The following is a 71,213-nucleotide window of genomic DNA, read 5'->3' on the forward strand; positions in this document are numbered from 1 at the left end:
TTCTTAATGGTTGGATATAAGCATGGTTTCTTGTGGTGTGTTCTTGTGTTTGTGTTTGTGTTTGTTTTCCTTGTCTGCTGTGAGCGCTGTGTGTGGGGTAGTTCAAACTTCAAAGTTTTAATTCGTGAGTGCCATGAGGAGATGTAGCTGGTGAGTGTGGTTGGTCTTTGGGTGTGGGGCTTTACCTTATGGCTTAGTTTGGTAAAACTTTTTGAAAATAGTAGATGTTAATAGAAATAGTGGTGGTAGAAATGTTGGACAATTTTAGTAACAAATATGTTGCATGAATGCTTAGTAGTGTTTGGTTCAATTTTTGTTGGTGACATTTATGTTGTATAATATTTTGTGACAAATTACGTATAGGGGTATTATGCATTTTAGTTGTAACATAATTTTTAAAGAATTTTTACAAAACAATTTAAAAAGTAATTAAATAATTAAATTCTTATATGTGAATTATGTTTAAAGAATAATTAAGCATTTAAACCCAGTGCAGGGTTAAAGCAGTTTGTTCAATTGGATTGAACACCATGACTTGATTCTGGACTGAAATGATAAACAATTCACAACAGCACCGTCGACAACCTTAGGATTCACCCACGTACCAGATTGATTGTGCGATATGTTTCGGGGAGCTAGAACGTCGATTGTGGCAAAGCTGGTGGTAGTTCCGATTGGGTCAAGGAAGAATAGGAAGAGGAAGGTGAAGAGAGATAATAGGAGGAATAAGGGGTATTATGGGGATAACAATAAAAATATGAGGACAAAATGAAAATGAAAATGAAAATGAAAATGAAAATGAAAATGCTTCAAATTTGGAGCATTTGAAAAAAACATTAAAATGTTGCAAAAAAATGTCTTAGATTTAGTGCCTCGATATGCTCATTTGACAAGCAAAAAATATTTATGCTCAAAACTAGTAAAAATGCTAGTAAAAAAGCCTTGCGAACGGACCCTATGTCTTTGGTCAAAAGGGTCAATACTTATAAAAACTATGGTTAGGGTGTGGTCCGAGGTATTTGAGTTTGCTGTAGGTGGGGGATTTGGATTGGGGATATTTGGGTTGTGAGTAAGGAGAGGGTGAGATTAAGTTTTGTCAATCTCTATGAGTAAAGAGTTGTGGTGTTAATATGTTGGTTACTTGAAAGCTTGCCTTTAAATTGACTACACATCACATCAGGATGGAATCCAAGTGAAGCCCCAATCCATTGGGGTTTTCACCATACATCTGCTTCATCTATTTGATTTAGGTGTTACGATATGTATTTGTGAAGATATTCCTAAAGAACCATCTTCTAAGATGCTTTTGTACTATATTTCTTCGTTTTGTATTATACTAGTTGACTGGTTTTGTATTATACTAGTTGACTGCCCGTGCTTTGCAGCGGGTAAATCATCATTTGTTGGGTGAAAGTTTTCGTTATAATTAAGTCAGTTTAGATGACAAATATTGTGTCGAGTATATTTTATGTTGTGGGCTTGGTTCAATCAATGGGAGTTTATCTATTTTGATGATCTACATTTATTGGACCGACCAAAATGACAGAAAGAAACGTGGGCCAAGATCTTTTGTGATGGGCTATTTACTTATTTTTATGCAGATTAACTGAGATGTTGGATAAAAAAATTGATTTAATTTTTAAAGGAAGATTGTGTCTTGCTTGTGCATGCGTTGCTTGGAAAATATTGAGCAGAGAGAGATTGATGACAGAATATCGCAAAAATCGTAAATATGTGACTTTATCAATATGAATAGCTAGATTGAACAACCATCTTGGCATACAAAACACACGAAGGAATATTAAAAAAGTCTTGAGTTTTTATTTTGTTGTTTGGTGTTCTTCATGGTTGGGTTGCATCACTTGAACTGTTGTCTTGGTCTTTCCTTCATGGCTGACTTCCCAAAAACATATCATGCATGAATTTACCCATCGTCTACCATATGAAAGCAGAAGCGATCTGCAGAAGCCTTTTCATTTTCCTCCTCAGGCTATGCAGTGTGGCCATCAAACGCACAATATCTGATTTGAGACTTCTATTTTCAGATCTAACTTCCTTTGCTTCATTAACTGCATCTTTCTTCTCCAAGTTGATGACATTGATGTGATAGTTGAGCTATTGTAGTTTGTCAATGTCCTCCTTCTTTTCTTCTCCCATGGCATTTACGACATTAATGAGTTCAGTCATTTTTTCATTTTGGTTTTTCGATCTTAATTCACATGTTTAGAGTGTCTTGATAATACATAATTTGATCGAAGTTGATATCATCTATTTCAAGACCAAATATGTTTTTCATGAGTCCAAACATTGATTATGAGATCACTTCTTCTGCTTTATCTATGCCATCTGTTATGATGGCTTCTGTTTTGTATTGGTTTCCTGTGGCAAAGACATAAATGTCAAGGGTTAGTGTTAGTGAATTGAGTTTGGTTTACAGAGCTTTTATACTTTATGTTTATATTATGTTTGACTAACTCTTGTTGACCAAGGATTGTAATGTTATTTTATATTTTTATTTTGTATGGTTGTGATATTGCCAAGTGTGTGGCTTGATGTGCTGCTATAGAAGGATCTGGAGAATCCTTATTTTGTAAGTCTTCTCGTGTTTTTAGGTTAAAAAGAATATCAGATGAATAGTAAGAAAAAGGTTGAAGATTTCTCTTGTTCTGGTATCTTAAAATTCTGCTTGTTCTTCTTACTTCAGAGCTGTTCAGTTATTGTGTGTTTGCTCAGGAGGCTTTTATGCAAGTCTACAATTGAGTTGTTGTTTCTGTATAGTCTGAAGTGAGTTTGTGTAGCAGTTTGTTGAAGGTTGAGTTCTTTTGTGATTGTAGAGTTCAAGCTACCTGTTTGTTCTTGTTTTGGTTGTTATAGTGGTATCGGAGCTGTGTTTCTTAGAGTACCTATGTGATTTCAGAACAAGATTTGTGATGAAGTTGTTCAGTAGTAAGTCTCTTTCTCTTGCTTGAACTATGTGTCAATCATCACTACCACCTACTCCAATTTTCAAAGGGGAAGATTATGACTTTTGGGTAGTAAGGATGGAAGCTTTCTTCATGGCCCATGGGTTGTGGAATCTAGTTGAGGATGGGTTTGATCCTTCCTCCCTTTCTGAAAATCCTTATGTCCAGGGTTTAAAGGATTTTAATGAGAGACAACAGAAAAATTTCAAAGCTTTAACTTTTCTACATTCAACAGTAGATGATGTTATTTTCCCTATAATTGTGGGTCTTAAAACTGCAAAGGAAGCTTGGGTTAAGTTGCAGGAAGAATTTCAAGAGAGTGCAAGGGTAAGGCGGCAGAAGTCGTTGACTCTCAAAAGAGAGTTTGAGTTATTGAAGATGAAGGAATAAGAGTTGGTTAGGGATTATTTAACTAAACTAATTGAGCTGGCTAATCAAATGAAGTTGTATGGGGAAAACATTTCATATCATAAGGTAGTGGAGAAAATTTTGATAAGCATACGTGACATATTTAAGGCAAAGATTGCTGCCATTGAAGAGTCAGATGAGTTGACAAAGCTCTCTATCACTGAATTGTGTAGTAAATTACAAGCTAAAGAGCTAAGGTTTTCTAGAAAGTCAGAAGAAGTGACAAAGTATGCTTTTCAAATGAAGCACAAAGGAAAGCAGTCTTCTTCATTAAAAGAAGGCAAGAAAAAGTGGAAGAGTGGAAAGGGAAAGCAATCTAGAAGTACTACCAATTCAAGTGATTCACCTAAGAAAGACAACTTTCCACCATGTCCTCATTGTAAGAAAACAAATCATCATGAAAATAAGTGTTGGGAGAAGTATGGTAAACCTCAGATTCAGTGCAGATTTTGCAAGAAGATGGGGCGTATTGAAAGATTTTGTAAGGCAAAACAGAACCATAACTAGTCATCAAGTTCAGCTCCCCGGCAGGCTCATTTTGTTGATGAACAAAAGCAACATGATGATCAATTGTTCATGGCAGTAAATACTTTTCATGTGTAGGAGAATAATACTTGGTTTGTGGATAGTGGTTGCACAAGTCATAAGGCAAAGGAAGTCAGCTTGTTTACAACTTTGGATAGCAGTGTGATGACCAAAGTGAGGCTAGGAAATGGTGATATTGTTTAGGCTGAGGGGAAAGGTTCAATTTCTATTAACGCCAGAAAAGGTACAAAGTCCATTTATGATGTTCTTTATATTCCAAGTTTGAAGCATAATCTCTTGAGTGTGTCTCAAATGATGAAAAAGGGTTATGCCTTGACTTTCAAGGGAGATTATTGTAGTATATTTAACCCTAGTGGCAGTGAAGTTGCAAAGATTAGAATGCTAGAAAATAGTTTTCCTTTGAACTTCAATATTGTCAATCATTGTGCATTTAGTGTGAAGGCAGATGAATCATGGATGTGGCATAGAAGATATGACCATTTTAATATGAAATCTTTGAAGTTTTTAAAAGACAAAGAGCTGGTTAGGGACATGTTTGAAATTCATATTAGTGAAGATGTATGTGATGCTTGTCAATTTAAGAAGTTGCATAGGCAGTCATTTCTTGCTAATGCAACTTGGAGAGCAAATCAGAAGCTGCAATTGATCCATACGGATGTGTGTGGATCAATGAGTCTGCCCTCACTTTCTCAGAACAAATACTTTATCTTGTTCATAGATGACTTTACAAGGATGGCTTGGGTGTACTTCATCAGTAGCAAAGCTCAAGTCTTCTCTATGTTTAAGAAGTTCAAAGCCCTGGTTGAATCTCAAAGTGGAATAAGATCAAGCCATAAGGTCTGATAATGGGAAAGAATATACATCTGAAGCATTTGAAAATTTTCGTGGAATAGCTCACCAGTTGAATGTGAGCTACACACCTCAACAGAATGGGATTTTAGAGAGGAAAAATAAGACTGTGATGGAAATGGCTAGGTGTATGCTTGTAGAGAAAAAACTTCAAAAACAGTTTTGGGCAGAAGCTGTTTATACAGCTGTGTATCTTCTTAATAGGCTACCTAGTAACTTTTTAGAGGGGATGATTCTTATTGAAGCATGGTTGGGAGCAAAGTCATCTGCCAGACACTTGAATGTGTTTGGCTCAATCTGTTATAGTCATGTTCCTTCTATAAAAAGGAGCAAACTAGACCAGAAGGCTTATTTGGGGATCTTTCTTAGTTATGCAACTTAGTCTAAGGGTTATAAGGTGTTTAACCAAGCAAAATCTGGATGGCTCAGTTTACAAGCACAGGGCTAGACTTGTAGTGAAGGGTTATGCACAACAATATGAGGTAGACTATTATCCACTTTTGCTCCAGTTGCTAAGCATGACATAGTGAGGTTATTGATGCGACAGTTGGAGAAGACCTTGATGGCTCTTCTTGTGAGTGTGCTATATAATGTGAAATTGGGAGATTATTAGAATCTGGAGAGGCAATAGTGACATCTAGAGTGGCTTTGTGTGCTTTGATTTCTTCTCTGAGTATTTCAGTCATTTTATATGGCGTCGCACCAAATGAAGCAAGTAATTTATCTAACTTTAGAGAACTTATAGAGAATTTTGAAAATTGTAACTCAAGCAACCTATACTTCTCTTTTGTCATATCAAGTTCACTTTGCAAAGAAGAAGAGTTATTCATGACTATGCATTCATGTTCATCCCAGGTATCCAACTCATCCCCTAGCGCATGAATCCTAGCATGCAAAGCATCTAAGTCATTTGAAGTGCTAGATGATGCAATGTTATTAGAATTAACATGTATGTTCAATAAAGCTCTCAAATCCTCATTCTCATGAATAAAAGCATCAAGTGAAAAACATGCATCATCATATTTGGATTTCAAATCATAACACTCATTTAGATGCATCTTTTCAACTTTAGAAAGTCTACTACCTTCTTTCTTAGCATACTTGTGTTTATGCATCAAGTTCTCATAAGCATCACAAAGGTCATCATAAACACAAGAAAACTCATCATAAGAAGGGTTGGAGGAAGTTACCATCTCATCAAAATTTGATGGGAACACTTCTTCTTAAAACCACATTTCTTGTTAAACCTCATAAACTTTCTAAATTGTTTTGCCACCATGGCACGTTCATCCTCATCCTCACTAGAAGAACACTCACCACTATCCATTGTTAGGGTTAGGGGTTTCCTCCTAGGAACTTCAACTTCCTCTACATCATTCATCATTGCTAGCTCATGTGTCATCAAGCTTCCTAGAAGCTCTTCTGTCTTCAACACCCTAAGATCTTTGGCTTCCTTGATAGCCATGACCTTAGTGTTCCACTTCCTAGGTAGACTCCTCAATATCTTTTGCACCTTATCCCCTTCCGAATATGGTTTACCTAAGGAAGACAATTCATTACATATACAAGTAAGTCTAGCATACATATCACTAATTTTCTCATTATCAAGCATTTTAAAAAAGTATAGTTTTAATCGAATGCACTAGGTGATACAATGTAATGAATGAAAAACCATCAAATAATCAAGAATTACAAACACATATTTTATAACAACACTCTACGCACAGATTTTCCAACACCAATTTCACCTAGCAAATGATGTCGAAATGCTACGAAATTTTATATGCAATGTCGCAACACTCTAATATACACTATATCAAAATTAAAACTCTAGCTATGGGAACTTGCACGGGTAAATTGGGGTTCCAGAAAGTTCAGCAAATAAACAATGAGCAAGTAAAAGCAAATAAACAAGCAAGATCAACACAATGATTTAGAGTAGTTTGGAGACCCTTCTACGTCTACTATCTAGGTTCACCAACCTAGGACTTTTCCCAAATCCACTAAGGTGAGGTTTTAAGAGCTCCTCAAAAGTCCTTACACTAGGGTTATTTGCACATCCTCAAACTCAATAATACACTTTGCCCTTCATAAGGGACTTTAGCAAGGTTTGAAGAATAGGTTTCTCACACATTAGAACTAAACTATTTGGTGTGAAACTCTCTCAATAATACAATAGCACTCTCAAGGGTATGATATGAGTTTAAGAGTAAGAGGTGTGGTATGTATTCAATAAGTATGAAGCCTAAAGGATGTAGAAACTTTCCCTTTGCAAAAGCAATAGTAGTGAGAAGTCCTTGAGTATAGGGGCTTGAATGGAGAAGATCTTTCACTTGATGATGAAGATTGAAGTAGCAATAGCAAGTAAGCTTGATGATTGATAGCAAGAATTTCTCTCAAAGATATTTTTCACCTTTGCTTCTCCAAGTTTTCCAAATATGGGAGAACCCTAATTTGATTTGTCTTTAAACAATCTTCACCATCGAATCAATCTTCAATCTCTCAATCTTGGCCATCCATTCATGACTCAATCTTGGCCCTTGGTACATTTGAATCAACAAATCCTAACCACCTATATTCCAACCGTTGAAGACTTGTATAAAGTTGGAAGCTTGGCATATTTGAATATCTACCATTGGATCAACTTTTACTTCTCAATCTTGTCCTTTGATGTTTTGTTTAATTATGAGCCCTTGATGCACTTGTACTAGCTTGATCTTGATAATCCATTTTGGGTCCAAAACTTGAAATAATATCTTTAACCCTAAGCATTGTTTGGTTGCACCAAAATGATCTTCATGAAGCTTGTCTAATGAAGAAACCCAAAATGAGGAAGGAAGTACTACACTTGTTCTCATGTTTGCCCATATATGAAAATCGATAATGTGGCCTCTTCTAGTCCAAGTATCTTCCCTCTCTCCTTTTCTTCACATTCACGAAATAATGCCCCTACACATACTCCGATTGATCAGATTCCATCACCGATCGATTGCCATTCAACTCTGTTAAAGAAAATGAAAATTTGCCATAGAAGTTTGATTGATCGCCCAAGTGCTCCGATCGATCACCGTTTGAGTCTGTCTCCAAAATTTAACTTTTCTTCATTTCAAGCAATTTGACCCCAATGAATTATTGTATAGCTTCCATATGTCCCCAATGCATAGCTTTAAGGCTCATTTCGATCATTGTATCAAATCCTGTAGGATTCTTAATCCTGATGAGTAATGTGTGTGTATGAAAAGTTTGAGGCACATAGTTGTTTCCAAATCATTTTTCAGTGTTGGAAAATTCTACTGAGTTGAAGCATATGCTAAGTTTAGATGTGCAACAGGTATTAATGGAGGTTATGTAATTCCTATGTAATCTCAAATTCAAAATAGTGGATTGCTTCAAGGTTAGTTGCTCAATAAACTAGAGGTTTTTCCCATATGGATTTTCCTCGTTAAATTGTGGTGTGATATTTGTTCTGATATTCCGCATTTTTATCCATAACTGTTGATGATCTGAGTGCATAAGCACATTAGTCTTTTCAAATCCTTAGTGGAAAGTTGGTAAATCATAGATATTTTCATGGTCTCCTAGAGCTCCAAGCTCATTCTTGAAAACTGGTCCTCAATTCACTTGAGCATACTGAATTATGAGTGATATTAAACCACAATGATGATTAACTTACAAGGAAATAGGAGGTAGAACTCCCACTTGCAAGTAAGCTCAAAGAGCTTCATATAGAGTGCATAGGTTAACCAAAATACAAACTAGCCCAGAAAATTCTATTTTGTGAATGATAAATCATATTTGGCATGTTAGAATGTGTATATAAAGTTTTGTAACATTTGGGTAAGGTTTGATCACTCAATGAAGCAAATAGGTCACTAATAGTGAAAACAGATAACTTCTAAATGTAAATCCAATGTCATTTTGCAACCTCAGTGTAAATGACATTTTCTATTAAACCATATTTAGTCAAATATGTTCATAATGATGAAAGTAAGGTGCACACAAAATTTCTTGTAAACCGGAGTTTATTTGGTTTACTACGTTCACAAAGAACACATGCACAAAACTTAGGTTAAACCTAGTTTTGACGGAATTAAAGCATATGATCAAATTTGAGAGTAATACACTTAATTTCACTTGATTCTTGTCCTATAACATATATTAGACCCCATGGACATAATGTTTCAATATCATATATAAAGGTTTTAATATCATAAAAATCAAAACTAGGACCATAGCTCCAACATTTATTATTGCTTTAGGCAACATAAACGCAAGACTTTATGTTGATTAGAGGTGCTTGCACTTTCAGAAGCCGCATTTTGAGTCAGGTACCAAATTCAATACGCAAGTGGTCATTCCACACCTAACAGATAACTATAGTGCCTCAAGACTCAAGAGACCCTCATGAGAAACAAACGCCCATGTGCACTCTTTCCCACATAACGTGTGTGTTTGGTAGAGCGGTTGTGTTGATTTTCAACGCTAACTGTTAAGCTGTGAATAAAAAGCTGAGCTTAAAGCTATAAAATAAGCTTTGAGGTGTTTGGTAAAGCTGTTAACTGTTGTTAGCGGTTAAATTGTGTAAAATATATTTTGTTTATATTATTATTAATTTATAAGTATAATTTATGATGTAAAAATTATATTTATTTCAATTTAATATTTAAATAGCCATTTAGTAAGCATAATTATTAATTTATAAATACAATTTATGATGTAAAAATTATATTTATTTCAATTTAATATTTAAATAGCCATTTAATAAGCATAATTATTAATTTATAAATATAATTTATGATGTAAAAATTATAATTATTTTAATTTAATATTTAAATAGCTATTTAATAAGCATAATTATTATATTAATGTATAAATGTAATTAATAATGTACAAATGTAATTATTAATTTATCAATATTTAATATCAATATATAATATTTAATACAAAGTTATGGGACCCACATGTAAAAAAATTATTAAAAAAAAACAAATCAGTCACTTTTAGGCGTGGGACCCATGCCTTTTTGGCATGGGACCCACGCCAAACCCAAACCGCCCAAGAAAAATCTCCATTTTGGAGCTTTTTCTTGGAGGGCGGTACTACACCGTTTGGTGGGCGATACCACCCTAAAAAATCAGGTGTTTGGTTTGCGGGACCGTTAGCGGTACAGCTCTGTGTACCGTCTCACCAAACACACCCAACATTGACCACTGTTTGACATGGGCTCGATCCGAATTTGAGGGCTTGCTTGAAAAGACTCCTACTGCAATGGTAAATGCTGGTGATGCTCAATCTAGGGATACATTTGGAACATGTTCTTAAGTGCTTAGACAAGGACAAGTGCGAGACTTTCCAGGATTGTGTTACATGTGCTCCTCTAAAGTATGTTCCCCAACTTTTAGGTGTTTTTCTTTTTGCACTATTTACACCATTTTTTCGTCTTCTATGAGCAGATTTGAAGATTATTTTGCCCACCGTATCAAGCAGTTGATTTTTACATTTCCTGAAGATCTTGTAACCAGCACACTGGGGCTCTGTTCTGGTCAGCCCCGAAGCGATTCCCTCATGAACTGTGGTTTTTGGCCGCTGATCCTAGTGATCTCGATTATGTAATGACAGCTTTCATACTACGGGCGGAGATGTTTGGCATCCCAGTTCATGATTGGGTGAAGCACCCTAAAATGTTGGCTGAGGTTGCCGGGAATGTGATGGTACCTGAATTTCAGCCAAAAAAATGTAAAAATTGTCACTGATGACTGATGAGAAAGCCACTAGTCTCTCTTTTCTATTCAAAATCAAGAATTTTCACTAGGAAGAACCAATCGAGGCCTGAGTGTAAATTGGGAAAATTACCTCTGAAGAACTGTCGAAGTTATTTCCCGTCGAGCAATTTTCAACATTGAAAAATAAAATGTAGTATATTTACTAACATTATTTTAAATATATGCGCAATTGTTGATACAATTTTTTCTTGGATTGGATTAGTCGCTACATTTTCAATTAGTGAAACATTGGCCACAGTTAAGGTTGTCTAAAAAATCGTGTCAAATTGAATTTACCGTCAAACCGATAGTTTGATTAATTATTGTCAAATACATGTTTGTGAGGACCGACAAAAAAGTCAAAAAAAGACTAACATATTGGTTAAATCAATTTTTATATATAAAACGGAGGCCTAAGGATGCTTCCCCATGAATTGCGGAGAAAAGTAAAGAGAGAGGTAAAAAGCTTTCCCTTAATTAGGGAAAATCAAAGCAATTTCAATGATAACCAATTAAATGTGCATAAATACTATTAGGGACAACAAAAAGTGATAAAAAGAGGTAAAATAATGAAAAGTAACGGCTAAGCACCAATTAAATATACAGAAATACTATTAGGAACAACAAAAAGTAATAAAAAAGGGTAAAAGAATTAAAAGTAATGACTAAACAATTGAACAATCATAATCATAATCATATAATTAAGATAAGTGAATTACAAAATACTAAAGTGCTTTAGAAGCTGCCACATCTGCTTCTGTATGGCTCAAACTCTTGTCACATATAATAAAATAAAATAAAATTGAAGTTGTGTTAAGAAACGCTTTCAATCATCACGCATTTTCTGCCTCATGTGATCAACCATATGTTACAATTTAATAATGTCATGTTATATATAGCAGTGATATTATCTTACTACTGAATGTACTAACATTATAATTAAAATCTTTGTGAAATATATTGCACTTCAAACTTGGTCACTTTTAAAAACCTTTTAATTTTACCTTTTAGTCGCGTGACTAAATGGGAACACATATTTTTACTTTGTTGACCCTACTGAGTACTCGGGTTTAGAATAAGATTCATGATTTGTCCATTTACTACTCTGCATAGAATGTTGTCCATACACATGTTCTTGGTGACCTTTACCACTTTGGAGAAAGAAGTAGCGCTAACAAGAATTGTTAAACTCTGAGTATATTTTTTCCTTATGCATCAAATTTCTCGCTCCCTCTTAACAAATTATTTCTTAACATATTAAGAAAAATGTATTGTAGTTATTTGTTCATCTCATAATTATCTCCATTTTTTACAATTCAAGCTCTATTATTCATCATTATAACAAGTATCAAAAAATTATCAAAAATCTTTATTTTTCAAATTAATTATGTGTCTCACGAAACGCGCGCATTCAAGTAATTTATTTATAAAGGGACAAAAATCAACCATAGACACCCCTCTAGCTCCGGCTGCCAAAAAAAACATTGCAAATGGTGAAACGGTATCGGTTTTCAAAATTTTGTAGAGAACTAGTTGCATGCCCGCGCTTCGCGTGGCACATATTTTGATTGGAAAATAGAGATGTGGGAAATTTTTTCGATACTTTTTAACATGAAGAGCAGTAGAGCTTTAATTGTAGAAAATAGAGATGATTGTGATATGAAGATAAAATATGTACAATACCTGTTTTTTAATTTGCGAAGAAAATTTTTTTCTAATAGGGTGTAAGAAATTTGATGCATAAGGAATAAGTATGCTAAGAGTTTATCAATTTTTATTTGCGTCGCTAGTATCTACAAAGTGTTATAGGTCAGCAAAGACGTGTTTATGAGACAATATTGTATGGTTAGTACAACAATCTCTACAAAGTGACATTTAATATCGAGAAGTACAATGTAGCATAAGTAGTATTTTTAAAATTATATTTTTGGAATAAAATTCTTAATATTTTTAAAAAAGATTTTTGAATTTATATTTTTGAAATGTTATGTATGACTGGTAGATTTATACCTATAATCACTTTGACTTTCAATAACTAATTGAGTTCTATCGTGTTTTCCTGTCACCACTTACATGTTCCAATACCAAATGGGCTGAATTTACTTACACATTAGAACAATATAGCATGAGAAAAGCCTCTCATGTTGTGTATGTTGCAATCCAAACAGACTATTAAACCTGACCAAACTCTAAACATGCACAATACATCAACTAAATACTACAAAAACACACAAAATACATCAAAAACACACAAAATGATAAAAACACACAAAAATTCCCACAAAATGATGGTAATTAATGCCAAAAAACACAGAAAATATTTTTAAACTAAATACTACAAATGAATTTCATTAATTGAGTAATATCAAAAGACTCTCATAATTAGCAATACATGACCTTTGAGAAACCAAAACAACATCAAACCACTTCTATGAAACATTAAATTCCCATACAATTCAATATAATTTTAAAATTATTTGAATACTATTAACTGTATGAGTGTGGTTGTGGGTCTTAAAGTGTATGAATGTGGTTGTGGGTATTAAAGTTTTACAACATATTTATGTGTGTGGTTGTGGGTCTTAAAGTTTTCTAATATATTTTAAAATTTTCTTTTGTCTATATAAGCTTTTTTGTAAAGACGTCCACGTGGCATCATGAATTGAGGAGAAGCCTTGTGGATCCTCAGTTATATATATATAGATTGATGATTGATTCGCCATTTTCCTTCTCCAATATGATTTTACGGCGAAATTATATTCACCCCTCTTTTTACTTGTTTCACCCCTAGTCTATCCCTAGTCTATGAAATGATCCCATATTTTATCCTTTTTTATGTTATATTATATTGAAAAACTGAGCAAAAGCTTAGCTCATTGAAAGTCACGGTTGACTGCTTACTAAACCCTCAAACAAAGTGCACAGTCAACAACGTTCTCTCTTTAAAGTCTCTCAAACCCTGCCTTTTTAAAAACCCTTCACATAACGCTCCCAACGCTTATCCAATTTTCTCTGTTTCTATCTCTGTCTCAACCATGGAAGCTCTGTACTTAAGTTCTGGAGACCTACCACCAACAGTCACAAAGAGAACAGCCAAAATTACTAATCATCTGGTGAGAACAGAGAGCATGATGAGTATGATTCGTTTTTTGAATTGGAGTTCAGTGCTCCTGATTTTGACACCACCATTACCAACAAGAAGACAACCACCACGACCAGTAACAATGATGACTACAACAACGACAACGATGACCCAGAAAGTGATTGACTCTAACCAAGAACCACTCAAGAATTCAGCCATTAAAACTGAGCTCCCACAGCAGACCCTGTCCGTGTCTTCGACTGAAACAATTTCCAAAAGAAAATTCCTCCCCGTTGAACCCATTAACAAGACCCAATCTTCTTCCATTTCATTGTTAAAATCAGCTCCTAAGCTACGAGTCTTCATGTTCAAGAATCTCAAGATGGCCTCACCTAAAACGGAGAGAAAAAAAGAAAAAGCCTTTTGATTTGGTTGAAAGTAAAATAAAAAATCAATGGGTGAATCTGAGTCAAATTTAGTAGTCTGTAAAATATTGTCTTTTAGGTTGTCATGTCAATAGGGGTTTAAGTAACAAAAATGGGGGTGTGAATAGCAGTACCCTGATTTTATCATTTACAGGTCCACCAGCCCCCTCTCTCTCTCAAGAAGAAGAGAGAGACAGTAAGCTAAGCACGCAAAGCCTAAAAGCCCGAGACCCTAAATAGAAATCCATAAATACCCTCTCTCTTCCCCAAAAATTCCATCTGAAAGAAATCTAGAGAAACCAGCACAAAATTTTCTCTATAGGATAAAATTCTTCGCTTAATCGCCGTCCTAATTGGTACGTTTCTTTCAATCTCTTCCTTCTTTACGCTTTGCTAGTTTGCTTAATCCTCTCTTTTCTTGCTTCAAATCCTTAGTTTAGGATCATCATCATGTTTGAGAAATTTGGAGTAAAGTTAGGTTTAGGATTAGGGTTAGGGTTGGGGTTTATTATGGCTATGGTACCGATCTTTCTTGGTAACAGTTATCTGAACACTTGTGTCGTTTTGGTCATATCCATGGGGTTTTGTGGCGTTTTGGGCAGCTTACTGCACTTTATGCTTCCAAAAAAGCGAGCTGTTGAAGAGGTTGTTGTAGAAGAAGGCGCTAGCAACAAAAAGAAGGAAAACAGCGAAAGTAACACCATCAAGATCCGTTGCGTTGCAACCACTGCAAACGACAGCAGTTCCGGTAGCATAATCGTAAACAACAGCAACAACCATCACCACAGCAGCTCTACTAACAGTAGCGGCACTATTGAGCCTCCCATCATGGCCCCAGGCGGTTTGAACCAGCAGGACATCGATGAGGATTTGCACAGTCGGCAGCTGGCTGTGTATGGGCGTGAGACTATGCGAAGGCTTTTTGCCTCAAATATCCTTGTATCCGGGATGCAGGGGCTCGGGGCTGAGATAGGTAATGGATGCTTAATATCTTGATCTTGAGTTGTAGTTTTATACTTTAGCATTGGATAAATGAAAGATGCCTCCAATCGCCTGTATCAGGGATGCAGGGGTTTGAGTTGATAAGAGTGCTTGGTAGAGGGAGGGGAGTCATCTTTTAAGTGACTGTTCTTGCTTATATATTTGTTGGAAAATAATGAGTTCTGTTTATTTAATGAGGAATTGATTATCCTCCTTAGTCTTGCTATTTGTAGTTTGTTGTTTGTACAATTGCAAACATGAAAAGGTACCGTTTATGATTTAGACTGAGTTTAGCGTTACTCATTTTTAATGATTTGGCTTATTTTAAACAGTGCTCAATGATTGCTGCTAATTAAAGTTGGTCATGCGTTTTTGTTGATGCTTCTAGCATATAGAGGGATGCTTCCAAGAACTACCTCTGCGTGTTGCATTAATATTCTTAAAACCATTTCTTGGGGTTGAGAAAGTGGTTGAAAGTGAGGGAAATTCTTGCTGCTATTTATTGTTTGTGAAATGAATTCCTTTATCATTTTGCTAAGTTGTCTAATGATACAAAAGCTGTTAGTCTGTTGTTTTTAATGATACAATTTCCTCTCAGTACTGTTTAATGAAATGTTTCGTACCTACTGCAGCAAAGAATCTCATTCTTGCTGGTGTGAAGTCTGTGACCTTACATGATGAAGGGGATGTGGAATTTTGGGACTTGTCTAGTAATTTTGTTTTCTCAGAGAATGATGTTGGTAAGAATCGAGCGCTTGCTTCTGTTCAGGAATTGCAAGAACTCAACAATGCAGTGGTAATTTCTACATTGACAACGAAGTTAACAAAAGAACAACTTTCTGATTTTCAGGTACTCTCCCCCCCCCCCCGGGGCACCTTAATCATTTCACTGCTAGCTGTCTTGTTGTTAGAGCGCATTTGCATCTCTTTAAGTCTGAACTTACTCCGTAACACCTTTTTTGTCGAGGCATGTATGGATGCTTTACTGAGACTGAACTTGTTTCATAATATTCTGTGCTGTTTTACCAGTGTGGTTTTAATAGCTTATTATTTCCCTTAATAAATATGTAATTTACATTATTTATTAATTATTACCAAGAATGTCTAAATTAGTAATTGTAGCAAAAAAAACTCTTCTGCAGAATATGTCGTTGGTCCACTTAATTTATGCATAAGACAGCTTTAGGAATACTGTTATTGTTTTCCGACGTACTATCTGTACTTTTGAATTTAGACTAAACACCTCTCTTACCCTATACTTTTCGTTATGCGTGCAGCCCGTTTAACCTTGAAAGAACAGTAAATGGTTCACAATTAGAACTTTGGAAAAATCTTAGGTGGTGTGAAATTGGAGCAAGGATTGGAGATTTTAGTTCTTCTCTTAATTCAATAAATAACAAATTGAAAATAAAAAACACAGAATTTCAAAGCAGTTCCAGCACTTGTGTCTTGAGTCCTTGTTATGCAAACTAGGACCCCCCTTAGTGCTTTGTGGATAAACTTAACAATTTGGGATCAGAATGGAATCTATGATAAACCATTTGGGTGTAAATATAAATAGGCTATGAATTCTTCAAAGACGACAAAGCAGGGCACAATTTTGAGTGTTAAAAGCATGAGAATCTGCGTAATCGAATGACCAGCATAACTGTAGGAAGAAATGTAAGATGCGGGCTTTGTATCGATTAGCTTAGAGGTGGATCCTAAGTGAGTCTGTTCTGAAAGCCTACCTCCTAAAAATATTTTGAGGAAATAATTTCAGGTAAGAAATCAGTGGATCTCCTGGTTTCTTTTTGTTGTCATGTAGACTGACGTGTAAGAAATACCAATTTCTATTATTCGTATTTTATGACTTTTTTTGGTGGGAAAGCTATTTCCTCAGCAAAGAAATAAAACCTAAAATATGCATATCATAATTGTACTACACTTAACCATGTAAATAAAGAACTGTAGAAAACCTTAAGATCTAGGGACACTTTGCAAGATAGCGATTTATTTAAAATGATTGAAGCTCTTGTAATTGAATCAAAATTTCTTATCCCCCTAATATTCCTATGTGCAGGCACGCCCTATCTGTTTTTGCAGATCTTTGTATTAATGCTTACTGCCCTTTGTATTTCCATTTTATTTCTGGTGCCACAGGCTGTTGTATTTACTGATATTAGTCTTGAGAAAGCTGTCGAGTTCAATGACTACTGCCACAACCACCTTCCTCCAATCTCGTTTATCAAGGCTGATGTTAGAGGTCTTTTTGGTTCTGTGTTTTGCGACTTTGGGCCTGATTTCACAGTTTTGGATGTCGATGGAGAGGAACCTCACACTGGCATAATTGCTTCCATTAGCAATGACAATCCTGCTATAGTTTCATGCGTGGATGATGAAAGGCTTGAGTTTCAGGATGGGGATCTTGTTGTGTTCTCCGAAGTTCACGGAATGACTGAATTGAATGATGGGAAACCAAGGAGGATTAAAAGTGCCAGGCCATATTCATTTGTTCTTGAGGACGACACCACAAATTTTGGGCAATATCATAAAGGCGGTATTGTCACACAGGCGAAACAGCAAAAGGTTTTGAACTTCAAGCCGTTGAGAGAAGCGCTTAAAGATCCTGGTGATTTCCTTTTGAGTGATTTCTCAAAGTTTGATCGCCAGCCTCTTCTGCACATAGCATTCCAAGCATTGGATAAGTTTGTGTCTGAGATGGGTCGGTTCCCTGTTGCCGGTTCAGAGGAAGACGCTCAGAAATTTATCTCTCTGGTTAGCAATACCAATGAGAGTTTGGGAGATGGGAAAGTGGAAGATATCAACCCAACACTTCTACGACATTTCGCATTTGGTGCTAGGGCTGTACTGAATCCCATGGCTGCTATGTTTGGTGGTATTGTTGGGCAAGAAGTTGTCAAAGCATGCTCTGGAAAGTTTCATCCTCTTTATCAGGTTTCAGTTTGTTCTTGTTCTATTTTTCATTTTGATTGCTGCAGCTTATTGGCTGAAGTGTTTTGCTTTTTTCTCAATGCATGCTTCCCCTCTCTCGCACACGTGCATACACATGCCCCTAAAATGTGCATATTGATATGCATGCTGCTTCCACTATTCTATGGATTGTAATTCCAATTCGCAAACAGTTCCTTTGCTGAGTGTTCTACCATGTATACACTTCTAGACTAATTGTTTCACTTGTTTAACTGGAGTTTTTCATTATTTGCGCAGAGCTATGAGCTTTATTCCATAAGTCGGATTGCTCTCTTCTACTGACCATCTCTCTTCTTTTTTTGGGCAGTTCATTTATTTTGATTCTGCGGAGTCTCTTCCTACAGAAACTCTGGATGCCAGTGATTTTAAGCCATTGAACAGTCGTTATGATGCACAAATTTCAGTGTTTGGGTCAAGGCTTCAGAAGAAGCTAGAGGATGCTAAGGTATTCATAGTAGGATCGGGGGCACTGGGATGTGAGTTACTGAAGAATGTAGCACTTATGGGAGTTTCATGTGGCAAACAAGGAAAACTGGCAGTCACTGACGATGATGTCATTGAGAAAAGTAATCTCAGTCGGCAGTTTCTTTTCCGTGATTGGAACATTGGTCAGGCCAAGTCCACTGTTGCTTCTGCTGCTGCTGCATCAATAAACCCTCGTCTTAATATTGAAGCCTTACAGAATCGTGTGGGTCCTGAAACTGAAAATGTATTCGATGATAGCTTTTGGGAGAGCTTAAGTGTGGCTATTAATGCATTGGACAACGTAAATGCAAGATTGTATGTTGACCAGAGGTGTTTATACTTTCAGAAACCGCTTCTCGAGTCGGGTACACTCGGTGCCAAATGCAATACACAGATGGTTATCCCTCACCTTACAGAAAACTATGGTGCTTCCAGAGACCCTCCTGAGAAACAAGCACCGATGTGCACTTTGCACTCTTTCCCACATAACATTGATCACTGCTTGACATGGGCTCGATCTGAATTCGAGGGTTTGTTTGAGAAAACTCCTACTGAGGTGAATGCCTTTCTGTCTAACCCAGCTGAGTACAATGCTGCAATGATAAATGCTGGTGATGCTCAGGCAAGGGACACCTTGGAGCGTGTTCTTGAGTGCCTGGACAAAGACAGATGTCTGACATTCCAAGATTGCATTGCATGGGCTCGTCTAAGGTATGTTCTGTGGGAATGAGCTCGTTATCCCTTTCTGTTAAATAAGATGATTATTGTAGTATCATGTATTGACATTGTTTATCTTCTGTGTGTAGATTTGAAGATTATTATGCACATCGTGTTAAGCAGTTGATTTATACATTTCCTGAAGATGCTGCGACCAGCAACGGGGCTCTGTTCTGGTCAGCCCCAAAGCGATTTCCTCGTCCACTTCACTTCTCAACTTCTGATCCCAGTTATCTTCATTTTGTAATGGCAGCATCCATACTGTATGCAGAGATATTTGGCATCCCTGTTCCTGACTGGGTCAAGCATCCAAAGGTGTTGGCTGCTGCTATTGAGAAAGTCATAGTCCCAGAATTTCAACCAAAGAAAGATGCCAAGATTGTGACTGATGAGACAGCTACTAGTATCTCAACTTCTTCTGTGGATGATGCAGCAGTTATTCAAGCATTGATCACCAGGCTGGAGGAGTGTAGAAAGACCCTGCCAGCAGGGTTTAAGTTGAAACCAATTCAGTTTGAGAAGGTCAATCTCTTTCCTTGGTCCTTTGATATGTCTTTTAAGGCTTTTTTTTTGGGTGAAAGCTCATTTTTAGCTTGCAACTTATAATTTGAAAATTGTGTCTTCCATTTTTTTTTTTTGAATTAGATTTTTGAGCTGTTTGTTGATGTGGGAAAATCTCATAGTTGAAATGAAATTTGGGAGCCACATATAAATGTCCAAGAGGATGATCAACTTTTTGAATATGGGGATTTTTTTTTCTATGTATTCACAGGATGATGATACAAATTTCCACATGGATGTGATTGCTGGGCTTGCCAACATGAGGGCAAGGAACTACAGCATTCCTGAAGTTGACAAGCTGAAGGCCAAGTTCATTGCTGGAAGGATCATCCCTGCGATTGCAACATCCACAGCTATGGCGACAGGTCTTGTGTGCCTGGAGCTGTATAAGGTTCTGGATGGTGGGCATAAGCTGGAGGATTATCGAAACACATTTGCCAATCTAGCCCTGCCGCTGTTTTCCATGGCTGAGCCCGTCCCACCAAAGGTGATCAAACATCGTGACATGAGCTGGACTGTTTGGGACAGGTGGATTATACGAGATAATCCCACTTTGAGGGGACTTATCCAATGGCTGAAGGATAAGGGGTTGAATGCCTATAGCATCTCTTGCGGAAGTTCCCTGCTCTATAATAGTATGTTCCCTCGGCACAAGGAGCGAATGGACAGGAAGGTGGTGGATCTGGCTGTGGAAGTGGCTAAGGTTGAGTTGCCTCCATATCGTCAGCACTTTGATGTTGTCGTTGCATGTGAGGATGACGAAGATAATGATATTGACATCCCTCTGATATCCATTTACTTCCGTTAGTCCTTTTTTTTTTTTTGGGCTTCCTTGGATCCCTTGCTGTTAGACCATGATTTAAAGAAGAGATTTTCTCTCGGCTAGTTATAGTTGATTCCTTTGTTGTATGCAAAGGTGATATATTGCACAACATTGTGACATGTCTTGTATAAGTTCACACTGAGAATGCATTAACTTGGCATTTGTTGGCTGCGTTGTTGCATGGGTTGATATTTTTCAGTTCCTTTTTACATTGGCAGTCCCATTAGTTCTCAGGAAGGCGTTGGATCTGCCTGTGGAAGGCAACTACTTGTAGCTCGCCAGTCGTGAAGTTGGAACTTCCTCTAGGCTTATATGTAATAATTATATAGGCATGGTTCCGTGTGGTGTGTGCGTGTTTGTGTTCATTTCAATCCAGTGGGGTTTTAACCATGAGAAGTGCTATGCGTCTCCATATATCATCCTACATAAGCGGCTCAACAAATCATATCTATTGGTATTCTGCTTCTGTTGGCCGCGGTATCTTCCTGTATTTCATGTTTTCTTTATGGTATTTGTACTTACTAATATATTTAGTCAATACATCTGCTTCATGGTTTAGGTCTATCTTCTCGGATGCTTTTGCACTTTCTTCGTCTTGTATCATATATCGTAGCTCAAAAAGAGTGTAAAACCCAAGAGACGCAGATAACAGTAACAACTAACAAGACATTTATTGTGCCATAAAATAAAAAAAAATTAAAAAAACCCAGCCATTTATCTATGACAAAAGAGTATTTTTCATCCCTCAACTATTGATCAGGTTTCATTTTCGTCCCTTAGCTTTTTTTTTCCCTTTTTCGTCCCCCAACTATGGGAAAGTACCTTGTTTATCCCTCGAATAAATCCGACCATTGAAAAATCTTACATGGCATCATATTGTTCGTCAGATCAGGTTTTTCCCAACTTCAATCTCACTTAAAAGGACAAAAATGATACTTTTCAATAGTTGAGGGACGCAAATGGGAGAAAAAAATGCTTAGGGACAAAAATGAAACTCGTCTCATAGTTGAGGGACGAAAAGTATCTTTTTGCCATTTATCTATATGATGGCCAAGACATTTCCTTTTGGAAAACTTCTCTGGAACCAAATTAGCTAACACGCATGACAAGCTATATTGATGTTTCATTGACAAAATGTAGCCATTTGTCCTTCAACTCTATACACGTCGTTTCATTTTTGTGCTTAAACTTTTGTTTTCTCAATTTCGTGTTTGAGCTATGAGAAAGTATTTATTTCATCCTTTTAAGTGAGAAAGTCACCGAGAAATTCATGTGTGCCACTTATAAGGCTTATCGGAGAAGTCGTATGTCAACCACGCGTCAGTGCAATGACGAGAATTCTTCAACTATAAGAGCACAAGCAATGACTTAGCATTCTTTGGGACAACAAAACACCTTGAGACATGTGCACCTTGGGACATGTGCATATGTGACGTGACAAGGAATGGAAATGTTTTCTCTACAATGATTTCGGTCTAATGGCTTCACTTGTGCCCATTTCTTGCAGCATTCAATGCATGTGGGCTAGGTTTCCTCTAAAAGCAAGCCAGCATGAGGACAATCCAAACACTATTCCTCCATGCTTGGCCCATCAAATTTGAGCCAAGAAAAATCTATTATTGTAGTGCAAATTGAGTCCATGGCCCAACAAATTGCTAATCTCTAGGATCCATTGGCCAATAAAACATGCCCATTGCATGTGCTCTAAGGTCTATGAGCATCTTCATAGATGATGTTCGATGTGGTGTTCATTCATTCATGATTGACTTGCTGTGGGTTCTAAGTGGAGCTACCTAGAAATTGGATAAAGCCAGCTAGTTCTGTAAAATACAAAAATGGTACCAATTCAGTTCGTTCTATTGGTTTGCCACTCAGATTTCTATATTAACAATTACACAAGTATGATAGAATTTCTCACCAGAGAGAAAGAGCAAGAGTGCCAGCTTCAGCCAACACTTACAAGATTGCATAATATCCAACAATCTACTCAATTTTTATCAGCACCTTCATCAAATTCAGCAGAGCCCACAACTCTGAAATCAAGTTGCTTCTGATGCTTCAAGCGGCGGCGATCATCAAAAGCTTCCCACCCTTCAAACTATTGGTAAAATAATTTCACTGTATTTTCCAAGTAAGGATATTTGACAAAACATTGGAGGACAACAGAAGAACCCACCTGGCGTAGGGTATCGACTGTAATTTCAGTGTTATGAAGATCCAGGGTTGAGAGCTGGAGGCACATCTTGAATAATGTTGGAGGGAGATGCTTCAACCCATTGTTACCAAGGTGCAAAGCCTGCAAAGCGATTTCATACCCATTATTGGATGAATAGTATCTAAAGAATAGGTGAAAGTAGATGAGACGGGCACAATCCTCCAGAGTGAACAACCTAACTAGGTTTATCTACAAACGGATCAACCATGCAAGTGTGCGCTATATTAAACTCTGGGCCTAGCAAACAGAGTAACAAGAGGATACCTTTAAATTGCGCAAATTGCCAACTGCATCTGGTATAGCTGACAGAAGATTTGATGAAAGATCAACCTGCATCACGTAAAATAAGTCAACACTATACAGAAACCACAGATTGTGGAAAAGAAAATTGGCTCCCAACTTGTGTACCCCGCACAGTTTAATTGACTGCCTGGTGAAACCATAGGCAAATTTAACAAAGCTGCATTGGCCATACCTCTATTAGAGAACTACATTTCCCTATGCACGAAGGAATGTTGCTTAGCCTGACAAAAAGCACTTCAGGAATTATTGTCACAAACGAAATGCAGACAAGACGAAATGCAGACAAACCATGTGCAAAGGGGAAAACAACGCCCAACAGGGCAATAACTCATCCTTGTTTCCGAGATAATGCACGGATGATGGAAAGGAAAATTGTTATGACCATAAATGGTTACCTAGTTTTGAATACCACAAAAAAAAATCTGAAAATCTTACCTGTTATTGTTAGCTTTCAGAACTTCAAGCTGGCTCAGAAACCCTATTTCAGTTGGGAGGCTAGTCAACTTGTTGTGGGCAATATGAAGTTGCCTCAAACATGTCAAAGCACCCAGAGAAGAAGGCAAGGTGGTTAAACTGCATACATGCAACACATCATCATACAATCTCATATTATTAATAATGATAGCACCTGCCTAGCATCAGTGTCTATCTTCCATATTGCCTTAACTCCCATTTAGATTAGAGAAAAATCATGGATAGAACAAGTTAGTCATTTACTCTAGCAAACTTCTTAATTAAAGCCCATCAACTTTATTTCATAGTTTATAACTATCTGCATTTTGTTAGGGTGAGCAATGAGAGCATTCCACGTAATGGCCATTCGATCGAGTGAACATTACCGGAAGAAACACAGAAACCACCTATCAAGCTAGGTAAATAGCATAAATTCTTCTATTTTTCAACACTTTGCCTATCGAAAAAATATAACCTGACCATAAGCATCAGAGATAGGAAACACTCACTTGTTTTGGCTAACAGATAGAACTGTTAGATACTTTAGAGATTTCAATCCTTCCCAGTCGATGGATTCATCCGATATAGCATTTGCATTCAGGAACAACTTCTGCAAAAAATTTTGACTTGCATGATTCAAAAATATAATTTTTCTAAAAAAGTGCTCAGTCAAGTAATTCAAATGGAAGACAAAAGAAGATGATTCTTTTACCTGCAGGGATTCCAAAGAGCCAATCTTGGTGGGGACATCTTGAACAGAGTTGTTGCTAATCTCAAGGACTCTTGCAAGAGATCCACAAGTCCACACATCATCGGGTATGGCCTTTTGGAGTTAAATAATTAGTTAGTTTAGTTGATATGAAAGCAATAATGAAACTCTGGTGCTTCGCACATTGTTGCCTTTTGTTTCCTCACTTGTTCACATATTTTGGTATACTATTGATTCAAAGCTGTAGAAAGTTAAGGACCTATAACTTTCTGTTGCTCACCGGCTCAATTATCATCATTTTCATATCAAATCCAATTTCTCAGTTAAGAAACAAAGGTACTTTATGTACTACTAACTTGCCATGGATACCTTGTAATACCAGTAAACAAAAGCAAGGCACATGTGTTTCAACTAAGAACACTAACTCAAATATATGCTCATACATGAAAAACTGGCCCCTCATAAGTCAAATTTACCAATATCGACATTTGCCTCTCCGCTGTGTGGGGAAAGGCTCCATACATCTCGCCCTGCCGCCCCACCTCTACTGTGGGAGTCTTCTACATGGGTTTTGTTAACCTTTACCATTACCAATACAAACATGTGTAAAACTGTTTTAGGTGCACCAAATCAAGTAATGATATAAATTAAATTGCAATGCTCATACCCAACACATTACTCATTGGATGCGTATGAACATATTCTAAATCAAGTATTCAACACAAAATCATCCATAAATGAATCAACAGAAATTGGATCGCCGACGCGCCGTACCTTCAAGTTGCGATCAGCCAATGCGATAACACCAGTAATCTTCCATCGCTCCACGTGATTCTTCTCAACCTTAACATCCTCCTTCATCTTCAGTAGTTCATCAACATTCCCAGTCCTAACCGGTCGAATTTGAGCTTTGTTTAGTATAGGGCCATCCTGTTCAAATTAATCCGAAACTTTAATAAATTACTGTTTTTTATATAAGCATCAGAACAGTATATACTGTTACTGTTACTTCACAGCAATGTCCCAAGTATAAGATGATTTCACGGCAGCAAATTCTCTCCTACTTCTTAGCGTTTACATATTCCCTAGTAAAGCTAGTTTTGACAAAAAAAGAAAATCATACAGAACATACTTGTTTGCATGTTTCCCAAAGTACCAAGCAGAGCGTGAACTTATCATCAACTCCAGAAATCAAACGGACTCATATTGATGATTTTAAGAAAGAATGAAACAAATGAGCGCATATTAACCTGTAAAAATAGATTGAAAAATCGTCGAAAGTAAGCCAGGATATTAGGTTAAAAAATGGAATTACCCCTTGATGCAAACCCTGAGTGGCAATGAGCATGACGTTAGCCCCATTTGTGACCCCCGACTCTCTCACGGTCATCGCATCCACCAGCACCCTCCCTGGGAGCAGTAAACCACAAAACGGAAGCTCGTTTACTACTTAAAGCAATTTTTTAGTTTTATCTTTTACATAAATATAAGAGTAACGGACCTTTGAAGATGAGTTTCTGGCCTCGCGGAAGAACATTAGTGAGAGGTTGGAGAAGCGATTTGAGGTCTTTGATTGTTGAATCTGGCATGACTGAGATTGGAATAGATCTTCCCCCGAATTTTACCTTGATAGTAACCATGCTCGAACAGGATTGTGGCTTTAATTCGCCGGCGGCCGCATCAGTTTTGCCGGTCTCCATCTTCGTCGTTTGATTACGGGTTAGAGTTTGGAGGCAGAGATAAATGCACTGAAAAAAAAATTGTGTAATAAAGTGGCAAATGCTGTAAATTTCCTTTTTGGCAAAATATAACATTTGAGCTCAACTATACCTCAATTATTTAGCATATTGAAGTAATCTTAATTGAAAACTTTGACAAACGTGAATAATATTATCTTTAAACTATTAATGTTTAATATTTTTAATACTTAAACTATACAATAAAATAGTTTTAGGATTTTTTTTTTTTTGAGGAAATAGTTTTAGGATTTTGAAGAGTTAGGTATTTTGGGGATTTTATGAGATGATTGGTGTACGATTTAAGCGAAGTGGGATGACAGGTATAAAAATTACGTTAACTGGGATGCCGCGTATGATTTTTCTAATGTTGGAATCATTTAAGGAACGAACGGGGGACCTTTGAATAGTTGAGGGATGATTTTAAGAGTAAAAAAAATTTAAGGACAAAAACAAAAATAAGGGTACAATTAAGGGACCAAATATATATTTTTGTCATTTCCTTTTTTATGTTTTGAATTAGTTAAACAATTTATAATTAAATAATTTCAAAATTGGCATTCTTCCAAAATTGTCATGAGAATGGAGAGCTAGGACTTTCAATTACAGTATAATGTGTCGGATAATGCTTGAGACCCCTAAAAGAACTCATTTAATGTGAAGTGTTGAATGCGAAATGGACCCAATATGTATATTTTTAATCAATGACTATTTTAATGTCACATAAATTTGAGGGACTTTTGGGGGTTACATTTGAGAGGTCTGTAGCATTGTCCTAGTACGCCTTGCAAATGCCATTATACTTGATTCTTCCGACACCACTTCGTCCATTTGAACATTCTGCTTAAAACTCCACCTAAATGTACAAAGTCATCTACATGTGAAAACCAAACATCAGTAGCAACTGATGGGTATGACTGTAAAGACCAAAGATCGTCATCCAACTTAGTCAACATTGATCGCGAATCAATGACAGGTAAAGCCTAACTACTGCTAATATATCATTCCTATTATCGTAATTAACACCAATAACAAGTGTCTCTCCCGATATTGATATACAATCTCAAGTCGTCTTGATCAAGGTTCTTAAAACCGGACCGGTCATCAAACCGGAAAAGTCTTCGGTTCACGGTTCAAAGGTTCAACCGGGGTTCAAACCGGGTTCGAACCGGTTTTAATGTAATGAATTATTTATATATATATTTATATTATATGCATATAATATGTAAGAAAACTTCATAAAAATACAATATATTCAAATAAAGTACCATTTTAAACAAAGAAAATCTCATAGCCTAGTGGTTAAAACATTTTTTAATGAACAAAAGGTCATGAGTTCAAACCCTACAAATAACAAAATTTCAAAAATATTTTATTAACATTAATAAATGACCGAACCGGTCAAAACCGGTCCGGTTCTGACCGGTTCAACCGAAGAACCGGCCGGTTCAACCGGAAATATCCCGGTTCACCAATCACCGGTTCTGGCACCTCAACCGGACCGGACAAGTGGCCGGTCACCGGTTGGACCGGTCCGACCGGCCGGTCCGGTCCGGTTTTCAAAACACTGGTCTTGATACCAGACTAATCAACTAAAAGCAAATGGCTTGCCCGTGTCGTCGACGTGATACCCCATGTCGACAACGAGTTTTTTACCCAAATAACACTCTCCCCCATAATATGTCTCAATATAACACCCGAGGGAAAGTATTTCCCAAAATAGCACTACACGTCACTGTCAGTGGCGTGTTCTTTGTATGTTTTCAACGATCACGCCATCTCTATAGAAACCAGTCACGCCAACATAGTTGGCGTGGCTATTTGTTTTGTAAAGGTCACACCAACAAGTTAGTAACGGCGTGACTAGTTAATATCTTATCACAATCAACACGATCAACCCCAGCCACACACAGATCCTCTTCTCTCCCATTTCTCCTCCCAACCCGTACCACAGACAGAAACACGCAAGCCTCCGACCAATGAGACAAGCACCACCAACGACCGGTCACAGCAACTCCGATCGATGAAGTAGCCACCACACCCTTCCGGACTGTTGATCCATGAAGGTGATGTACGTACACACCTCACACCCGTGTGAGATCAACAAGAGGTGAGAGAGAGTTGATTATAAATTTTGTTTCCCAGTTTCAATATATAGTTTAAGGATATATGTTTATTGGTGGGTCTGTATCACGAAAAAAGAAAAAGGGGAAAAAAATATGAATATATATATATAATAGTCTCCATGAAAAAAAAGAACAAGAATATGAACATATATATAGTATATAATATATAGTTATGCCTCTTCTTGGATACGAAAGGATCCCTTTAAAGAGAGTACAAAGCAGGAAGAATAATATAAGTTCTCACAAGATCTCTTCATTCGTTAAATTAATTAGTCTCTCAGAGATTGCTCAAATAACAAAATAGCTAAAATATTAATAAACTTTATAATCAGAAAAAAAAAATTTCCGCAAAGAATTGCTCAAATTTGTATATGTGGTATTTGTGTATATGTTTATGGATATGATTCTGAAGTTTTGTTACAATGGATATGCTCATATTAAAATATACAGAATTGATAATAAGGTTTTAAAATGTTGGACAAAATACACAATAGTTGTTTGTTTTATGACACAATTATTATAATCTCATGTAGATTACAGAATATAATGACATCAAATTGAAATCGAAATGCAAACTTTCAATTTGCGGATGATTCTGATAATGACGAAATGCAAACTTCCAGTTAGTATCAGCATTTCTCACCATCCGTGAACCTAAATTTAATCCCAGACATGTGTCATAATGAAGATGATAGTCAGTTCGAGGGCGCAATTGCTAATAATGATGCGGAGTTGGTAGAAGAACAGGAAATTGAGTTTGATTATAGCGATGATGAGGATGATGATGGAAACGTGGGGTCAATATTGAGACAACCACCGTGGATCAGGGGAGGTATCTAAATGTAGTTGATCAAGTACCCGAATTTGGCAATGTTAGCCAGTCAGATTATGATGTCTGTCGAGATTGGGGTATGCACCACACTGATCAATTTGATACAGTGGCAGTGAATGAAGTATTTGAGAACAAGAAACAATTACTTCGAGCTGTGAAGATGTGGCACATTCAGAATAACTATCAGTACAAAACGCAAAGCTCAAATTCAGATGTAATACAGTTGAAATGTGTAAAAGAGCCTGTTTGCAATTGGTATCTTAGAGCTATGAAAAAGGAAAAACTCAATGTATGGAAGATAACAGTAATTAGAGGTCAGCATACATGCACAAATGCGTCACTACATCAGGGTCATCGACAGTTGGATTCATAATATATCGCGGAGGAGGTGCTACCTATGGTAAGAGCAGATTTGAAAATAAATATAGCAGCTATTCAGGCCTTTGCTAGTTCTCAGTTACAGTACCCGGTTTCGTACAAGAAAGCATGGAAGGCCAAACAAAAGGTTATCGAGAAATTATTTGGGACATTTGAAGCTTCAGACAATGTCCTCCCTAGATTGTTGCAAGCAATACAAGTTTCAAATCCAGGCTTGGTGGTTAATTTTAACTATAAGGACATTGTCAGCAATCGGGCTACGTTTGGTCATGTATTCTGGGCATTTTGGCCTTCTATAGTCGGCTTTCAATCCTGTCGTCCTTTGATAAGTATTGATGGCACACATTTGTATGGGAAATACAAAGGCAAATTATTGATCGCGGTTGGGTTTGATGCAGATAATGGCCTTATCCCGTTGTGCTTTGCTATTGTAGACGAAGAAAGTGCTGATAATTGGGGATGGTTCATAGCATGCATTCGTTCTTATGTTACCGATCGAAGAGGCATTTGTGTGTTGTCTGATCGACACGCTGGTATTTTGGCAGCAATGCATGATGGTTGGCCAGAACCATTTGCTTATCACAGGTATTGCTCGAGACATTTTGTGAGTAATTTCAACACTCATTTTAAAGATAAAGATTTGAAACAAGCAGTTGTCACAATGGCTAACGAAGAATCTAAGGAAAAATTCAACTTTTGGATGTCGCGTGTTAAGGATTTGAACATTGCTGCGTAGGAGTAACTAAATAGTGCCGCGAAAGAAAAGTGGAGTAAAGCATATGATGATGGCCACAGATACGGTAACATGACTACTAATATGTCTGAAATCTTCAATAGTGTTCTGAAGGGTGGGAGATTTTTGCCTATTATAGCACTGGTTCAGCTGACATTTTATAGGTGCAACAAATATTTTGTTAGGAGGAGGATTGAAGCAAAAGAATTTAGATTACGAGGGATTGATTTGCCACCATAAGTTTTTGGACATATTAGTTGTGAGACTGCGAAGTCTAAGCGAGAACAAGTCCGAATGTTCAACCATAATCCTCCTACATTTCATGTGAGTACGAGAAGACGTGGTGCGGAGGACAATCAAAGTTCTAATCGTTCATACGTTGTATGTCTTGGACAACAACGTGAAGAACAATATTGTTCATGCAATATGTGGCTTCTTTATCACCTTCCATGTAGCCATCTTCTATCATGTTGTTTAGCTAATAGAATCGATTGGAGTATATATATGGAGCCATATTTTACAATTGGGGCATATGAAAGCACATATGCCCCAGTTTTTAGTCCGATACCTGATGAGACATGTTGGCCTGATTATTTAGGACCGATGGTTGTCATTGATGATGCACAACGAAGGAAAAGGGAAGGTCGTCCCAAATCAACCAGGCTTAGGAATGATATGGATGCACGGGAAGGTCGCACTACAAACAAGTGTAGCGTGTGTGGGCAACGAGGACATAACAAGAAATTTCACAAAAATACTGGACAAAGTAAAGTATTTTTTTTTTGATGAATAAGATTTTTTTATATTTATAAATAATATAAAAAATGAAAAAATATCTTCATATTTTTAATATATTTATAAATACAGGTTCAAGGAGCTGACGGATGGCGCGGACACGAGGTGGAGGATCATCGAGTCATGCTAGAGTACTCGGTGTCCGCATTACTAGGGAGTCTCGTCCTGGTCCAGACAATCAATTTGTTCTTCATATGCAGTCAAACCATCGTTCGGAGGACATTTGGCGTGGACAGGTATATAACAATAAATACATTGAAACTTATGTTTAACTATCTATGTGCTTTTAAACCTAAAGTGTATGTTCTAAACAGGATACAGGAGGACCAATCAGATTTAGGCAGCATATGTTCTGGCCATTGGATCCACGAGTTAGGCCTTATGTTATCCAGGCAGGTTTCTATGGTATCACCCAGATAGGTAGCATAAAACTTGATAATGGATTACTAACTACACTTCTCAAGAGATGGAGATGTGAAACCCATACATTTCACTTCCGTGTTGGAGAGATGACTATAACACTAGAGATGTTGTAGTTTTATTGGGATTGAGGGTCGATGGACCAGCTGTCACTGGTAGCAGTATCTATGAGTGGGATGATGTGATGATGCAATTACTTGGTAGAGTGGCGAATACTGAAGAGAGGGATGGTGCATCTTTGTCGTTATCCTGGTTGGTGTTGAACTTTGGTGAACACAATCCTCCAGCAGAGGATGCTCCTGAAGTGGTGTTGCAACAGTATGCCAGGGCTTATATATTAGCCATGTTCGGGAGTATTCTATTCCCATATACTACGGGGGATAGCATTCCACTCATTTTTCTACCACTTTTAGCTAACCTTCAGGAGACTAGCTCGTATAGTTGGGGAGGAGCAGTACTTGCATGCTTATATCGCAATCTTTGCCGAGGATGTTTGAGTTCTACTCGTACGATAGGTGGTTGTAGCCTATGACTTCAGGTAACATTAGTTTATTTAAATTTAATTATAACAATAAAAAGCATATGTTTTTTTTAATATTATATAATTTTTTTCCAGTTATGGTCGTGGGAGAGGTTGCATATATGTCGACCACAAATGCATACTAGGGCTCCACCTATATTTGGTCCAGACGAGCCACCCCGTCCACTTGGTGCCAGGTAATTTTTAAAAAAATATGTGTATAAAGTAGCTAACATTTTGGGAAATATTGTAGCTAACATTTTGCTAATTCTTATTTTTGCATTTTGTAGTTGACGTGGACGACGTATATATAGAAGAAATCCAAGGCAAGTCCTTATATTTGCTAGAGATGAGCTGGATCAGCAAAAACCTAACCAGGTACAGTGGATGCCTTATACACCAGGGAGATTGGCGGATGCACCAGTAATATGTATTGATGGTAGCAGAATCTGGAGAGCTGTAGTGCCTTTGATTTGCTTTGAGATTGTGGAGTTTCAATTCCCAGATCGTGTTATGAGACCATTTGGTATATCACAGCATATACCGACTCCAGTGGATACGAATGGTACTTTACATGATCTGAATAGGAGAGGGCGGGATAATGTCGATTGGGTGGTCAAAAACGCTACATGGTTGGCATATTGGGATGATAGACTAGCTCATATCGCGCAGGAGCGATTCCCTCGCATGAGCATTGGCGAGTATATGCATTGGTATTACTCGATCACCCGACGGATTATTAGTGCTCCATCGACTGATAGGCCACAAACAAATTTGGATTATGCGCAACGGGGGAGTCGGATACGACGAGTGGTAAGTACGCCGACATTTTCATGTTTTATTTATGTAAGTTATATTATATTGTAATGTAATAAACATTAATGCAGGCTGCTTTGGCATTAGAGGGAGCAAAAAAAGCTATTTCTGCATTGCGTGATACTCTTAATGACTCTACTGTTGCCATTGCAAATAATTGGTTGGGAAATTATCGTGACATTCTAAACGAGGTTGGTGAGGGACATCGATTTGAAGAAGTTATAGGCCCTGATGTTCAGGCTACGCCCCAGCATGGTGGTAGATATCCTCTTGGTCAATCACACAGATGTGGTCACATTTCTCGTGCAACTGACTTTACCATGCATCCATCCCAGTTGACGCAAGATGATGTTGGTCCATCCACTACTCCTGCCGAATGGAGTAGGCACAGGACTATATGATTTCTCCAGTTTGCTTGAACCATATAACTATTTATGTGTTTATTTTTCATGTCTTTATGATGGATAGTTCGTATTTGATGAAATATTTTGCCGGATATGTATCTATATGTATTTTTGGCATGTTGGTTTTTTTTCGTTTTTTTTTTCTTCTGTGTTTGTTGATCACACCAACATCATTGGCGTGACCAAAGAAAAATGGATGATCACGCCAACAACGTTGGCGTGATCATCATAAAAATATGATTCACGCCAACGATGTTGGCGTGAATCAAAATATGTATTGGTCACTCCATTAGCAATGGCGCGACCAATACAAATTCGATCACGCCATCATAGATGGCGTGATCGTTGAAAAACATACAAAGAACACGCCACTGACAGTGGCGTGTAGTGCTATTTTGGGAAATACTTTCCCTCGGGTGTTATATTGGGACATATTATGGGGGGGAGTGTTATTTGGGTAAAAAAGTCTGTCGACAACACTAGTCACCATATCGAGAGCACTAAACCCTTATCCCCTCAAGTATTTTCGTTCAACCACTTCTACCTCAACCCACACCTCGAATCTGTCTACATCTGATGTAATCCGATGTCATTGGTTTACTATGTCAATATTCTTTATAGCTTGTGTCCCATCAATCACCACATAATCTCCTCAATATACAAACCATTTATGATAGTAGATTCGAAACATCAAACACCTTTCTCAAAAAAATACACCTATTAACTTGTTGTCATGATCCATCAGACAAAATGTTCCACCCTAAGTTTGTACGATCCTATATGAATGAAGTACTTTAACTACTGAGTGTTGGCACGGAGCCCTTTTGTTGTAAGAATAATTTTACAGGGGATAATGTTGTGTGTGAAGTATGCATAATGAGATGAAAAAATAGTGGACACGGACATAGATATGTCATGTGAAACACTATCTATTTTCGAGTGAGTGAGTTGGAAACACAGACAAAAGTATGTCATGTGAAACATTGACTATTTATGTGTGAATGAATAGAGGACACAGACAGAAGTATGTCGCATGAAATACTACCAATTTCTGATTGAATGAATAAGGGGACATAGACAAAAGTATGTCGCATGAAACATTGCCTATTTTTAAGTGAATGAACAGAGGACATAGACAGAAGTATGCTGCGTGAAACACTGCCTATTTCTAAGTGAATCTCACACGAGCACTTACATTACCATTTTCACGTACAGGTCTCAATGGTAACACAAAAGTCTCTTGTATGGTGATTTTAAGAGAGTGAATGAACAACATGTCTTAAAAGACATGGAGTGATTGCAGTAGAAACTTTCAAAAAAGATTTTTTGACACTATGACATCATGTACAGGTCCCAATACACAATGCATGTATTTTAAAAAATACATCGTGATTTGATCCAATAATGAGGATGATCCCAAGAATTAAAAGTTTTGGGTTTCCTCCTATTTTCGATATCATTGTAGTATTTGGTGATCCTCGGAATATTCCCATTTATGTCTTAAATGGATCGACCACGCATTCAAGATGAACATGGTGTTCACGCAAGCTTTTTATTCAAGATCTATGGCGCACAGATGGATATATAGACAGAGAGAGAGAGAGAGAGAGGAGGGGAAGAGGATGGGCCTATGTTCATGACACTTTTTTTTTTTCTCAAAAAATTTACATAGAATTGTTAGATCAGTCACGTACACGCCACTTTGACTAATTAATGATAGGCGTACAATTTATGGCATGGAATTGATTGGGAACTGGACGAGAACGATTTATTTTTCTAAATATGAAACATTCAGTTACCTAATTTGAAATTTTTTTCTTTGATAACCCAATTACAAACACCCCCTATCTTTCACTGACCTATCGGTACTTTATCTGAGAAGAAAAAAATGTTAAGAGTGAGATCAAGAGGACAAAAAGTGAAAGGCTTGCCTTCAAGTGCGTGATGGACCTTCCCCTTATGGGGATATGAATAAGCGGCCCAAATGAGTTTTTAGATTTTTGGGAAAATTCCAAGTTGATACCACTTATGAAACTTTTGGACACTTAGATACAACCCAAATTTTTTTATCTCTTTAAGGTACCACTAGTATGTTAATTACTTTCTTACCATTGTTGCTCGTTGGTATCCAACCTAAACTGAAACTCACATCAACACGTACATACTTTGACCTTCCACCACCACCAACGACCGTCCACTTGGCTGAAAAACGATTGGAAAGTCGCGGCCATCGCAAGATAAAAGCCTCAGATTCGGTCAATTTTTGAGACGGTTGGCTACACCACCACTGCTGTTGGACTCCCCTCATTGAGACGCACAATTCCTATCCAAATACTACCCAAAACAACCACCAGATATGGCTGTTTAAGGCCAGTAACATTGGTCGGCCAATGTTATTATTTCAAAATAGTAACATTTGTCAACCAATGTTACTGTTTCAAAATAGTAACATTTGTTGGCTAATGTTACTATTTGGGAAAAAAAAACTTTAAATCCGATCGATTCCGATGGTGGTTCGTCATACCATCATCACTGTTGGACTCCCCTCATTGAAGCACACAATGCCCAACCATATACGATCCAAAACGACCACCGGATATGTTAATTTTAAAACTGTAACATTGGTTGGTGAATGTTACTGTTTTAAAACGACAACATTGGTCGCCTAATGTTACTGTTTTGAAAAAACTTCAAATCCGGCCGATTTCGGCGACAGTTTGCCTCATCACCACCATCATTAGACTCTCTTCATAGAGACGCACAATGTCCAACCATATCTGGACCAAAACTATCACCAAAAAAAGAGATGAGAAAGAAAGAGAAAGATGTAGTAATGAGAGAGAAAGATGCAGTGAGGAGAGAGATGCAGTAAAGAGAGAAGATGTAGTGAGATGGGAGAGAGATGTACCATAGAGAGAAAGTAACAAGAGAGATAAATCATATTAGATTTAAATCTCTTTGAAAAAAGGACAAAAAAGGAACTAAATAAAATTTAAATGATTAAAATAATTATAAAAAATAAAAAAGGACTTATGAGGGATAAAATTTTTTGGAGTGGATTTAGATGTCCAAGAGGTTTGAAAGTGGTATTAATATGTCATTTTCTATAGATTTTTTTATTAAACCACCCACTTATGGATCTTACAGGGATGCCATGCCGCCCACGTGGATTTTTGGTTTTGGCCCATCTGTTAGAGCCTCATATGGTTTCCACTTTTTGCAGATCAAAAACAAAGAAGGGAATTTTTTTCTACATACTACAAAAATACTATTTTTCGTCACTTTTTGAACATGATAAGTTTTCACCATAAAATTATAAGTCTACACACAAAATTATAGTGGAAAAATTAATTTACCCTTAATGTGTAAAATATTAAAAATTCTATTGTCAAGTTTACACACACATTGTCTCTTTAACCTCAAATTCATCTTTACACTCTTTTACCGATTTAACCACTGCCCAGACGATTACTGCAGTGATTTGGCACACCAAATTCGAAGTTCATTTCCAACCAAGACGCATCGACTTGCAATTTCGACCAAGAAGACGTATAATATCAAGGTCAAACAGTCGGAGGTTGAGTAGAGGAAAGACCATTGATTTGTAAATCTCTCTAATATTTATATTACTTCTGAAAATCTCTCAAATCGAACAAGATCGGTAAAGTAATTATTACATAACATTAGTGGATGTGTATAATTGTACTCCATGTGCTGATTTTGTGTTAAAAACTATTGAACGAAAAATCAGTAAACCAAGTCTGATTTTCTCTCTAGAAATCGGTAGGGTCGTGTTGTTTTTTTTCCTTGGAGAATTTTGGTATAAATTTAGTAGTCTCTAATTAAATATATAAAAATTATTTATTTTAAAGGTTAATATGTCATTGTATACAATAATAACAATATTTATGTAAACTATAAAAAAAATTTAAAAAATTATGTAAAGATAGTTTTTGTGGTGTGTAGATAAAATTTAAAAAAAAAAAAAACTTCCGAGCACCAGTCCGGTGCAGTGTGTTTTGTACTCATGGGCCCAATCCAGCTAGGTTTCCAGGTTCATCTTCTAGTTCTCATAACATGAACACAAATTAGAAACCGAAAAATAAAATAAAATAGAAAGACCAGTTCTATACATGCTGCCATGTAGTAGTTTCTCAGAAGCTGACTCAATACCAAACCATTAAGGTAGTTTGGCCTGGCACCAAACGAGTAAAAAATTAGAATTAGAGCATGACTTAGCTTAGATTGCGCCTGATTGAATCTGTCACTGATTGAATAGGTCAGGTCAGGGCCCTACTGTATTCCTAACCCTAGTAGGTTTAGGTTACACTGTCTATTTATCATGTGATGAGAGTGACAGATTTCCCCATTTGAGGTAGTGTGTCTAACTCTGACTCCTCATTTATCACGTAATGAGAGTGACATATATATACATATCTATTACTTATATATATATATATATATATATATATATATATATATATATATATGTTCACCTTAGATTGGGTTCATAGAGAAGAGGAATAAAAAAAACTTAAAAAATATCCCGTGAGAAAAGATTATGTGTCATTTTCAGGCTCTTCTCTCTTATATTCGAAGAATCATAGTCCTTATAAGCTTATCTTCAAAGGCAGGATATCCATTGATATAATAACATCATCATTCACGTCGTGGTCATATATATATATATATATATATATATATATATATGTTTTTCAATAAAACGTAAAACTCAATTTTATTTTTCAGTTATTAATTATGTACTTGTTGTAATGTTAGTACTGCAACAAAAAGTATTATAAGGTGGTCCACTTGGGACACCTACAACTACAAGTGGTTGTAAGTTATTATACATCTTCTAAGTATCATAAATAATATTGAAGGTCCATATGTACAATCATATTCTCGTACACCTAGCCAATGATGGTGTGTATGTGTGTATATATATATATATATATAAATTCTCACATAAGGATTTAAAATAGGAGTTTATATTTACATCATTGATTTGAAACATGTGGGACTCAAAACAATAGACCCTACTTGTCAAAAAATGTGAATATATATATACTCCTATGTGAATAAAAAAATGTGAATCAACTTTGTGGATTTGTTTTTTAATTATAGATGTGGTGGGTTCCATAATGTGTGTGTATATATATATATATACAGAAATTCTCCTATGTGGATCAAGTTTGTGGACTTGTTTTTCAACCATAGATGTGGTGGGTCCCATAATAAATGTGTGGCCCTCACTTATGTTGTGCTTTATTACAATCATTGGATTTTGATTCATAAAGTTGGTCTACATTTTTTGGTCCACATAGGAGAATTTCTATATATATATGTATATGTATAGAATTGTTATTTGAATGGTAACGACAAGATCATTGTATTGAAAGATTCAATGTGTAGATTTATATATTCAATTTAAACATGCTAGAAAAGGGACATTGAACCTAAATTGCATTCTGCATCAACCCAAATAACCTTGTCTTTGTATTAGTCGTCAAGCATGGGGTCAATTTCGGCAGCTCCAGTAAAAATCACCCAAACAAAATTATTATACACAAAAAGAAATATTTCTAATTATCAATATTTCATGCACAAATTATTCTTTCAAACAACATCAATCATATTTTGTTTTTATTAGAGTTGACAAGTCAACCACCATCTTTTTAATTTCGTGTGCATTTGGGTCAACCATATAATCCGCCCGTGCAATAATTCTCAAGCCATGTGTCAAACAAACACATGATAATTCTATGTACGAACGATAAAACTGAAAAACTCGCTTCTAACCATTAAACAAATACATCAATGATATTGTGTTAAAATAAATAATTAACCGTATAATGGCTTGCTCTAAATTTAGTTGATTTTTATATATATATATATTCTCTTTTGAGATCTTAGAGTGAGGTTTTAAAATGAGGTCTTAACTTTTAGGGATCAAAATATTTTTTTTTAAAATTTACACAAAAATATATTTGTATTTTGATTGGTCTTACGAACTCAACGACATATTTTTTTGTTCAAAATAAAAATCAAATTTAACATGAAATGTGCATGATAATTCTAGATCGTTGGATATAAAACAAAAAACATTTCATACATTTTTCATGTTACATTTGATTTTTGTTTTAAAAAAAATATATCGTTGGGTTCGTAAGACCGATCAAAACACAAATATATTTTTTTTAGATTTTTAAAAAATATTTTGAACCTTAAAAGTGAACCCTAAAAGTTAAGATCTCATTTTAGAACATCATTTTGAGATCTCATGTGAGAATTATATTTTATATATATAATGTTTATGGTCTAAGGAAATTATTGGAAGATTATGAGAATTGAGAAGAGTATGTGCCACGTGAGATGCACGTGCAAGTGATAGGACGGCTATAAATTGAAGGTGGACGGTGTCAACTCTGCGCTCACAACCCGACAAACAAAATCCAACGCGACTGAGTCACCGCAGCCCGGTTTTTGTTTGTGTCCTCTTTTGCGATCGATACATTACCGTGTCGGTCATGTATCGGTAAAATATCGGATTCACCTTCTTCAACTCTTAACGAAGACTTAATTAATCACCGATATACGAACACTCGCGCTTTCTTCTCTGCTTCTCCAATTTCGCTTGCACTTCCGTAGAATCCCACAAAATCCCACTTTCTCTCTCTAAGTATTTTCACACGCAGATACATATTTGTTATTTCGCTCACCGTGATATTTTTTTTTTGCTGCACATCTTCAATTGCTGTTTACAGAGGTTTTGCGTTCTATCTGTTCTCTAATGGGTGGTGGATGGAAAAAGAATTGGTACAAGCCGCACATGGCCGTGGTGTTAGCAGTGTCATCGATGCTTTATTGGAATCTGAGCTTTTGTTGGGATATGAACAGCGAAGGTACGTACATATTATTCGTGGCATTTTGAGCAATTCATATTAGTGGAGTTCATTAGAAGTAATAGAAATGAGATGGGTTATGTGTATAAACGTGAATAGGTTTGGCTCTGTTGAGATTTCGAGAGGGAGTTGTTAGAGACCCATATGGGGCTCTGTCCAGTTGGGATGAAAACAATGGCGAAATTGATCCTTGTTCGTGGTTTGGCGTCGAGTGCTCTGATGGAAAAGTAGTGATCTTGTAAGTAATCTCTTTGATTCATTGTTGTCTAACCGAATTTTATATGACATGTAAGCTTCTCTTGAACTCAAATGATGCTTATGTGATGTTTCTGCTATTGGATGGTTGAAATTGAATGGGTTTTTACATGTTAGATGTTTCATTACTTCTATTGCACAGTTTGATTCTTTAGTCTTTCTGTTACATTGTGAAGGTCCATTTAGGCTTCATCTTCTTACCCCTTAAGCAGATCTATTCACTTTATAGGAATCTTAGGGATCTTTGTCTAGGAGGGACACTGGTGCCTGAACTCGGGCAGCTGACTCACTTGAGATCTATGTAAGCATTGAGTTGGCAAATTTGTAAATATTGCCCTTTAATCCATTTTCTTAGTCTTACTCATTTAAGGCCTTTTTTTGCAGTATTCTACGTAATAATTCGTTCCAGGGTAACATACCTAAAGAGATTGGGGAATTGAAGGATCTGGAGGTTTTGGACATCGGATTCAATAACTTCAGCGGACCATTTCCCTCCGACTTTGGCAACAATCTGTCGCTTACGACCCTGTAAGTTGATCTTATCTGGTTGTATGTATTCGCCATTGTTATTTTTCTTAGAGTTCTTACTAAATTCAGGTTCCAATTCTTATCGCAGTTTGCTTGACAACAATGAATTCCTCGGTGGCATATCTCCTGAACTACTTGAGCTTAGCATGCTGTCAGAATTTCAGGTAGACGAGAACATGCTGACTGGTGCTGATTTGACTGCTTCTCGTCATGGCAGATCTATTGCTTGGTAAGTTAGTGGCTTAACTGTATACTTTCTTTGGTTAGATTCTTTTTGTTGTTGCATGGATTCTGTTTACAGTTTTTAAAACTTTTTCATGTCTCAACTTTAAGAAATTTGGCATGAAGGAGAACCAATGAATTTTTTTTTATTTTTTATCATTTTGCAAGTGATTGTTGTTCGGTGTAAAGAAGCCACATTGGATATTATATTACTTTCTTTGGCTGGTTTATGAGAAGATGTGTTTTTATGTGATAGGGACATTGCTGAATCCGAAGTTTCGGCTTATCGGAAACTGCTGCAGGTGGTGGATGCTCCGAGTCCTTTCATTGCCAATAGTGATAATACGCCTCAGACGGGCTCAGGTCCATCACAGTCTCCTTTCCCCCCTTCATTGCCACCATCTACTTTGTCTCAGCCATCAGAATCTCCATTTTCTCCATCAATGTCTCCCTCAGAGTTATCGGAACTACCTCCATCTTCCTCTTCCTCATCCTCATCATCTCCCGTAGAAACTCCAACATTTTCTCCGTCAGAATCTCCCACCAGTGATCTTTCCCCCCCTTCACGTGCACCTGCTATAGCACCAACTCCAAATCCACCAGTTGTTGTGTTCGCACCACCACAATTCCATGAGGCTTCGGTGCCTTCCCCTGTTTCAAGTCCTCTCCAAACTGCAGAGGGTCATTCGAAGTCAAATCTTCACATAATTCTCATTGGGGCTGGGGCTCTAGGGGGTACAATGTTTGTTTTGATTGCCGCAGTTGGTGTTATCTTCTTCCGTAGCAGCAGTGTAGTCACGGTTAAACCTTGGGCCACAGGATTAAGTGGGCAGCTACAGAAAGCATTTGTAACAGGTCATTCTTTTTTCTTACAATAACATCAATGGTTCTAACAGCCAACACGGATACACGATGTTGAGCTTGAAACTTTGGATTTTACATCCTTTTCTTGTCAAGAAAATTGGATAATTATTTTACATCTCCTTATTGATCTGCACTTTTCTGTGCTTTTTACTTGGGATCGGATTACAGGTGTGCCGAAGCTCAAGCGATCAGAACTTGAAGCAGCTTGTGAGGATTTTAGCAATATAACTGACACTTTTACAGATGGCACAGTTTATAAGGGGACCTTATCAACTGGTGTTGAAATAGCTGTGATATCTTGTGTGGCAACTTCTCGTGATGACTGGTCAAAGAATTCAGAGGCACAGTTTAGAAAGAAGGTAACAAGGAACAAAGATTCATGAAACTTTATGCATTCCGCTTGAGATGACCTGAATGATACCTTTGTTCATGTTTTCAGATCGAGACGTTATCAAGTGTGAACCACAAGAACTTTGTGAACCTTATTGGGTTTTGCGAAGAGGACAAACCTTTCACAAGAATGATGGTTTTTGAGTACGCCCCGAATGGAACTCTTTTTGAGCATCTGCACAGTGAGTTCGATTAACTTTCTAATCCACGGATGTAAACCTAAATAAATTGTCTAAAGTGACCATTCTGTTCTATGGTATGTCTGACATTGAATTCTTCTTCTTGTCGCAGTAAAAGAATCAGAACACTTGGACTGGGGAATGAGACTACGGATAGCAATGGGCATGGCATATTGCCTAGAGTATATGCACCAAATGAATCCTCCTGTAACTCATAAAAACCTGCTGTCTTCTTCTATATACCTAACCGAAGACTATGCAGCCAAAATATCAGACTTCAGTTTCTGGAATGATGTGATGGCACCAGAGATGGGATCTGCTGCAAAAGAGCTTCTGAAAACCCCTTCAACAGATCCAGAAAGCAATGTATACAGCTTTGGGATAATTGTGCTTGAGATGATCACTGGTAAGATCCCATACCCTCATTCAGTGGATAACGGTTCTCAAGTAGAACGGGTATCAGACCGTGTGAGAGGGAAGCGACCTTTAAAAGATATCGTTGATCCAACCCTTAAATCTTTCCAAGTGGACGAGCTTGAGAAGTTGCTGGAAGTGATCCAGAACTGCATCCATCCCAACCCGAAGCAGAGACCAATGATGAAAGACATTGTTTCTCAGTTGAAGGAAATCACAGCAATGGGACCTGAAGGAGCAACACCAAAGTTATCACCTCTTTGGTGGGCAGAACTGGAAATTATGTCTACAGAAGGAAGTTGAAGATTTAAACTGAACCTTGACTACACAAGATTTGTTCATTCATTCTTTTTTTTTTTTTCCTGGTTTATGTTGTGACTGCATGTAATTAATCTAAGGTAGAGAGATGACATTTTGTATATAACAAAGGATGAGCATGCAAAATCAAGATGGCTTTAGATTTTGGCTATGCCGAAGTAAATAAATGTTCATTTACACAAAATATACTGAAAAATAAATAAATGTTGATCTGTTTCAATGTTTTTCTTTTCAAAATTTTCCTTGAACATCCGAGATGAGAATATTGTCGTCAGGGCCGACCCTAATTATTTTGGTGCCCCAAAGGACACGGTATAATGGTGCCTCATACGAAAAAACATATTCTTTTTACCATATAATTATAAAAAACCACATTCTTTTCACCATATTAAAAAGACATATTCTTTTAATATTAATTTTGAAAGAGATGTACAGTAGTTAATTTTGAAAGAGATATAAAGCAGTGTCCAAGGAAAGGCATGTCAACTTTGTAAGCAATGGGCTTGTCAACTAGGCCTTAAGCTGCGGTTAATAACCACTTATTTTAAGTATACTTGGAAAATATGGAATGAAAGAAACCAAAAGATCTTTGAGCAAAAGAAGCAGGATTGGGGTAATATTATGTAACTCGTCTTCATCAGATTTGGCCTTTGGTTGGTTGAAAGCTTTGAATCTGAAATTACTATACTCTGGTCCAGAACCGATGCACTCTACTAATGGTCTCCGATTCGAAAGCTCTGTTGCCACATCCAATATTGCAGGTTTTTTGTTCCCCTCCTCCGCTTGACACTATAAATGGAATGTTGCTGAATCGGACTCTTCAACTGCAGTTGCATGGGCCTCAAACAGCTCCCAGACTCCTTAGAAACTAGACCAAGATGGAGATTGCATCATGAACTTGATAACCAAATTCAAATTGGTTTCTTTTATGCACATTTGGAGAGGAGCGAGCGCAACGCATTGGTAAATCATCTCGCTGAAAGAAAGTGGTGTGAATAGAACGGAGGATTTGTTGCCTGGATGGTAGAGGCTAGTTGATTTATTTGTTCTTCTGATTTGACGGCTGAATTTTGAAGTGTCTTAATTTTGGTTTATGGATGTTCTCTATTTGGTCTTTGTGCTTGCTTGTTGCATTGGGTGCTCGACGCTTGGTTAGTTTTTGGGACAAGTACCTAAATGATCCCTCTACTTTAGAAAAATGATCGATCAAGTTTCTCTACTTTGTTTCCGACTAAACAAATCTTTATACTTTGAAGGTTGGGCAAAACAAGTCTGAATTGCTCATTTATGTTATAATGACATGACGTGACCGTTAAATGCATGATTTTTTTTATTTTTTTATCATTATTGATATGGCATTTAAAGAGTATAGATGCCCTTGTACTTCAAATAATAGGTTAATTAAGTCCATGAACTTTGAACAAATAGGTACGAAACCTTCTTCTTCCCCTGATCTCCATCTCCACTAGCCACTACCATTACCACTAATCCTTCTCTACCTCCACTGCTCCACAACCCCATCTCCTTGTTCTCCTTTGAAACTCCTCTCTCTACCTCTGGACATTCAGCCTTATAATAAAAAAAATCAAGTCCATGTTTAATTACTTTGTGAAGTATGAGTTGAAAATCATGTTACATACCCACTCACATAATGATCAAACTCACTCTACCTACATATCCAACACCCTAATCCAACACAATCACAAATCTTCATTAGCTGTTGGCACCCAAAATCAGCTTTGCACTTAATTTGTTGAAGTTTGACAACCTAACAATAGGAGGACACTCTCGATTTAGGGTTTCTAATTTATATGAGTTATGCTTGTTTTTTTTGTTGAGAGTCATGTCATATTTTACACCTCATTTTCTTTCTTTTTTTTCCAAATCAAAACCATGTCACATATTAGAGTTAAAACTTCAAAATATAGGAGCTTGTTTAGCCCAAAAAATAAGAGGGCCTTGATCCACCCTTTTCCAAAAGTACAAATGCCATTTTGATACTTATCCTTTAGTTCTTTTTGTGGGGTAGGGTTGAGTGTTAGGATTAAGTGTGGATTTTCGGGTTGAGAGGCTCCTGGGTTGCGGGGTCTTTTTGGATTGGGTTGGGGTGGGTGAGTGGGTGTCCTGGTAGTTATTTCTTTTTCTTTTTGGGTCTCGTTGACTGTGAGTGTGTCGGGTTGGTACAAAAGGGTGTCTTTGATGTAATTTGTTTTTTTGCTTTGGGGTTCTTTTGATAAAAAACAACTCTCATTAAGACAGAATAGGACAAATGAAAGGGCTTCATAGAATATGATCTTAAAAGTAGATACACATTAAAACGAGGAAAAGAGATACAAATCATAGTTTTTAAATCGACCAATGCATCGAACCGTATAAATGAAGGTTCAAGGTTTTCGAGATTCAACTGGTACGATAAAAATTATCTTATTTTGTATCTTAGTAGGATAGAAAGAGGGACTATGAAGAATTTCCCAACACAATTTTAGCAACCCAAAACACCTCTCAATTACATTCCTTGCAGATGTATGCTTCGTATTGAAAAGCTCCTCAGTAGTTACTGGTTGATGGCCATGTCTCTAACATTGAGATGATCCCTTTGCCCCCTAAATGGAGCTAAAAAGCCCTCATAGTTGGTATATCTAACATCACAAAGATAGTAAGAACCTAGATATAAATGTTGACCATTGTTAAATCTAAAAAGTTTCTGATTTATTTAAGTAATTTTCAAAATATATTCATGTATTCTCACCATGTGGCACTTTAAACCATTGTGTCTACTCACAGCATCAAGAAGAACCCTGTCATCAGCTGCAAAGCCCTCCCAACCAGGAGGAACATATAAAATTCATATCAGGTCCACAAACATCAAGGGCATTGGGCGTAATTTAACCTTTACGATTACGATACCTAACTATCTCCTCTATCGGTACTCTTACTTTTACATATATTCAATCTAGAGCACCCAAACAATTCTACAAAGCAAACAAAAATAAATAAAAATCCATCAAAAAATGTTATTGACCTGGTATAAAATTGTTTATTATTTCAATTATCTTATATCATTTCCATTTGTCATCTGTTGAGTTTTCTGGCACGAGTACGAGTTTTTTTTTACGAGTTTTTTTTTAATAGCTCATTGTGTAGTCAAATGACAGCATCCAAAATCCTCTTAAAATATCTATTAATTGTCTCACTAAATCTCTTAAATCGAAATTGAATAACCTCGTGGTGAGACAAAATGTTCAAAAAAATTACAATTTGTTCATTTAATAACATGTTTTTTGTTGGTTATAAACCTCCAAAATTCTCTCACATGGAACATAGATTTTCAAAAGTTTCCCTATTCATTCTTAGTTGTGCAATGCATGAGAATTGAAATTTTGATGCTTGTACGGAGCACCAATATTTTGTGACATTTTAAATGTGACTAATAAACTTTACACGTGTCATAAATATTGATCTCAGATAGTCCTCCTGCTATTACTTTTCCTTTGTTACGGGATGATATTGTAGGGGTGTCCCGCCCCAGATTTTGCCTGGTTTAATAATATTTCTCACTTTAAAAAAAAAACCTTTTACACATGTCATAAATATTGACCTTTATAATATTATTGTGACACCTCTCCCGTCTTTTACGGTGATGTAGTCACATGTCAATAAAATCTTCGTGTGTTTGGATACACCTCCAAGTATATTTAGAGAATGCTTGAGAGGGGTAGAATTTTTATCAATTCTTTTATATCTCTTGGTTGGCAAACCCATAATATAGTCAATGGTGCACCCTTTCAAATAGAACACAACTCATTACGAATATGAGTCATGTCCATTCGTATGAGTTACAAGCCACATATGGGTCATCACCAATTGTGAAGGCGGGTCAAGTCCATCCAGATGGGTCACAACCCATCTCACATCTTTCACCACACCCTCCTTTCTTTACTCTAAACACTATTTTTTTTTAAAAAAAAATCTATTTTGAAATTATCCAACCGTTTTAGACAACTTTTTCCATTCAATAAAATCTATCAAATTTATAAAAGAGAGAGAGAGAGATTTGGTGTAGTTTGATATTTACAACCTTACTTGTGTACAAAATGACTCAATCAAAGCAACAATGGAAGTGGGAAAAAAACCTCTACCATCAATAAGTTACAACAGCTTGAAACTTGGATCATGTGGATGATTCTCGATAAAATACCCAACTTTTGAGTGTTTGTCAAAGCCTATGAGGGAAGCTTGCAGCAGTATTTTCTACAAAAATCATCAAAATTCTCTCCCACATATATACACATTGCACTCTACTGCTATTCTTTCTTTTTGCTATGCTCGGTTTGCAGATGGATGCTTGCGTGTATCGTAATGACTGGAGAAAGAAATCTGCGGGAGTCCCAAGACTTTTGTCTGAATGGTGTTGGAGAAGCAAGGCACTGACCTTATAGGATTCATATAAATGGAGACTTAGGTCTGTTGGTTGGCAGCAGCTCTATCTCGTGTTCTGTTATACAGATCATGTGTGTCCAAGTGTTTGGGGTCCAAGCAAAGAGCTGCCTCACAATCTTGGAGAGCAGCAGTGAGGTCTCCCATTGACTCGTAAAATGCCGCTCGAAGATAAAGCATCTGCAACTCAGGCTTGAAGGCTATGGCCTTGCTAAGCTCTTCTACAGCTTCAATATCTTTCTGATCATCCATTAGAACTGACGATAAAAAAAATTCTTAATGTCAGCATAGTATTGAATAAACTTGTTATTGACATGCTCCAGTGCAGAAACCTCAGAGAAGGAAACATGAAATGAACCCCTCAAAACCTTATTAAGGTTAGTGATGAAAACTGTCTTTCAGAGTTTGAATCAGTTTCAGAAACATAAGAAATCCATCTTCTTTACAAGAAATTGTTTGAATTTTCCCTATGAAATGCATCTGAGTTTTGGAATCTAGAAACAAATGACGGGTTAAATTAATTACCAGCTGCCCTGTATCTGTATGGGTACGTCCTCAGTGGATCCAATTGTGTTGCCATATTAAGATCATTCTTTGCCATATCACGGTCACAGTATTCAGACCGTTTCTCATATGCAGATGCATTGTTATGTGCCTTCTCCATTAATCTAGTCATCTCATCATATGCAGCTTTTCGTTGATTTCTCAAGTGATAGACGCGTGCCAACCCTTGATGGGCTCTGGTATGCTTGACATTGAGTGCTTTCTTGTAGCAATCTGCTGCCTTGTCAAGCTTTCTGCAATCCACAAAAATACTCCCTAAATTATTCAAGGCCTGCAAAAAAAAGAAAAAGAAAGCATAATCAATCATCTCTATCAAGACAAACATGTAACAATGGTAAGAGAACCAGTCCATAGATCTCTCACTCACTTGTCCTTTACGAAGAACATCTGAAGGGCATCGAAGAGCTTCCTCTAGAAGATGAATGACGTAAGATGAAGATTCAGCATCCAAAGCCGCATCCGCCAATATGTATGCTTTAAGGAAAAAGGCTTCAAAAGACCTCTGAATCAAAATGGATGCGTCAGCCTTAGAGAGTGCATCGTCACGATGCACAGTGTCATATAAAATCCATCCTTCATAAACCAGCTTTTCGTGCTCGGAGAAAGAATGATTTCTTGCCAACCGCAAACACCGCATTGCAGCCTTCTGGCAGTTTAACCTACGACAATTCATTGATATCCAATATTCTTCAGGCTATTGCATATAAGTTCAATGATGACAATGGTCACAACTATTACACCCACAGAACGTATTACAATATGGGAATATTACCTATAATTCACAGTACCTGGTAAAGCCCCAGTCAACATATTCTTAATGAAAAGGATGAAATGCAGCAAAAATTTACAGTTTCATTAGTTATCTAAAGCAACATGATTAACTTCTTTGTAGAGCTGTCATTCATACTTTTTAAGGAAAATGAAGAAAATGCTTGTCACAACAGTAAACTAGGTCAGATTTTTCATAAAAATCACTTAAGAAAATCCAAATAGATAACATTTTTGACCTAGATGAGCTTGTTACGAGTCAACAATTGATGGAATTGGACTAAGTATACTGCAGTGTCATTATAAAGGCTCACCGTAAAAGAAGCAGAGATTGCCGAAACCTTAGAAGGCTTTTTCCAGGGTCATTTGCCAGCATCTGATGTATGACAGCCAAAGAACCAATGTCATCAACAGAAGACCATCGCTCATAAAGTTTAGCCCAGCAGTCAGCTTGACTTTGCTGCTGAACCCAACAACTGAGCATTTCAACCAAGTAATCACCATTCAGTCTCCCATGAAGCATCTTGTAATTGGGTTCTAATGTTAACAAAGCCCGAACATTTGTCAGAGCACTTTTGTAATCCTCAAGAGCAATGAAGAACCAAGCTTGTAATTCAAGGCAGTCAGGTGAGAGCATAAACCCAATAATCTTTTCAATTTCTGAGATCGCTGCCCTAATTTGCTTCTCTTCCAGCTGCGCAACTGCCCTGTATTTATATGGAAATGTAAGGGTTGGATCCAATTCAGTAGCAGTGTTCAGGTCCACAATCTTCTCCTTCCCAACACTATACAAAGATCTCTCCTGGTACATCCACCCAGCTGGTTTATGCTCGAAAATAAGAGAGTTCACCAATCTATAGGCCGAATTTTGTTGCCCTTGCTTATACTTGGCTCTTGCAATACCAGCTAATGAATAAGTGTGACCCGCTTGTGCAGCTGCCTCGAAATATGTCTGTGCATAGAGGTACTCATTTCTCTGAAGCATCACACAACCCAACTGGTGCATTGCAAGTGCCTTTTGCCAACTTTCTCTGCAACATTCACACATTCTTTCAAGCAACATCAGCATTGTGTTTGATATCATGTTTTCTTCCATAGCCGCCTGGCTCAGGAAATAATACAACAGGAATGAAGCATGTCCTACCATGGCTAATTTCTCCATATACTCAGAACTGCAAAGTATTTTCATCACTTTCAAATCAAACAAAGAATTTGGGAGCTCTCTTAGTAACACCTGCAAGCAAGAAGCTACAAGAAGATGCGCCTTTTCCTCCAAACCATAATCCATAAGAATCAATGCATCCTCAACAGCACAAACCAATGAAGCCAAATAGGCATCACATGCAGACTTCAACTCCTCGCAACAGAACCTATTTGCAAAATGAAGCAATTCCACAACAATCTCAGGACAAAACAACTCCACTATCCTAGTTCTACTATACACTTCCAGTGCTCTCATTCCCTCCACAGAAATACCATTTCTTGAAAATTCTATTTTACCCCTTTTTGACTCCACAAATCTACCATACAACATTGCTTTCAATGGGCTTGAAAGCGTAGCAATTCTAGATCTAGAACAATTAATCTCCTCACCATCAATATAAAATGAAACATCACCATCCTCCTCGAAACTCAAACACTCATTTTCCCCCAATGTTTGCCTATCAATTGTCCTTGGACAGTCCTGACAACATTGGCAATGATCAGAATTCAAATTCAGATCATACCCAGATATCAAAGCAGCTTTAGGGCATTCAAGAATGTAACCGCTACAATCCATTGATGATACACCCTCAAGCTCATCTGTTCTCCTCTCAAACCTTAACCAGGCAGAGAGCACTACCTTTGAGTGCACATCAAAAGCCTGTTGCCTTGCGGAGCATAAGCACCGGCGAAGCAGCTTAGGATCATTAAGACCAGCCAAAATTGCATACTGTTCAATGCATAATAATGATTTATCAGACTGTGGGCAAGTTTTAAGCCGGCGATGAAGATCAGCCAAGGATTCAACAAAGCGGATGGGCTTGAGATGAGGGTCTATGGGGGGTTCAAGGAGGTCGGTTCTAGGCAGTCCATAAGAAAGAAGAGTTTGAGCTACCGAGATTGGATTCGAGAGTTTAGACTTAGACCCACTTGAGATTGTCTTGTGGTTGTCAATCCTGGCAGAGCCACCATCTTTGGCGATGTCCGAAGGGCACAAGGCGTGGACTTGTGTGCTCTTGAAACGGTCTAGGATCTTGAAGCCACGCATTCTTTATTACAAAACAGAGAAAACCCGACTTCACTAGAAATGTTGCAAGTGTTAGAAAGACAAAACAGAGTGAATGTACAAGGTTTACCTCCTCAATCTTCTGCAAGAATCCACAAGCTTCGCGTTTGTTTCTCGAGAAAGATAAGAGAAAAAGCTTTTCGGGTTTCAGCTACAATTTGTTTATCTTCCTTTCATTGAACAGATTCTTGATGGGTATCTCCCCCTTGCTTTTAAGGGCTGGTTTTACGAGTACCCCCTAATCTCTTATTCCAAAACTTGGCAGTTTTCGTGATCAGAAGCCCATGATTGATCAGGTGGCTTTACTCCAGCGTGAACGACTTTTTGGTTTTGTTCAATTTGCTAAGTCCATTCCTAGATTACCACGTCATCAATCAGATTAGTTGGTCAAACTACATTAATGATGTTGATCTCATTTAATTATGCTTAAAAGGAAGGGGTTTTTTTTTCCTTTTCTTTTTAATAATGAGTTAAGCCAGAATTATATGCTAAGCCAAGGTGATATTATTGGGGCAAGCTTGACAAATATATAGTAATTTACACATGAACCATTAATTGGAGTGGTAAGAACATTGTGTATTACCCTCATAATCAGGATTCGAATCCCCAGTAATTTGACTCATCAACAGGAGTGCTAGAAGCAAACAAATCCAATGAGAAAGAAAACTCTCAGATGATCAAGGTTCGAATGCTCCTCTCTCATTTGCAGTATATATATATATATATAGTAATTTGAAGCTGATAAGTCTAATTAGCAAGAGTACTAGAAGCAAACAAATCCAGTGAGAAAGGAAGCTGTTTTTCTCGTATTATTTCTATTTGAAGCAAATTACAATGGAAAGATATAACTCTCCATTTGATACTCAAATGGTTCAATGGTAACCATCTGTGCATTGAATTGCTACTTGGAAAAGCAAAAACATTAGAGAACAGGAACAATTTATGGATATTTTATCATGCATAGACAGTTTAGTCACCATCAGATCACTAAAACAAAGAGATAATGAAATGATTTTGGCTTACTGGTGAGATGTCTAGATCATATATGGGTCCCTTACCACAGTTATTTTCAAAGATAGAGAAGCACCACCATGTCACTAACCACCAATCTAATTTATTACAAGATTTAGATCAAATGAATATATATATATAAATTAGCATGACCTCTACATACACATGCAAGTGTCGAGCATTAGCACTGACCGGGTTGTCTAAAAAATTGATGAAGATAAACTAAGAACCAAATCATTGATGGTTAGGTGAGTTTTAGTTTTTATAACTAGTCTAAAAAGAAATGTTATCACGTGTATAAAGATTCCCATGTGATTCTGTATCCGCATCTGCACTACACAGTCTCTCTCTATCATGATTGATAGAGAAAGAGAGAGAGAGAGACTAGAGACAGTGCATAAGTCAATTTGCACCGGCTTGTGCAAATGGCCAGGGTCTGCTTTATCATCCTCTTCTGGGAATATAAGCAGCAAAGATGCTTGATATAATCCTACCTATGAGTGAAAGAAAATTACAGAAGTTCCTTACTTCCATGATTCCATTTTCTGTTAAGAAAGCACCATCAAAATACATATATATCCAGGAAAGATTTACAGTGTCATATAAATTGTATTGAAAACATCATATAAATTGTATAGAAAACAGATTCAATAAAGACAGGGGAGAGAATGTGCATTACATACCAAATTAACAGCTAGATTCCCACACATTTCCTTCTACACATTTTTCTTCCTGCATGAAATACTACAAAAAAGCCCTCACCAGTCCCAGACAAACATTTCAGAAGAAAACAGGAAACATGTGGCCAGCTATTAATTACTTCAAAATAAACACCACCTTAGCTGGAATACAAGTTAGACTAGACTGAATATAAATTGAGTCAAAACAAAAGGGGATATTAAACAAGTTCTGGATCATTATAGATTGAAAGAACAGACTAAAAGACACTTGTTGGCCAGCTAATTAGCTCCAATAATCATAATCACATATAAGATAACTCAGGAATATTGTGTGATCGAACGCGCGTGCATGTGGAATGCTCACCAGCTCATTCAAAAACCAGCAATGCATGCATAACTCAGGTACTTCTCAGCAAACCAAAATTTAGAAGCAAGAGTGATGCCAAAGCCTTTGGCAAGTATAACATTCATACATGTAAACGCGAAAAATAATGCTTTCAAAACTTACCTGTAGGGCAATTATTTCTTACAGTTGGTTACAATATGCTGAAATATTTTTCCTTCTTACGACTGCCACCTGCCACTATTATACAAGTAATGTGAATGACTCCGACAACAAGATACTCAGAGATTCTGCATGGAGAACTGATCCATGCGACTTAGCATAATGCTCTACAGTCGACCGAATTTACACAAAATTTCATATAATTGAGGTATAGAATCGTTGCCACCAAACTCTACTTTCGGTCAAACCCCCAGCTTCAAGAATGTTACAACTGCTCCAATGAAGAAACTCAAAGCATTCTCATGATCCAAAGCTTATATCTCTTAAAATACAGATATACAAGACACAGTCCAATCAAATTTGCATCGCTGAGGTGCTTGCAAAGCTTACGATAAGTATCTACAATCCCTGATTGTTGGATCCTTCTTCCTAGTCCCTGCAATACAGCTGCCCTGTCTAAATACTCTGGACATAAACCCAAATCAAGCATCTTGATCAGCGCTTCTGCAGCTTCATCAAAATGTCCTCCTTTAATGTAACCTCTCACCAACCATGATAAAGTTTTTTTCTTACACATCAAGCTTGTAACCTCTGCTCTAGCAAGTATCCATGATATGGATCTGGGCTCCTTTCGCAAAGCACAGATGGCTAGGACAATGTCATAAAGATCCGCATCAGCCCCCTTTCCTGCAAGCTTCATTTGCCACAACTGTCCTTCACCTTCAGCTTCAAGTCCATGACCAGCACAAATATACATAGCAAGAAGTCTCTCAAGAACAATCCCTTAAAGTGAAGAGCTACCATCTTGAAGCACCCAACCAGACAAAGGTACCCCATCAGCTAAAAGATCTGATTGATACTTCTCAATAAGATCCATATTCTCCGCATCAAGTTTAGCTATGGAATCAGACCTAACAAAACCTTTCAACTTGAACAAAGCTTTACCAAATTCATTAAGCTCTTTCACCACAGTTGTCATAGCTATGAGGTAACTGTAGATTTCTGGTTTTAACCAGAATCTCTAAGATGGATCACCAACTAGACTGCACCCCTATAATCACCATCAACCTAACAAAGCATATGTTCAGTGACTCTTCATATTGGATTAAAAAGAAAACCAATCACTGTGACTAAAACATTTGCAGTTGAAGAGAAACAAACAGTGAGCATAAGAAAAAGTTACTTTCAATGCCAAATGAATGAGGTTATTCAACTAGTACAACATCCTTCAATCAATGGTTTCCAATTGAAAATCAGCATAAGAATTGAAAAATAGTGGTGTGATGGTGTCGAATCAATATCATGAAATGATACTCAAAATCACTGCATATTCTACACTATAAGCTTAATGTTTCAACTCTAAGTTGTGTATAGTCAGGGAATCAGAACTCTGTGGAAGAGCCATGCACAAACACAATCCTTAGGGAGGTCTGGAATACTGAATTTGACATAGCAGCATAGTAGGAATGCCATGAAATGGTCAAATATTACTTGCTAACATGTTGAGGTGAGTTTAAAGAAGATACGGTCCTAGCAGAGCAATGTCATGAAATGGACATTTCCAGACCCTAATCTAACTCAACGACTGGACTAAGATAGAATAAAAATCCATGTCCAACAACCAGAATTCATTGGAACTTACCATCATCTTCAAGGCAAGGTACCCAGTTGGGCTACCTTTCCATCCTTCACCATCATCCTCTGAACAGGTGATGCCTCTCCTCAGAACCTCCTTCATAAAAAACCTGATTCCTCCTTCCTCCCCATCTCCTAGTACAAACATATCACCTTCTCCATCCATGTCCACAAGAAGATCAACAACATCACTTGTATCAGCTTCTTAACCCAGGTCCACGTTATAGAAACCATAAGCTCCATAGTCGGTTCTCCTTCTTCAACCACTCAAACGCCTAGAGTGCACACCATGAGTCCCTACCTTCTTGAGAAAAGTATTCTAACACCAACTGCAATTCCCTCGCAGAGAGTCGAACATTCATTTTCTCAAGAATATGTCCTGGCTCCCTTGTCATATGCTCTAATTCCTCAATTGCCTCGAAAAACACTTCACTCATTTCCTCTCCTTATATACCGGTCTAACTCCACCGCCTTGAAGAACCTAAGTTCCCTAATTCTATTTATGGACAATACTAGGGTTTTGGTGGCAGCAAATTCCAGTAGAAGACCTAAAACAACGTTTCAAATATAGGTTATTACAAAATTGAAGACCACAGAGCCGAAATCCGGTTGGAGATAAAATGGAAGGACGGAACGAAATCCCCAGTTCGGTAGATGACGCCAATCCTTGAGCAGATGCCATATGTTCAATTCTGTCCAAAGATTGCGATTCTCCAATAAATATTGACCATAAACCACTGTTTGGAAGCCGAGAAAATGAAAGAAGCAAATAACAAGAAAGTGAAACAAACAAGAGGTGAAGCACACTCAAAGTCGCATAGTCTCTCTCAGAGGTCAAAACTTGAAAAAGGAAAAAGAAAAACAGGAAATTAAAGGATTTGACGAACCGAAACCCTAGCTGAATGTGAAGAGATTGAATTGGGTGGCGGATTCAGACAATAATCCTTCCTTTATTAGCCTTGTTATCATTTCTCTAGAAATGTGACCTAACTTCCTATGCCACAACATGGATGAATTAACTTGGGATCTCTTTCTTTTAAGACTAGAATTTGAGGAAGATTCAGACAATCTAATCAAATTAGCTGAAACTTCCTTCATACTTAGTTTGTACAAACCATCCACAAGAACTCCCATTCCTACTACACTTGACTTAAAAGATAGTGTAACTTGACCATTTCCAAAACCAAAAAGTAACCAGCTTTGTCCAATACAGATACTGACAACAAGTTTCTAGTTATAGATGGAACTACTATTACATAAGGAAGGTTCATTACATAACCAGACTCTAACAAAAGATCCAACGCTCCTATACACTGGACTTCTGCTTTGGCTCCATTCCCCATTTACTGTCTCCTCACCTTCATTTGGCCTCCTCCTATCTCTTATCCCCTGTAAAGAATTAGTAACATGAATTGTGGCTCCTGTGTCTAACCACCATGAATTCAGAGGTACACTAACTAAGTTTGACTCAAAACAAACAAAAACATAATTTGTACCTTTCTTTTCTTTCTTCTCTACCCATTTCTTGTACTTGGGGCAATTTGATTTCCTATGCCCAGCTTTATGACAGAAAAAACACTTCCCATAAAGTTTTTCATATTTCCCACCAGTTGCATCATTAGGCTTAGACTCTTTCTTCCCCTTGTCATCTGACTTATCACCATCTTTCCAATTCTGCCTCTTCCTTTTCTGGTCCATAGACCCATGAGTAACCAGTTGCACTATAGCATTACCATTCAGCTTCATACAATCTTTATGCTCACTAACTATGGCAGTAAGCTCAGTCAAACTCCACTCTCCCTTTTGCACTCTGTATGAAGTCTTAAGAATCTCAAAAGTCTCTGGCAATGAATCCAACAGCTGCCAAACTAAAAAATTCCCAGGAAGATTCATCCCCATATCATTCAGCTTATTGAAATAATGAGTGAGCTTCATAATGTGAGACCTGACCCCACTAGACCTATCATACTTGGTAGTGGTCAGTAATTTCATCATGGTTCCCTTCTCAGCCTTGTCTAACTTTGTGTACTTAGCCTCAACCAGCTTAAGATACTCACTAGCAGTGATCCCTTCAGTTTTCCTTATGCTTTGCCTAACAGTCCTATCCATGGTATACTCCATGATCATCAGACACAGCCTATTTGATTCCTCCCACTGACCATGTTGTGTTTTCTCACTTGCTGTGCTAGCATCAGTGAGCTTTGGTTCTTCTATTCTCAATGCCAAGTCAGACCTCGTCATAGCAAGATACACCTTTAGAGACTCACTCCATTCCTCAAAGTTTGTTTCATGGAGAGTCTTTATTGTTGTGTACTGCATAGGCAAGGCTGAATCCGTAGGCACTAATTCATAGAGAATAAAAATAATTATTAGATTAATTAATTACAAAAATAGTTAAGTAAATCATGATAAATGAGCTAAATCTCAACAATGAGTGTCTTCTAGGGCTATAAACATCCCTATCTTACTATAATCTGTCACAAGATAATGTATTGAAGGATACATATATCATGCACATGATCAACTGTACCTGTCATTCTATCACACATCGAAGGATATGTTCAAGAACACATGGCTACTCACTTTAAACAGCTCATAAGAACCACCATGATTTACAGAAATTTTAATTTGTTGATTTTTTAATTTATTGTTTACAAAAACACAACACATCAAGAATCTGGAAACTCCCTCAATACGTGACACACATAAACCTAAAAAAAAAACAATGAAATCATCCATTGAAAAGCTTATACCATAAAATCCCCAATTTTAGAAATTAGGGTTTGTTAATTTCATTAAACCATGTTGTTGATCTTGATGACAAGAGAATAATTAGACTAAGCAAGCAACCTAGCTGCTTCGATACCAATTCTTGTTGCTATTAATTGAAACAAATACATCACACAGATGCTATAGCTTGCACAGAGCAATAGAAGACTTCATATGTGAAAGACAAGTATGCAACTTACTTGTTGGTGCATAACTTAGTCATAGAGTTGTTACATACCGTTGGATGATGAACCCATAGATGAACTAACTGGTATCAGCGCCATTCCTTCAGCGTCACGAAGAAGACGAGAAAGAGAGAGATTTTGTTTTTTGTTTCCCTTTGCTGGATGAGACTGTTTTCCACACACTACATCATCTCATGGTTAAATGATATATATATCTCATGGACCAACAAGGGAAAGCCCATTATGCCAACCACTATTGGACTCACCATGAAAGCCCAATGGCACAATTAACCCCATATGGGCAGCCCACTTAAATGTAATATCATATCATGTCCATAAGCCCAATAATAGAACCATCATATAATACATGCATAATCTTAATTACAAGAGCTTATTAGCATATATTAAAGGTCTCATGCCATATGAGCATTCCCCTTATTGCTTAATCAATTCACACTAGTCCATAATCTATATGAGTTTAACAAAGCACACTCAAAGTCGCATAGTCTCTCTCAGACGTCAAAACTTGAAAAAGGAAAAAGAAAAACAGGAAATTAAAAGATTTGACGAACCGAAACCCTAGCTGAATGTGAAGAGATTGAATTGGGTGGCGGATGTCATGGAAAGGGTTGCAATGACTGTCATTTGCTTGCCGCTATCAGACAAAACTCTCTCTTTCTCTACGAGCGAAGCAAAGGCAATGGTGTAAGGTATTTGAATGATGAGCTTCTTGTTTTCGTGATTTTCGTTATTGTCCTGGATTTCTTCCCCTGCTCTTTGGTTTGTCGTTATTTTCATTACGGTTGCTTTTCAAAGGAAGTATTAGAATACGCTGGGCCTCTTCCCTTTTGGAAAGGGTTACGTGATGGATGGCCCAATTTCAGGAATGGTTTTCACAAAGACCTAAAGGCTGAACTCCCCAAATCCATAAATTTTGAATATAACAAAGGGAGCCGCTATTTGCACACAAGTTTCGATTTATTGCACATAACTACTTAATACACCCTAATTATTTTCTAATAACACATTGAATTACGTTGGTTACCTTCTGTTCTAGAACGAAAATCTCACAATATCGATTGTTGGGAACAAGAGTTTTGTGGATATGGATGTTGGATTTATAGGTGTGTTAGGGTTTGCTGTTAGCCCAAATGATGTGATAGAATTTTTGTAGGATTCTACACCGAATCTGACCTCTACACCAAATGAACTGCGTATAGTTAGAGAACACAAGGCTACTGGTTCGAGATTTACCTTTCGGGAAAAGAACTTAAAATGCTTGGAGTGTCAATCTAGAAAAAAAAAAAGGAAAACAGAAGACTATAACTAGAATGAAAAAAACTTCTATTGAAAGGAAATGAAAAACAACACATTGATATAATCCTGCTAAAATCTCGATAGTTATCTAATAGATCTCATTTGAAAAGAATTTATCCGTTAAGACCAAAGCTCCCTAAATTGTAGCCTTTTGGATAGTAAATCTTGGACAATCTTGATTTCTAGGAACTAATCCCTGATTTTAGGCTAGTAACCAATCAGAATCCTACAAAATGAACACCTGTTCTTAACGCTTCTCTTTGCTTCCGCCTTGTGTCACCAGAAGATTGACCGCATTTTGTATGATATGGGACACGTTGCCACGTGTTAGCTGACTTGCAGAGTTTGATTTTGGTACAAACAGTTTCCTAAAAAGACCCTTATATTAACTATATAATATTAAATATCCTAAATTATCCTTTCCCCATCCATGTATATCTCGGCTAATTAGTAAAAAGATTATCGGTAATGTTAAATGGCCTAAGATTTTTTGTCCCAATCCATCCCAATCCTAGTTGGCATTCCACATAGGATTCCACCTCAGCCATATGACTCTATATAAACACCCACTCTTTCCCTTTTCTCTCTCCTTTTCTCCTTCCCACTCATGAGACAAACACCACCACTGTAGCATCATCATTCGACCACCGATCAGAGCAGTTGACCCACCGAACAAAAGAGTTCGACCACCACCATCATTTTTTGACCCATCACATCACCTATCATCACTCGTTTTGTCGAAAAAAAGCACCTGAAAGAGGAGGTCACCACAATACAAATTGCATCGATTCGGCCACCTTCAGTGACATCTCCGGCAACCAACCTCATATTTGGACTCCAGGTGATGAGACGCACCTTACCCATCCATTTTCCAGCCTGATATATAGCTACTGAATTCCGATGATCCGAGCAAATTATATTGTTTTAGAAATAATGTAATTTGTCGATCCGAGCATCGAGCCACCTCCAGCAATATTTCCAGCCACCTTCAACAACAATGTATTTTTTTCTTTTTTTTGCATATTTGGAAGGCACATTGTATTGAAAATAGTGTAACACTGTTTTTACAACCATTTGAATGGATATTATTCTGAGACAATGTATAAAACCATGTTATTCTTAACTGATTTTTGGACTATTTTTTCTGCAGCTTATGTTTGTCTATTTATGAAAATCACATGGTTTTGAAAACAATGTAATTGCAGGTTTGTTTGACAAAAAAAATAATGCAATCACATGTCTGCATGAAAAAAAAGTAACGTAATTGCATGTATGTATGTAAAGAGAAATGTAATTGCATGTCTATATGTAAAAAATAATGTAATACCATTCATTTTCAATGTAATTCAAGAATATAAATGATTTACTTGTCTATTTATAGTTAATGAGAGAAGATGAAATCATGAAAGTGAGGGAGAAAAAGAGAAGTGGGAGGTAAAAGAGGAACTGTTTAATTTTCAAATTTCTTTGATTTTCATAAAATAGGTCATGTCAGCATCTATTCCATGTCATCATGATTATGTGGCAATGTCACCTAGACTTGAGAGAACTTGGATTTAAAAAAATTGGGACATTTAACATTTTCGGAAAATTACCTTGTCTTTTATTTCTCTTTCTCTCCTGCGCCCTCTGTAATACCCCGTACCTTTAGAGTCATAGTACGAATGACACGTGTCTAGTATATATCCATTTGAGTCGAGTAGACGTGTTTGAAGTCAAACTTAAGGGCAAAAATCATTAGAAATTTATACCGAGTGAGTTGGGGGTGTACGAGTGGTTTTAAAACTGAAATTTTTTACTACGGAGGTAACGGTCCGGACAGCTTTTAAAAGCCATCCGGACAGCCATAGAGGAACTCAAAACAGAGTGTGTCCGGACACCTCTTTAAAATTTGCACCCGAGATTTGTTTAAAACACCAATTTTCGTGATTTCTTTCAAAATACCCGACCTAAACAAACCCTAAACCTCATTTTTTTTCTCAAATTTCCTCCCTCCCATCAATCTAAAATCATCAACCAAGGTAAGATTATCCTATTTCAAGTTGTTTCAAGTTGGATTCATAACTTCTCTCTCTAGTTTACATATTCTTAAACTCCTCTCTTTATTCTAATCTTTCAAGGTTTGAACCCAAATTCAAATCCATGAGTTCCTACATAATTTGAGAACTAAAGGAAGCTTGAATCTCTTCCTTCTACTTGTTTCTACAACCTTGGTAAGTTTTCTTAAACCTAAAAGGTAGTATTTAAAGATTGGGTGAATTGAGATTTCAGGGTTTTATGGGTTTTGTAGATTTGGGGAAAAATATTTAAATTAGATGAAATTAGTGATTTAATAGGTTGATTTATACTTGTTTATGGTTGTATTGCTAGATTCTATTGTTGATTGGAGTAGCAAGATTGAGTAGGTGAAGTTCAAGATCTTGCAAAGTTTTGGGTAAGAGAAGGTAATGGTTTTCTTGATTTATTGGGTTAATTTGAGTTAGATATGTGAAATTGAAGTTGTTTGTATATTGATTGGAGGATGGGCTTATCGAATAATAGGTTGATTGAGGCCGGAGAATTCAAGGTTAAGCATTGGTTTACATAACTAGTTTTTGAAGTGCGAGGTAGGAAAATTCCTCCTTTTGTTATTCTCTTGAATATGTCTTCCTATTGAGAACATTTATCCTTCCCCATTGTTCATTATGATGCGTTCTCGCCTTAATTGTGCCTAAGGGAGAATAACCCCACTTTGTGATTTCTTTATTGTATGATTTGAATTATATTGCATACCCTACTTGTTCAATCTTCCATTGAGCATGAATTACTCTTGAACATGCATCATGTAGTAGTATATGTATATATATAGGTTGTAGGTTTACCCTATTGCATAACCATGTTGGACATGCATTGTAATTGCATGGAAGATGTCAGGTATGGACCCGTATATCTCCTAGTCGTGATTGATGTGAAATGTGGAATGTCGTTGGGCCGTTCAGGGTTCCCATGATTACGGGAATACCAATGGGCCGGATCAGGATTCCATATGTGCTCGAAACACCATGCGATGATGTCGTTGGGCTGTTCAGGGTCCCGATATGTGTAGGGATGCCGGTGGGCCAAGTTAGGATCTCGTATGGTGTGGTTACCTACTTGTGTTTGGTGTACATGATGTTAGCTATCATATTGTTGCATTTGTGTCTTTCTTTAATATTTCAGCCTTATATTATTCACTTACTCTTTATTATTCCCTACCGGGCATTTCACTCACCCTTTTCTTTCTCCTATTCCCTCCCCGCAAGTGAGTCTAGTTCCAGTACCAGGGTTGCGGATCAGGAGGAGGGTGCGTGACATGGATGGACCCCTGGAGAGTGATATGACTAGATAGTTCTAAACTTGATTTATGTTATTACTATTTTGGTCGTATCTATATTTCTTAGTTGAGACGTTGTGTGATATCCCTATTCTTGACGGTGGGATGGACGGTAGGGAGGGTATTCCTTGTGATCGGGACTCCCGAACCGGGTTTGTGGACTTTGTGTCATGACGACTTCTTATGTTTGCTAGATTGCTATTTGTGCTGGATGTTGATTATATATGTTGTTGTGTGGAGAAATTATGTGTGACCGTTAGATGGCCTGAGGCCCTGCTTAGATGTGAAATTGATTGATGATATGATATGCTAGGAGGCCTGAGGCCCTTCTTAGATCTGAGAATTTAACTGTGTTATGAGTCGTTAAATGGCCGGAGGCCCTGCCTAGGTTATGAATATATTTGTGATTTTGCTGCGTGTTTACTCCAGGTTGGCATCCTCCGTAATATGGGGAGGTGCTGTCGAAATTTCTGGTGGTGTGATGATTGAATTTATTATGGTTTGATTTAGAGGGTACCAAAAGTAACGCATTCCGGGTCGGGGCGTTACATTTTGGTATCGGAGCTAGGTTACGAAATATAGGATCTGTGTATGGGTCCATGGGGTGTGTATGGTATGTTAGTGAGTCTCCAGGCCATGTCACGACCTCCATTGATCCGGTATGTATTTTTTCCCTATAAACCCTCGTTAAAGTTGATTATTGAATAGTGTTATCTGTAGTGATGTAGATGGACACTCGTAGGATGACCCGATCTTCTCGTACTGCGGAGAACCCTAGGGTCGAGGGCAAGCAAGGAAGACCGAGAGGCCAAGTTAAAGGCAGAAGTTGTGGGAAGACAAGAACTACTAGGCGTACTTCTAGTACACAGGAGTCAGTACCTGATTCTGACACAGGGACACGGGAGGAGGGAATTGTATATGTTGGCGTCATTATTCTATAATATTGCGCGTCTATCGAATTTGTAGACACGTTTTTTTCCCTATCTCATGGCCCCACCCGAAATGGGGCGTGACAACTTGGTATTGATTAATGACATCCAAAGTGAAACAAAATAGTTAAAGTTTTACAATTTTAATGACATCCAAAGTCATGGTAACCTTTCTCGATGGGTGGTATGTGTCTAGATTGATAAGTACTGACTTACCAAAGGAAATGTAAATGAATAATTTCAGGTGACTCCGTCAACCTAATAATGATAAGTCACAAGATGGGTTGGACTTAAGGTTCTAGAGTTTTATGGATACTTTGTAATAACTAAGATGTATGATAAATTTTTAACATTTGAGTTTAAAGTTGTGAAACTAAAACACAAGAATATTGGGTATTAGTATGTAACATACATGTTGAGGTATGTAGTAAAATCCTAGCAATGTTGAAAAGAACAATTATACGAAAAGTTGACACTTTAAGTCAATAAGTTTAAAGTTGCTAAATGGTTGAAGTATGTAGTGAGATCTTTAGTGGATGACTTGAATTTACAAAGATTTAAGTGTGGTTTAGTAACTCTTATTGGGAAGCAATTCCCAAATAAGGATGTTAGTGAGATTCTAAGAACTTTCAAATATCACTAAGTTGTGTGGATAATAAGGTATGTCATAAATGGTTAAGATAATTTTTTTTTTCAATACTTGAAGCAAATTTGTGAGTGTTCGATGTTATGGTGACCAATGGAATTGTTTGGAGATTAGTTCACTTATGGTGAGAGAACGATCTTAATTGTAAGGGAGTAAATGCCTTAGTAATAGTATGATGTCCTTGATTAAGGACACCTTGTGAGAAGTTAATGTTTAAAGGTTTGAGAAAATGTGCCTAAATAACGAGCATAGTTGACCGGACCTCTATTTTGAGATCCTAATACCATCTAATTAGGGAGTTCTAGTATCTTAAGTAATGTAATTGTGTTTAAATAAGTTAGTTTTACTCTTATGATTGTCTTTCATTGGTTTTACAAAAAATATGATTAAACCGACAAAATTAGAAGCTCTCGGGATTGAAGAAAAGTTCATAGAGATGAAGAATTGTCCGGACACCTTCATTGGATGTTCGGATAATTGAATCAAAGGGCAAAAAGGTGAAAGAATCATGAAGCTACAGCTAAAAATGAAAATCAGCACAAACCGTCCAAACAGATTTCAACCGTCTGGACAGTTAGAACCAGAGGGTTTAATTGTCCACACAGATTTCAACCGTCCGGACAGTCGCCCGATTTCTGCATTCCGAGAATGATTAATTGAGCTGGGTTTTTGGGTATCTCTCAAATGTAACCAATGGGAGAAAGCTTTGTAAGGGTAAATAGGTCATTATACTTGTAAAAGAGGAGAAAACCCTAAGATTGGGGGACTCTCTCATTAATTCATCTCCTCTCCAACTTCTTGCCTCCATTGTTTTCTCTCTACTTCTCTCTCTAAGTTTTTCTTGGTTTTTCGTGATTTTGTTTGTAAACATTGATTTTCATCTATAAAATTGATGTTTATACCCATTATGATGAGTGGCTAAGTTCCCTTTCTAGTTTCTAGTCCCAAATGGTGGATGCTCGGTTTCGATTACTCAAGGTATGTTCAAAGAATCGTAGTTTCGATTTTTCTCTTTTAATTTCGTGATAGTTGTGTGATTGGATCTATGGAAATGACATATTGATGGTATTTTCGGATTGTCTAGTCTAGGGATTGCATCTAATGTGTTTAATTGAGAATTGTTAAACCCATTGCATGATTTCCTTAATTAATTGAGTTTTTCATTGCATAGCTATTAATTATGTGTATTGATGATGGAGTTTTGGGTTAAATTAGGAATATGCATGGGAGAGTTATGGTTAATTGATCTTTGAGTGTGAAACTAGGGTGTTAGCCAAGCCAAGCCCAAGGGGGAACATTAATTCATAATATTAGGTGCTTATCCCTTTGCGTTCATCGTAGATTAAGAGACCCGATGGCCTACATGTATGAATTGAAGTCTTATATCCCAATTCTCTTTGCATATGCATGATTGATAGTATCACACAATGCATTGTGTATGGTTGTGTGTGTTTGCAATGATACCTTGAGTATGAGAACCGAGTAGCCACTGGGACGGACTAGAGACTAGGTTTTTAATTAATTGTTTTAAATCCAATTTGTGCTTACTTTGATTACAAAATCGCTCATGCTACCGAGTCATTCGGCCCATTTCTTTTACTTGCTTTTATTTGATATTCATTGTGTTTATTAGTGTTAGCTAGTCATTTGCATATCATTCACTTCAAATTTGCATTGCTTCCTCGTGGATCGATACCGGACTCACCGGTTTATTACTTGACGATACCCTACACTTGGGGTAAGTACACACACACTTTGGTGTCGGTCAATAGTAATCTAAAGTGTTTAATTATAAAAGTGCGATTATGAAAATGCTATAAAGATGTTGGAGTTTCTTTATATAGGTGAATCGTTATATCTTGAACTTGTTGAGAAGTTATTGTGTAAGTTGATAATCTTGTAGAATATAAGATATCAAAATAAATAAATAAATAAATAAGGAAATGTTGAAGTTGTCTATTGTGGTCATAAGTTTAAGAAATTGTAAATGATTTCGAAACTATTGAGAGTTGGGGATAAAAATATGAGGTGGAGAATATGTAATGTTTATGTGTGAATTTACATTAATTTTGATGATGATTTTGATTATTATGTGAGTTGTGGATGTTTATAGTTGCTTAAAACCTTTTGGTAGTTTATGCTAGTTAGAAATAATTGAAGAGTTTAAGTTCATAGATTTTATTGTAGACATGGTTACTCAATTATGTGGATTCGTAAATTAATTATTTTAGTGGTATTTCTGATGTCATGATTGGAGTATTATGATTATGGTGGATCAAATAAAGATTTGAAACGATAATTGTTTACAAGGGTTTGACTGGTGATCTTATTGTAGTTAAGGTTGTGTTATTTTTATAATATGGGTAAAGTAGTAGTTCCTTAGTGGATAATCTATCATACTAATAGGCTTGGATCTTCGTCCTTCAGCGGTGGACTCAGGGATTCTTCTTCTATAGGAAGGCATATAGAATGAATATTACACATGATATCTTATGGTAGATTACAATAATGATAATTACATTGTGGGTATAATCCTTATTAGAGGGCAATAATAGTTAACAAATATTTTAAAGTAGTAGTGTGAATTTGGGTGATTGTTGACCGATTGACACAATTTACACACTCTTGGTGATAGGAAAAATTGATCATCTCTTTTCTCGTTAATTATGGAAATTATTTGGGCATTGCTTGGCGTATCTGTTGACTCAGTTTGACAAAGTCTATTTTGTTGTTTTCATTGACAAATTTGTGAATTCTGTGAGTTTTTTCCTTCAAGCTAGTTAGAGAGATCATGTGCTGCTTTAATTGGTTCTCGATGTCAAATATATATATATATATATATATATATATATTTGTGTTGTGGAGTTTTATGGTTTTTTAGTTTTTATGACTTATGCTAAATACTACCTAGGAAAGGAAATGTTGTTAACTTTCATGTATTGTAATTAACTTTGAACTAACTTTATCGACTTTGTAAAAGAACTGCTGATGGTAACTTATAGAATGTCTAGATATTATAAAATATATATCTATAAAGTAAATATGAAATAAACATTCTTTGAGAAGCATAACTAAGTTTCTCTAAAAACTTTGTGTTATGTGATTGCTCTAAAGAAATTTTAATCTAGTGTTAGTACTAACACGTATTTTATTTATGTTTGTTGTGAGCGCCTTCCTTTGGGTAGTGAAATACTATCAAATTCTTTCTTTTACATGTTACTGAAAGTTAGTTATACCTTATGTGTAGAAAGTGTTTATTGTCAGAATGTGACTTGACGTGGCTAGGGTCTCTTTTTTTCAATTGCATAATGCAAATAGTAGACATTTTGTTTTGTTCTATTGGTCATGTTGATTGGTTTAGTTGCTTTATTGTTTACATCTTTCTTTGAGGTGACCAACATGGAATGATAACATCTTTCCAAAAGTACTAATAACATAATGATCATGGTTGATAGTGATGTTAAATAGTAATTAGTTGGGCTTGACTCAAGGCTCCTCTGTTTCTTTGAAATTGATCTTTGGTCTAGTGGATCAATTTATGAGTTATTAAGTGTGCATGATTTCTAATTCCATATTAGATTTACTTAATTACCTATTTATCTGTACTTGATCGAATATGAGAAATTCATGGTAGAATTTCTCTTGTAACATTTTACTTGAGATTTGAAGTTTTGTTTGATAGCATGGACATCATGTCTAGTGTTATCGTGGTAAATTATAAATAATCAATAATATGGATGAACTAGCGTTTTCTTAGTAAATTTCGAGGATGAAATTTTGTTTGTGGGGAATGTTATACCCCGAGTACTTACAATCCTTATATGATTGTGAACTCTTGACTAGTGAACATATAGTGTTATGTACTGTTGGTTACGAATATTTCAGATTGGGAAGTGGTATAAATTTCGAGGACGAAATTTTGTTAAGTGGGGAAGGATGTAATACCTCGTACCTTTATAGTCCTAGTACGAATGACACGTGTCTAGTATATATCCATTTGAGTCGAGTAGACGTGTTTGAAGTCAAATTTAAGGGTAAAAATCATTAGAAATTTATACCAAGTGAGTTGGGGGTGTATGAGTGGTTTTAAAACTGAAATTTTTTACTTTTTTACTATGGAGGTAACCGTCCGAACAGCTTTTAAAAGCCGTCCGGACAGCCATAGAGGAACTTAAAACAGAGTGTTCCAGGCATAGGTGTCCGGACACCTCTTTAAAATTTACACCCGAGATTTGTTTAAAACACCCATTTTCGCGATTTCTTTCAAAATACCTGACCTAAACAAACCCTAAACCTCATTTTCTCTCAAATTTCCTCCCTCCCATCAATCTAAGATCATCAACCAATGTAAGATTATCTTCTTTCAAGTTGTTTCAAGTTGGATTCATAACTTCTCTCTCTAGTTTACATATTCTTAAACTCCTCTTTATTCTAATCTTTCAAGGTTTGAACTCAAACTCAAATCCATGAGTTCCTACATCATTTGAGAACTAAAGGAAGCTTGAATCTCTTCCTTCTACTTGTTTCTTCAACCTTGGTAAGTTTTCTTAAACCTAAAAGGTAGTATTTAAAGATTGGGTGAATTGGGATTTAAGGGTTTTATGGGTTTTGTAGATTTGGGGGAAAATCTTAAAATTAGATGAAATTAGTTATTTAATAAGTTGATTTAGACTTGTTTATGGTTGTATTGCTAGATTCCATTGTTGATTGGAGTAGCAAGCTTGAGTAGGTGAAGTTCAAGAACTTGGAAAGTTTTAGGTAAGAGAAGGTAATGGTTTTCTTGATTTATTGGGTTAATTTGTGTTAGATATGTGAAATTGAAGTTGTTTGTATATTGATTGGAGGATGGGCTTATCGAATAATAGGTTGATTGAGGCCGGAGAATTCAAGGTTGAGTATTGGTTTACATAACTAGTTTTTGAAGTGCGAGGTAGGGAAATTCCACCCTTTGTTATTCTCTTGAATATGTCTTCCTATTGAGAACATTTATCCTTCCCCATTGTTCATTATGATGCATTCTTGCCTTAATTGTGCCTAAGGGAGAATAACCCCACTTTGTGATTTCTTTATTGTATGATTTGAATTATATTGCCTACCCTACTTGTTCAATCTTCCATTGAGCATGAATTACTCTTGAACATGCATCATGTAGTAGTATATGTATATATATAGGTTGTAGGTTTACCCTATTGCATAACCATGTTGGACATGCATTGTAATTGCATGGAAGATGTCGGGTATGGACCCGTATATCTCCTAGTTGTGATTGATGTGAAATGTGGAATGTCGTTGGGCCGTTCAGGGTTCCCATGATTACGGGAATGTCGGTGGACGGAATCAGGATTCCATATGTGCTCAAAACACCATGCGATGATGTCGTTGGGCTGTTAAGGGTCCCGATATGTGTAGGGATGCCAGTGGACCAAGTTAGGATCTCGTATGGTGTGGTTACCTACTTGTGTTTGGTGTACATGATGTTAGCTATCATATTGTTGCATTTGTGCCTTTCTTTAATATTTCAGCCTTATATTATTCACTTACTCTTTATTATTCCCTACTGGGCCTTTCGCTCACCCTTTTCTTTCTCTTATTCCCTCCTCGCAGGTGAGTCTAGTTCCGGTACCAGGGTCGCGGATCAGGAAGAGGGTGCGTGACATGGATGGACCCTTGGAGAGTGATAGGACTAGATAGTTCGAAACGTGATTTATGTTATTACTATTTTGGTGGTATCTATATTTCTTGGTTGAGACGTTGTGTGATATCCCTATTCTTGACAGCGGGATGGATGGTAGGGAGGGTACTCCGTGTGATCGGGACTCCCGAACCGGGTTTATGGACTTTGTGTCCTGACGACTTATTTGTGCTGGATGTTGATTATATATGTTGTTGTGTCGAGAAATTATGTGTGACCGTTAGGTGGCCTGAGGCCCTGTTTAGATTTGAGAATTTAACTGTGTTATGAGTTGTTAAATGGCTGGAGGCCCTGCCTAGATTGTGAAATTTTGCTGCGTGTTTACTCCAGGTTGGCATCCTCCGTAATATGGAGATGTGCTATCGAAATTTCCGATGGTGTGATGATTGAATTTATTATGGTTTGATTTAGAGGGTGCCAAAAATAACGCATTCTGGGTCGGGGCGTTACACCCTTACCAACCAAAAAGAATAAAGAAACTGGCGACAAACATCTTTAATAATACATCCTGGTCAAATATTTCATGTTTGCAATGCGTATTGGTATTCAGAGTGAGGATTGAATGATAGAGGGTGAACCGAGACAATGTTTGATTGCTTTTTAGCATTGATTGTTAACTTGTCAAATCAGAAGACCATTAAAAGTAACTTTTCAAAGGAGTGATAAGCATGTATTGATTGTTTACATATGCGCAAATTTACGGGTGCTCATTTTTGCACCCACATTTTGACTTGTTGCACTTCCTTGTCAGGTACACATCATGTCTCTAACACTATCTTTTGTCTATTGACACGACAATGTCTTTTTGAAATTGTCTTTTTTTGTCCTTTTATTATTATTTTTGTCTTTTTATTTTTTATAATTTCAATAAAATAATGATGACTTGATGTGAAGAGAGAGATTCATACCATGTAAGTTTCTTAGGTAAAAAGGACAAGTTACGAAATTCAGTTGGCTGATTTTCTATCAAGCTTAGATATCCAATGTAATCTTCCACCACTCTTACAAATCATGTAAATTATAACACAATAGTTTCAAAAGGAAATATAGAACAAGTAGACTGAATGTATGATGTAAGTTGTTCTGTATATGGTGTAACCCATGCAGCTGTGCAATCGTTCCTATACCTAAACCATTGAATCATAATGGGAGGCATCGGGTAACCCTCTGTCAAGGCAACCTGGAAAAAGTGATTATTATTAACGAACCTGATAGTGATAGTGAAATGTTCATGCGATGGTGGAGGCACTGATCGCAATGGCAAAAATGTCAAGCATTGTTCAGAACTAAGGAGATGTAATATGACATTGTAACTTGAAGTAATCAAGTGACCCACGTCAGGCATCGTCATCCAGTTTTGAAATGGTTCTGGTCTATCTTATTC

The 71,213-nt window shown here is 36.9% G+C and overlaps 6 protein-coding genes and 2 pseudogenes across 10 annotated transcripts; 4 read left to right on the plus strand and 4 right to left on the minus strand.

Annotated features, from left to right (window-relative positions):
* Positions 1-7,081: 7,081 nt before the first annotated feature.
* LOC120010482 lies at positions 7,082-10,683 on the plus strand (annotated as a pseudogene).
* Positions 10,684-14,187: 3,504 nt separating this feature from the next.
* Positions 14,188-20,763, plus strand: LOC120011430 (ubiquitin-activating enzyme E1 1-like). 3 transcript variants are annotated; one of them, XM_038862547.1, is made up of 7 exons: positions 14,189-14,391; positions 14,638-15,008; positions 15,649-15,866; positions 17,159-17,953; positions 18,297-19,165; positions 19,261-19,693; positions 19,944-20,763. In XM_038862547.1, the coding sequence occupies exons 2-7, from the start codon at positions 14,651-14,653 to the stop codon at positions 20,538-20,540; spliced, it is 3,270 nt and encodes a 1,089-aa protein (XP_038718475.1). In that variant the 5' UTR covers positions 14,189-14,391; positions 14,638-14,650; the 3' UTR covers positions 20,541-20,763. The 3 variants fall into 3 exon arrangements, with proteins under 3 accessions (XP_038718467.1, XP_038718475.1, XP_038718483.1); XM_038862539.1 differs by having other exon boundaries at positions 14,188-15,008; XM_038862555.1 differs by lacking the exons at positions 14,189-14,391; positions 14,638-15,008 and having other exon boundaries at positions 15,715-15,866; positions 17,079-17,953.
* A 1,565-nt stretch (positions 20,764-22,328) lies between these two features.
* LOC120014181 (LRR repeats and ubiquitin-like domain-containing protein At2g30105) lies at positions 22,329-26,023 on the minus strand. Of its 2 annotated transcripts, none has more exons than XM_038866109.1 (10): positions 25,737-26,023; positions 25,551-25,645; positions 25,010-25,165; positions 24,239-24,349; positions 24,036-24,136; positions 23,509-23,646; positions 23,246-23,294; positions 23,035-23,100; positions 22,732-22,851; positions 22,329-22,646 (listed from the first exon to the last, which is right to left on the minus strand). In XM_038866109.1, exons 1-10 carry the CDS (start codon positions 25,933-25,935, stop codon positions 22,614-22,616), a joined length of 1,068 nt encoding a protein of 355 aa, XP_038722037.1. In that variant the 5' UTR covers positions 25,936-26,023; the 3' UTR covers positions 22,329-22,613. The 2 variants fall into 2 exon arrangements, with proteins under 2 accessions (XP_038722037.1, XP_038722030.1); XM_038866102.1 differs by having other exon boundaries at positions 22,329-22,653; positions 25,737-26,021.
* A 3,303-nt stretch (positions 26,024-29,326) lies between these two features.
* LOC120010491 lies at positions 29,327-30,043 on the plus strand. The gene has a single exon (XM_038861285.1). The coding sequence runs from the start codon at positions 29,327-29,329 to the stop codon at positions 30,041-30,043; it is 717 nt and encodes a 238-aa protein (XP_038717213.1).
* Positions 30,044-39,442: 9,399 nt separating this feature from the next.
* On the plus strand, positions 39,443-43,290 carry LOC120014173 (probable inactive receptor-like protein kinase At3g56050). 2 transcript variants are annotated; one of them, XM_038866093.1, is made up of 9 exons: positions 39,443-39,900; positions 40,000-40,138; positions 40,385-40,456; positions 40,540-40,683; positions 40,772-40,912; positions 41,162-41,760; positions 41,938-42,128; positions 42,209-42,341; positions 42,451-43,290. In XM_038866093.1, exons 1-9 carry the CDS (start codon positions 39,789-39,791, stop codon positions 43,053-43,055), a joined length of 2,136 nt encoding a protein of 711 aa, XP_038722021.1. In that variant the 5' UTR covers positions 39,443-39,788; the 3' UTR covers positions 43,056-43,290. The 2 variants fall into 2 exon arrangements, with proteins under 2 accessions (XP_038722021.1, XP_038722025.1); XM_038866097.1 differs by lacking the exon at positions 40,385-40,456.
* A 3,938-nt stretch (positions 43,291-47,228) lies between these two features.
* LOC120014164 (ethylene-overproduction protein 1-like) lies at positions 47,229-51,409 on the minus strand. Its single transcript, XM_038866086.1, has 5 exons — positions 51,179-51,409; positions 49,154-51,091; positions 48,439-48,730; positions 48,033-48,342; positions 47,229-47,764 (listed from the first exon to the last, which is right to left on the minus strand). The coding sequence occupies exons 2-5, from the start codon at positions 51,088-51,090 to the stop codon at positions 47,529-47,531; spliced, it is 2,775 nt and encodes a 924-aa protein (XP_038722014.1). The 5' UTR covers position 51,091; positions 51,179-51,409; the 3' UTR covers positions 47,229-47,528.
* Positions 51,410-53,222: 1,813 nt separating this feature from the next.
* LOC120010498 lies at positions 53,223-56,282 on the minus strand (annotated as a pseudogene).
* LOC120014193 lies at positions 56,179-58,092 on the minus strand. The gene is made up of 3 exons (XM_038866114.1): positions 57,947-58,092; positions 56,436-57,281; positions 56,179-56,328 (listed from the first exon to the last, which is right to left on the minus strand). Exons 1-3 carry the CDS (start codon positions 57,990-57,992, stop codon positions 56,315-56,317), a joined length of 906 nt encoding a protein of 301 aa, XP_038722042.1. The 5' UTR covers positions 57,993-58,092; the 3' UTR covers positions 56,179-56,314.
* Between the last annotated feature and the right edge of the window lie 13,121 nt (positions 58,093-71,213).

Source organism: Tripterygium wilfordii, chromosome 2 (genome assembly GCF_013401445.1).
Source record: "Tripterygium wilfordii isolate XIE 37 chromosome 2, ASM1340144v1, whole genome shotgun sequence".
In the NCBI taxonomy this organism is placed as follows: domain Eukaryota; kingdom Viridiplantae; phylum Streptophyta; class Magnoliopsida; order Celastrales; family Celastraceae; genus Tripterygium; species Tripterygium wilfordii.

Excerpts from the sequence above, each read along its gene's own strand:
- LOC120014164 (XM_038866086.1), bottom strand. The coding sequence starts at position 51,090 with ATGCGTGGCTTCAAGATCCTAGACCGTTTCAAGAGCACACAAGTCCAC. Across the intron at positions 48,731-49,153 it reads CAATCTCTGCTTCTTTTACG|GTTAAACTGCCAGAAGGCTG; the intron begins GTGAGCCTTTAT and ends GAATTGTCGTAG. Across the intron at positions 48,343-48,438 it reads ATGTTCTTCGTAAAGGACAA|GCCTTGAATAATTTAGGGAG; the intron begins GTGAGTGAGAGA and ends TTTTTTTTGCAG.
- LOC120011430 (XM_038862539.1), top strand. The coding sequence starts at position 14,486 with ATGTTTGAGAAATTTGGAGTAAAGTTAGGTTTAGGATTAGGGTTAGGG. Across the intron at positions 15,009-15,648 it reads GGGGCTCGGGGCTGAGATAG|CAAAGAATCTCATTCTTGCT; the intron begins GTAATGGATGCT and ends TACCTACTGCAG. Across the intron at positions 19,694-19,943 it reads AACCAATTCAGTTTGAGAAG|GATGATGATACAAATTTCCA; the intron begins GTCAATCTCTTT and ends ATGTATTCACAG.
- LOC120010491 (XM_038861285.1), top strand. The coding sequence starts at position 29,327 with ATGGTAAGAGCAGATTTGAAAATAAATATAGCAGCTATTCAGGCCTTT.
- LOC120014193 (XM_038866114.1), bottom strand. The coding sequence starts at position 57,992 with ATGGCGCTGATACCAGTTAGTTCATCTATGGGTTCATCATCCAACG. Across the intron at positions 57,282-57,946 it reads TATGGGTTCATCATCCAACG|TGCCTACGGATTCAGCCTTG; the intron begins GTATGTAACAAC and ends TCTATGAATTAG.
- LOC120014181 (XM_038866102.1), bottom strand. The coding sequence starts at position 25,935 with ATGGAGACCGGCAAAACTGATGCGGCCGCCGGCGAATTAAAGCCACAA. Across the intron at positions 23,101-23,245 it reads AATGTAGTTCTCTAATAGAG|GTTGATCTTTCATCAAATCT; the intron begins GTATGGCCAATG and ends TACGTGATGCAG. Across the intron at positions 22,852-23,034 it reads GCAATTTGCGCAATTTAAAG|GCTTTGCACCTTGGTAACAA; the intron begins GTATCCTCTTGT and ends ATCGCTTTGCAG.
- LOC120014173 (XM_038866093.1), top strand. The coding sequence starts at position 39,789 with ATGGGTGGTGGATGGAAAAAGAATTGGTACAAGCCGCACATGGCCGTG. Across the intron at positions 40,457-40,539 it reads CTGACTCACTTGAGATCTAT|TATTCTACGTAATAATTCGT; the intron begins GTAAGCATTGAG and ends CTTTTTTTGCAG. Across the intron at positions 40,913-41,161 it reads CATGGCAGATCTATTGCTTG|GGACATTGCTGAATCCGAAG; the intron begins GTAAGTTAGTGG and ends TTTATGTGATAG.